General features: G+C 38.4%; 4 protein-coding genes across 10 annotated transcripts; 3 read left to right on the top strand and 1 right to left on the bottom strand.

Annotated features, from left to right (window-relative positions):
- The first annotated feature begins 25,501 nt into the window (after window positions 1-25,501).
- Window positions 25,502-32,788, top strand: LOC140004202 (uncharacterized). Of its 4 annotated transcripts, none has more exons than XM_072058961.1 (5): window positions 25,502-25,797; window positions 26,794-28,636; window positions 29,959-30,072; window positions 30,139-32,013; window positions 32,506-32,788. In XM_072058961.1, the coding sequence occupies exons 1-5, from the start codon at window positions 25,703-25,705 to the stop codon at window positions 32,548-32,550; spliced, it is 3,972 nt and encodes a 1,323-aa protein (XP_071915062.1). In that variant the 5' UTR covers window positions 25,502-25,702; the 3' UTR covers window positions 32,551-32,788. The 4 variants fall into 4 exon arrangements, with proteins under 4 accessions (XP_071915062.1, XP_071915063.1, XP_071915060.1 ...); XM_072058962.1 differs by adding an exon at window positions 25,918-25,946 and having other exon boundaries at window positions 25,503-25,797; window positions 29,959-32,013; XM_072058959.1 differs by having other exon boundaries at window positions 25,503-25,797; window positions 29,959-32,013.
- Window positions 32,789-36,712: 3,924 nt separating this feature from the next.
- Window positions 36,713-42,364, top strand: LOC113702078 (uncharacterized). 4 transcript variants are annotated; one of them, XM_027223045.2, is made up of 11 exons: window positions 36,713-38,011; window positions 38,436-38,605; window positions 38,885-38,983; window positions 39,082-39,198; window positions 39,419-39,943; window positions 40,066-40,421; window positions 40,511-40,610; window positions 40,756-40,815; window positions 41,202-41,285; window positions 41,407-41,523; window positions 41,745-42,364. In XM_027223045.2, exons 2-11 carry the CDS (start codon window positions 38,471-38,473, stop codon window positions 42,045-42,047), a joined length of 1,896 nt encoding a protein of 631 aa, XP_027078846.2. In that variant the 5' UTR covers window positions 36,713-38,011; window positions 38,436-38,470; the 3' UTR covers window positions 42,048-42,364. The 4 variants fall into 4 exon arrangements, with proteins under 4 accessions (XP_027078846.2, XP_027078848.2, XP_027078847.2 ...); XM_027223047.2 differs by lacking the exon at window positions 36,713-38,011 and having other exon boundaries at window positions 38,465-38,605; window positions 38,771-38,983; XM_027223046.2 differs by lacking the exon at window positions 36,713-38,011 and having other exon boundaries at window positions 38,469-38,605; window positions 38,787-38,983.
- Window positions 42,365-44,365: 2,001 nt separating this feature from the next.
- LOC113702120 (uncharacterized) lies at window positions 44,366-58,585 on the bottom strand. Its single transcript, XM_027223124.2, has 24 exons — window positions 58,244-58,585; window positions 58,041-58,150; window positions 57,635-57,800; window positions 56,624-56,724; window positions 56,440-56,512; window positions 56,188-56,323; window positions 55,419-55,579; window positions 54,169-54,293; window positions 53,998-54,097; window positions 53,347-53,443; window positions 52,035-52,086; window positions 51,301-51,402; window positions 51,074-51,220; window positions 50,831-50,993; window positions 50,486-50,725; window positions 50,253-50,407; window positions 49,474-49,602; window positions 49,234-49,351; window positions 48,887-49,082; window positions 48,597-48,708; window positions 48,367-48,521; window positions 46,475-47,906; window positions 45,729-45,923; window positions 44,366-45,118 (listed from the first exon to the last, which is right to left on the bottom strand). Exons 1-24 carry the CDS (start codon window positions 58,374-58,376, stop codon window positions 44,648-44,650), a joined length of 4,869 nt encoding a protein of 1,622 aa, XP_027078925.1. The 5' UTR covers window positions 58,377-58,585; the 3' UTR covers window positions 44,366-44,647.
- Window positions 58,586-62,471: 3,886 nt separating this feature from the next.
- Window positions 62,472-69,884, top strand: LOC113702463 (uncharacterized). The gene is made up of 6 exons (XM_072059895.1): window positions 62,472-63,193; window positions 63,327-63,437; window positions 68,244-68,403; window positions 68,530-68,623; window positions 68,787-68,898; window positions 69,334-69,884. The coding sequence occupies exons 1-6, from the start codon at window positions 63,054-63,056 to the stop codon at window positions 69,539-69,541; spliced, it is 825 nt and encodes a 274-aa protein (XP_071915996.1). The 5' UTR covers window positions 62,472-63,053; the 3' UTR covers window positions 69,542-69,884.
- The last annotated feature ends 1,390 nt before the right edge of the window (window positions 69,885-71,274 follow it).

Here is a 71,274-nt window from a genome sequence, read left to right as displayed (position 1 = left end):
GCCTTCAGGTTTTGGCACTAATTACGGCCGTAAGATTCACATCGTAAATTGTATCAACAACCGCCTGCGTACACTGAATCTAACATTAATTAGTAAGAGATGTGAAATCATGGTACTTCGAAAAGGAAAGCCGCCTTATATGGTAGTATTCCATACTAAGAGTAACATATGGCAATGATCGATCAAGAGTTTTTGCTCATCCTACTCAAATACGACTTGATTTTCCCCCGTTACCTTTTGTTTGCCGTCCCCCTATCTAGAAGGTACGGAAAAAGCGACGGTCGTGATGGTATTCCAAGCAACTTGTGTGCAGGTGTTGAATGTACATTTGACAGTCCAAAAGGCCAATGCATACATTTGATGCATTCACAAGTGTGCATTACTAATTCTAGCTAAAGACACAATAACTAATTACTAGTTGATTTACATGATGCCTAGTTAGTTCCCATGGTAAAATCATACCGGACATCCGTCTGAATTTATTAAAAAATCACTTAATATGACAATTGATAAGAGATGAAGTTTGAATCCTAATCTCTCACTCAATTACATTAAACTTGGCCACCGGCCTTTGGGCTGGTGGTGGTAGTACATCGAGCTGGTTGATTACAGAAATTTGAGACCGTTGGGATCCGAAAGGCACGAGAAAGATCCTGTTGTCTTCCCCCCCCCCCCCCCCCCCAAAGTCACTTTCAAGCTATTCCTCCCGCACGTTCACTCTAGTACTATTAGACTAGACCAGCTGTGCATATGTTACTAGAATAGAAAAGGCACTGCCTCTGTTTTCATCATTTGAACTTACTAATACTGCAAATTCAGGCCCAACACCAACCACAAAACAGAATCAAATGGGCGGCTAATTATAATTAGTATTTACCTCTTTTTAATGTAGTGCCTTTACGAGTTTAGTGGGGCGGGTGACGGAGAGGCTTCCTGGACTCGAGGAGCCAACCACACATGCGTCCTTTTCAAGGAATCTTCTTTATTCTGATTCCATTCTGCAAGTCAAGATCGAAAAAGCGCGTCGGTGGTGTGGCGGCTGCATGCAGTGGAGGCGGTCTAGGCATACCCCAGGGTCCTTCCTTGGGTTGGTCTGCTGGATTTGTTTAATTCACTATTTATCCTTTGAAATTTGATATCTGTAAATTCAAAACTTGATTTTGCGACAAAAACAAGTGCTGGGGACCCCGGCGGTGGATGGCTGTGGTGGATTTGACTTTACTCAGCTTTTATCTCGTGTTGGTGGAGTACTGGAGTTGGTTGAAGGAGAGGTGGGAGGAGGAATGGGGCTACACGCCACTAGCAATGCCCGAACTTCTGGCAGCAACCAATGGGGTGTTTGTAAATTATGAACCAGTTGAGCTCATGCAGTGAACCAGGGAAGATTAAGTTTAGGCTTGCCAAAAAAAACAGGGAAGATTAATAATCCCCGGTGCGAAGCAATGACCCTGGCAGTTTATAGAATCAACAAATTTCAATAACTGGAAGTTTTAAACACAAACAGCTTTGTGTCGAATGAAATTTGAAGTGATGCAGGAAGGTACACCTCTTACAAGTTACAGCAACACGCTCCAGAAAGCAGAGGACGAGCAATTTTTTTTCTTTTTCTTCTTTAAACAGCCCGCTTAATGCTGAGATTCACTGAAGGAAGGCTTGTTTTGCCAGTAAAAACTGCAAAATGTTGATCATTCCCAGTCGCTCTCCCTGTCTTAACCTATGGCGGGCAATTAATGGGTATCATTAAACTTGGATCCCCTAGACCTCCAATTTTTATCCCTGGAGTCTTGCAAGATCTTCTACCAGCTTGTACCATTTAATTTACGTCATGGAGTGTAACAAGCATTTGTGTTTTCACTTTATATCTAGTAAGAACTCTGGATTCAGCAAAGATACTTCAGTCCTATATCTATTGCTTCGTCACCTATGCGTGGCAATGAGTCACCTTACGTGAATTCCAATTTTTAAGTGTGGGCTATGTTCCATGCAAGTCACTCTATGAATCAGTGATCCAAGACCTTGTTGAATACATACAACAAAACAGCTCATCAGCAAAAATATATCCCTAATGCAGTCACTTAACCAAATTCTCCACGAGCAGAAAGAAGTGATCAGGTCATTAGCGCGCTCTTTTTCTCTAGTTCTAAGAGGAGTGAACCAGCTTTCGGTTATCAGCACCAACGGATTTGGGCATGGCAGGCTGTAATAGGTTCACAAAAGGAAACTCAGGAAGCCTATCACAAAAAGTAGAGGACATGCCCATTAAAATACTATCAAATGCCGTATTGGACAAATCCAACGAAGATTTTGAGGGTCAAAGTGTTCCTTTTATAAATTTCACGGAGCACATCAGATCTTGACTCATGAGTACAGATATTTAGTCAAATTACGGCTGTTGATCTCGTCCATCCATTAATAACCCAAAGTTCCTTCTCTTTTTTTTTTCTCCATTAGTGGCAGTTGCTCTAGTAGTTGAAAATGTTATTTCAATAAGTGCACATGTGCAGAAAGCAATGGTGCTTCTACTTTCAAACAGAATATTACTTGATTCCAGGGGAACCAATTTCAGTTGTAACTCTTTTCTATTTTCAATTTCCTTCTTCACGGTAGGTGAGGGATTCTTTTAACAGTAGAAAGCAACAATCATATAGAGTAATGAAGTTTGCAATCACACCTTACTTTCAAGAAGAATACAGCAATATTTGACTTAACAATCAAAAACAGGTGAAGAGCCTCAGCATTCCAGTCGTACAATAATTTCCGTCACACTTGGGTTCCTTTATTAGCAGCCATTTGGTTAGGCAAATGGTTACAATTTCTGTCAATGTTCTGCTACGAAAAAAGAAAGAAAACAGGGAGTTGAGTTATAAGGCAATTTTTGGCACTGGAAGAAAGACGGTAGTGATGTAAGAAAGTTATTATTTCTGATCATGGTTAGCATTCTGTGGGTTGTTGGATCTTAATTTTTCAGCAGTTAAGCGATCAAACAATTCAGTCAAAAGCTTAGAACATCATAAACAAAACTAAACTATGACTACAAGACAGTTGTGTTTCACTTGAATTTGTTGACCGAAAGAGTTTGGGCATTGCATATGAACCATCCACATAAAAAAAACGTAGACATCAATAAGTGGGTAGTACAGAAGAATCCCAGTATTTTGGCGTTGCATTTGGGTGGTGGTAAGGCCAACGCAGTTATTCTAACACAAGAATTCCAGGTCCTATAATCTGACTGGATCCAAATTTATTGATTTAATGATTACTACATTTGAACAACTAAACAATGAAACAGCATCATTTGAGCACATTGAAAGGTCAAGATACATTAAAAGTATCGACCTGCAAAGGACATACTTGAACCTGTGATTAACAATTAAACTAATATTCTAGGGATCCTCAGGTCATTTGCACTGATCTTATTTCAAAATATGTAGATTAGTCCAATTTTTAACTATGAAAAGGACAGAAAAAATGGAGTCCTAGCAATAAAAAATAACAGAAAGGAGGAAACAGTGACAGCATGCGGCAAGGTTGAAAGATCAATGACAATGCCAGCATATGATTCAATCTAAGATCATGAACTTAGAATAGTTTAAAGGAACATGGACGATCCAAAATCATGTAGTTGCATAGATATTTGATAACTGAAAAATCTTCTACAGTTTATTTCCAGGATTATAAATACCAAAGCAGGTGCAGCACACTTACCATTCAGCTCTAAATCCTAAACAGAAGTAACCATTTCCTTCCCCACCTTGCTCCTCTTGCTCTCCCTTTCTATATAGACAAAAAAAAGATACATAAAACCTTCTCAGTCAAGACCAATAATATCCTATTCCCCTAGTTATGGCCTGGAACAAACACATTTATATTTGCGGTTTCCTTCTTACGGTTATTGCCGGCCATGCTTTTCTCTGTACAGGGGGAAGGCAACTAAAAGAGATCAACAAACAGAAATCTGATCATTTTAAAGATGAGAAAGGACAGGGAAATCGGGGCAAAGAACCAATAGGCTCAAAGCATATCCCACTGGGGCACAAAGGTGATCTTCACGTAACGTGGACCCTTGCTAGTCATGAAATTTCAGAAGCGAAAGAATCTTTCCCACCAACGTCGAGAGTCAGTCCAAATCCAAATCCTGGATTTGGCAGCTCACTAACAGCATACGTGAATGGTTTTCAACCTACAACACCAGGAAACAGTCCAGGAGTTGGTCATTCATATGTAGGAGGAAAGGCGGAGAATAAGCAAAATGCACCAAATAGTACGTCCAGTGTAGCTCATGCTCTCGAGTCAAACCCCGATGATTTCCGACCCACAGGACCAGGTCGCAGCCCTGGTGTTGGCCATTTCTACCGAAGCGCAAACTCAGAGCCAAATGTGTAGACAAATTGGGTACTTATAAATCTATGCAACTTGTCTGTATTGTGGAGTTCCTTTGTTAAATGGTTATCCACTTATCAATAAGTCCTCTTAATCCAGTCCCCACATTCTGTAAAGAGTTGTTGTATTCACTTGAAGCAAATATGTCATCTGTAAAGAGCTGCATTCGTGTGTAGCAGATATTTGTTCTAATGCATGCTTAGAAAATCAGCTGTGACAGCTGAAGTATTGCTGAAATAAAAGATAAAAGTTAGATTAATTGAAATGCATTTTGAGTTTTTTTGTTCTATCATGCATGCAAGTAAACATTTCTTGGTAAGTGGACTCTGAAGCCCATGCACATGCAAAATGTAAAGAAAAATAGCTTTAATATATCAAGAAAAGAGGGGGGGGGGGGTGGAAAAAGACACAATAGAAGAACAAAAAAGATAGAGACGAAAAGAAAACCAAATTAAAATTCTCATTTTCAGACCACAATTCTTGTTCATAATTAACTGTTTGTGAAATTCTTCAAGTTTATTTGTATTTATGCAATATCTTCTAGAATTTGAAGGATGATCAGCTCAGGTTAGAGATGTTATAAGCATGCCTGCTTTTTCTTATTGTGTGTTAAATGTTTTTCATGTATAGCTGCCACTGTTTCTAAAGTTCAACAGGGGAAGACAGAGAGAGGGTTATCCAACTTCCCAAGTCTTGACAATTTTGACAAGTTCCTCACGAGTTTGTTCGAGGAAATTAATTAATGTTACATGTAAGGATTACATATTAGAAGTAAGATTAATTATGAATTATATATGTAAATATTTAACTAAATGGGTAGTTGAAGTTCCAGTTGGTAAGTGTATCCATTACTAGTTGAGGATTTTGGAAGGAGTTATTTGTCTCTGTGGCAGGCCTCAGTTAAAAGGGGGAGAGACACCATAGACCACAGAGTCTTCTCGCTTTACACATGCCCACGGCAAGACAAGGTTTTGGCTTCAACTGTTTACACAGGACAAAACTCTGATTTTAGAGACTTTAGATTTGATGTTGACTAACTTTCACTCACTTGTTTAGTCTTCTAGCTGAATAAAGTTGAAAAAGAGTAAACCCACCACCATATATCACAATCACAAGATGTCAACAACAAAGGTTTGGAAAGTTACAAATCATTCCGAACATCACACTTCTAGTACCAGATTGATATTTACCGGAATATAAAAACGCCAAGATTCTCTTTACAACTCGAATAATCAGCGCAAAAATGGCAGGCTAGAAGGGTCGCTTTCCCACTAGAATTTTTGTAGGAGTGCGACGAATTCGAGTTCTTTCTTAGTTAATGACAATTGCCCACTAATTAAATCTCTGGATCTTACGTGAGAGGGATTGTTTGGAAAGCAGAAACAATTCTCCAATTCCCTCAATTTGTCGGCTATCTGTTGAAGAGAAAGTTCTAAAGCTCGTCCCACCCAATTGAGATAGAAAGGGGAATACAAAGTGGAGTTCAGTTTAAAAGGTTTCCAAATGGGGCAACATAAAATAAAACCCCAAGCGTGGATTGAATGGCCGGCCAAATCAAGCAAGGGCAAAATTACAGTAAAACAGAACTTTTTCGTCTGGGGTAAGTGCCAATCATGCACTTTTATTCGATTCCTATGGGCAAGGACAGTTGTATGTAACAATTAAACGAGCACATGCAAACTATTTAATGAGAATTTCTGTAGTAATTTGATAAAGATTGCCAAGACTAAAACAAGAAATAATATGAACCCACCCCGAAAGTGTAATAACAGCGAAATTAAGCGCCAAAATTACAAATCAAAGAGGTAAGCTGGCCTTCAAAATCTGAGAATCTGGACACACACAACTGTGGACTTTTGGACAGAGAGAGGGCATAACGGAATTGCTGATCAAATCGATTACCAGCCATCGTACGCTCAGGCAGCGAGGTTCCGTTCACGGAGGAGGCTTGTGAATCTGCTGAGGCGGTGGCGGGACAGACACCACCGTGCGAAATGGGAGCGGAAATTCTTGAGTCTGGCGTGGTTTTACTTTAGTCGGATATTTCACCAGCTGCTACACTAAGTCAATTATCAGAAAGTCTGATTGAAGGGTTGTATTTTCCTTAGTGTGGATGGTGGCTGTACGCATGTGAAAACTTTTAAATGTATCTTCCAACCACAAAACTACAAACACACACCAAGAAAAAACCATCCAAATTGAGCCATATAATTCGACTTGGAAAAGCCTTTTTCCTTTTAATCTAATAGTACTTTTTTCTTCTATAATTACAATCGAGATTCCTAATTTTTTGGAATCAGCAGCTAATAAAATAAGAGTAAATCTTATATACACTGACCGTGTATACACTATCACCGTCTGATTCATGACATCTACGCAAAAGTTGAATTTCAAATTTAAATTTTGCATAATTGTCATTCATCCAACGTTAATAGTGTATACACTGTCAGTGTAGGAAAGATTAATCCATAAAACAAACCAAAAAAAAAAAAAGTGTTATCCTGGTCCATACTAGTACTAAGTTGCCTATAAATTTTGATCAAAGACTAAATGATACTTAACTTTTTTAATGCTGACACCATCTTTACATTAGTCACGAAGTAAATAAAAAAGTAAGTACAAAAGTATTTCAACTTTTGGTTATTTCAACTTTTGGTTACAAACTCTATGACAATTTATATGGTCGTACAAGCAACCTAAAGTAACTTACGGTTGAATATAGCAAACTGAGTACAACTTTTTATACCTTAGGAAAATTTGAGATTTAAAACAAAAAGATGACTTTGGAATCTTTGAATAAAAAAGAAGAATCAAAAGATCTTTACTAAGCAAAATGAATATTGCCCATAAGAAATGTCGAGCACGTTCCACCTTCTTGTGGTTGCATGCCCAAACCTGTGTAGAGATGGGAAAGAGTCAGAAAGATATATGTCTGTTTAATTAAAGCTCAAAAGTGGCTTTGGATTAAGGACAACATTTAATTTGAAACCGCAAAATCTTATAAAATTTCTTCGACCGAGAGAATTCGTTGTTTAATCGCTGTACCAGTACTAAAATTTCTTGTGAGTTCTGTCCGTCCGTTCGTAGCTTTATAGTTTGTACTAGTACTAAATTTCTGGACAACGGCAGGGCTTGGGAGCACGGGCCAGAGGGAATTTTGCACGGGTGCCGGGGCATGTGTGTTACAATCATTAATGTTAATTAGCGAGAGTACCAAACACCGCTTATGAAATGTCTTTTGAAAAAAAAAAGTACCAACTTGTTCTTCATTAGCGGTACAACTTGAGCTGTCCACGTATTTTTAGCACTACTCTTGCTCCTACGCTAGAAGAAAGGAAAGTCTAATTGAATTTATATAAGAGTTAAAAAGAAAAAGAAACAAAACCCACACCTTCCTCAGATCCAAAAGGTTAACTATTGCAATTTCTAAATTTTTTTTTTAAATGCACTATGCTTTCCCTTTGTGCACGAGAAGGTGTGATTTGAATTTCCGATCTCGTACACGGAGAACTCTCCGGGCCACGAAACGCCCAGTGAATTAGTGTGTTGATCCATCTATCAATTTTTTCGGGTGCCCGCATTGTATGCCAGCAGAAATTTCATATTCATGCCGAGGGGTTTTTTTTTTTTTTTTTTTTTAAATACATGCCAAAGTTTAGTTATATTGTTAATTGTATTCTGTCGATTGAGTATCATCGGGTAAATTCACCAGATTGATTGGGTTAAGTATGAGATGTTAACTAGAAATATTTCAGACTGAAGGCAGGAAATTAATTAACGTAGCGTAGACCAGAGGCAGTCATTTACGTACCAGTACAAGATGGGTGTAGGTTACTGGCTGAGAAACATGTTTCTCTTTTTTTTTTTTTCTATCGATACGATAGCTTTCTTTCTATACTATAATATGAGGAAGGAGGAGGACCTGAAAAGGTCCAAGGGTAATTCAGAGGGGACTAAACCATCACCAGATCAAACGAGTGTACTACGCACCTGTCTAGATTTATTTAAGCAAGTCCACATTTAATTGTGACAAATTGGTGAGAGGCATGATTTCAAAACCTTGCCACTCCACCAAGCTTTAATGCTTTGATGGTAGCCATCGGACCAAAGGCTTAAAGACTCTTGCTTGGCCAATGCATTATGCAGTGTCTTAAAGACGTGTTGATTCTTAGAGTTTGCTCTTCTTCCATTTTTTGCCTCCTGTGTTTTGGTTCAAGAGATCACGGCACTTCTTGATTGTTTAAATCCGTCCCATGGGAATCCAAGTCTCCAAGATGAGTGAATGGTCAAAGATCTTGCTATCATGTTTTCCTTTTCAGAATAAAAGTTCTCTTTTCTTTTTTCTTTAGGCATTTTAGAATGAAAATTAGATGCTTAAACTCAATTCTTCTTCAGTGTATTAAAAAGTTCTTAACTGTACCTCAGCTAGTTTAAACCTCCTCGGGAAATTGCTGTAAAAAAATTTTTTTAAAAAAAAATTGAGCTCTTTCCAAGGAGTTATTATTAGCCCCACTCTCTTTTATCTCATCTTCTGTTTGAAGGGTTATAGTCCGACTTTCATCCCAATTTTATCCAGAGTTCATTCGACCACTACTGTAGTGCACCACGACCCACAAATCATATTTTTTGGGTTTTCACTATTATGTGGTTGCTTCCTGCCTGCTGCATATGTCCAAGCATGCATTTCCGTGTCGTAGGCAATTTACATAATATGGAGTTTCTAAAAGCATTAATGCGAAGAAATTAGTTTCTCTGCCTGGAAGTGTTAGTTTTTATAAAAATTTGCTTTATCATACATGAGATGAGAATGACATATCCTTGCCTATGTACATGCATGATGATCACGTTTCATGTATTACTATCTCGCAAATTACCTTTATTTTTTTTTCCCACAAAACAATGAATAGCAAAGTCATGAGATGTAGAGCCCGACCAAAAATGAGGAAAAAAACAAGAATGCATCATAGCATGAGGATAAAACTTGAGTTGGATGTTACAGCACTAATGAATAGGCTTGCGAAATCTTTTCACCGCCTACAATGAAAAGCGCCGCTGTTGGGGCACAAAGCTGCATGTAAGCTGCATGATATGGTTTGTCCAGAAATGACAGTACAAACCGTGAAATGTCCTATGAATGGCTTGTCTCTGTGATCGTTTTAGTCGGACAAACTCCCTGTGTAATTCTTGTTGTCCACCAATGTTTTGCTCTTTTTTCTATCCTTTGCGTGTGTGTGGAATCTTCCTAGATGGATGGGACCGCCCATGTTTCAACTTACTTTTCTACCCCCTTAAATACCAATCCAGATGTTGGGATTTCTTGCTTCAATTGCTGGCCACCATTCCCTCGGCTTCGTTTTGCTACCAACTTTCTTGATATCAGCACTATCATTTTTCCTCCCTCCTCATTTTAAACTTGGGGATTGAAAGATACACAGCTCATTATTCGCCGATGGCCAGCTTCTTTACCCGTTTGCTTATCTTCCTACTAACCATTTCGAGCCAAGAAGCACTTCGCAGCCATGGTAGAAATCTAGGGGAGGCAAGGAGCTTGCAATGTACATCTCGTACGCATCGAGCGGGCCGCGCAGCGAAAATAGTTGATTTGGTAGAGGCCAAGAAACCTGTTGCGGGGCAGGGGCCTGGATTCAGATTTCTAGAGGGAAAAGTGGATTCCTTTCGACCTACAAACCCTGGACGTAGTCCTGGTATGGGTCATTCCAAACATAACTAACTGGGCAGTTGATTAATGTCTGATCGTTCACCTGACTGAAGCCAGAATGCTTGCTTCAAGTTAATTTTCGTTCAACGTCCAGTGTGATGTACGCCTTTTAATCTCTTAATTTCCAAAATTGTGTACGATATAATGTATATGTCGACGTGAATCAGTGACTCCATCGATCGCGTTTTCTTTACCATTGCTTTGGTCCTTGACCAAACAAATATATTCTATGCTGGAAACTACTACTCCTTAATTAGGGTGCCTGACTTCACTTCTGGGCTCGCCTCGATCGGTGGTAATTTTTTATAAAATATCATAATATTACTGAAATCTATATTAATGGCAGAAGTTATCATCAACTGTTGTGTACATATGTTAAAGAATAAATCTGAAAAATGGACACTGCAATTCTAAAGAACAGATAAAAATTACACTGTGAAATTTTAAAAAATAAGATAAAATATGCTTCCAATCACTAGGTGTGTTGATTAATTACTTCAAGGCCAGAAATTATTGTGGTAATTATTTAAATTACCCGTGAGTGCATCTTCACGACTGATAAAAATTCAACAGAGTACGATTATTGTTGCCAGCAGAAACGAAATTGACAATTAATGCATGGGCGTAAATGACAGAAATTTAAGCACTAAATGTTTTTCAGATTTTAACAATCACATAAGTATATATATATGTGTGTGTGTGTGTGGATTTCCAAAATTCGACTCTTTAATTTCCAGACAGATATTACAGGAACGCATTGTTTGTCTTAATACTAGTGGGGTACTGTCCTTTCAATCTTTTCTACTTACTTCCCAACATTCGGACATGTGGGCAGAGAAATAATGAAAAGCTAGGTTACGCAGTACGCACTTTGGATATAGGACGGTGAAACTGTTTGGCCCTTTTTCCTTTTTTTTTCCCTTCCTTTCTTCTCAACGATGATGTGGTTTCCCAGGGTACTCAGTCCGCAATTGTCAAGTGGTTTACGACTTGTAAAGTTCCGAACCTGGAACTAAAATGGTTCTGTAGTTCTTTCTCCATTTCTCATATCTGGGATTCAACATTTCACGCTCCTCCAACTCTCATCTTTTTCATAGGATTTTCGCAAAAGACATCATGACGTGAATGCGTTTACATTTTTCATTTTTACCTGCTTCATGCTAAATTCGGCCGGATCATAAATAACTAGGAATTGTTAAACCTCCAGATACATGCAACATTACAGGGGTTTCTTTTTTCTGGCAACATTACAGAATACTTAGCTTTTCGTTCGTTTTCTTCTCTTCATTTATAGCTTTAATTTGACCAATGTACTCAAACCCCGCTTGCATTTTATTGTTTGGCAGTCATTGTTTTAGCGTTGGCATTATGAAAGATCAAACTATTGGTAACTAACCACACCCTCAAGCCCAAAAATAAACAAGAAAAAGAAAAAATTGGTGAGCATTTGCGAACAATACAAAAAAACATACTGCAGCATGCATATGATTATTCCAATACCTGCTCCCTCTTTCTCTGCCTTTTTGTCTTTCTTTTAACTGATTATTCCAATACCTGTACATTTTTGGAGCTCAAAAGCAGCCAAGCAACAGTACCCCTCCATGAATCCCTTTTTTTTTTTTTTTTTTCATGCATCCGTAATTTTTGTACCTTCTTGGGTAGCTCATGCTCATTACGTGTTTACCACTATATGCCTATTCCATATCTCTCATGTCTTATACTCCGTTAAAAGAAAGGTGCTTTAATTTACTCATGTTGGAGTATTAGTTCTGAACTTTTTGTGACAACCAAAGACGTTGTATGTGGCAGAAAGAAGAGCTCCCAGTACCTTAGTCTGGTGACAAATTATTTATCTTCAATTATTTTCCGGCTAATCTATATCTTTTCTTGACAACATATAGCATTACTTCTATTGTATATATTTGTTGCCCATCAACTAATGTATTCAAAGTCTTTAGTGTTTACTATTGGTCTGACTTTTGTGTACATAATTCAGAACCTAACAACACTAATCCACGTCGAGTAACTAGTCATGGTAAATTTTAACGTAAATAAGTTTTCTTATTTTGCGTTCTGTTTTTGCATCTGAAAAGGGGACATAGGAATTAGAGATTCTGGGTTCTAATTCTCTATTCCTTCTTCATTTCTTAAATCTCACTCTTTCTTCACTAGTAATTTTAAAAAAAAAAAACACACACTTTGGAAAGGGGACATTTTTGAAAAATCATGAACTTCTAACTAGATTATGATTTTCCTAACAGCACTAACACTCTTCCTAATTAATTGGATCAAATTAAGTGTTTGATTTAACCCAAAAATGAGCACCACCTCATAATGTTTCCAAGATGCCTAACATACATTGAAACCAGGTTAATTGATCACCGCTATTCTGTCGGGGCACAAACTTACTTGATCTTTTTGACAAAAAAAAATTAAAAATCAAGAAAGAAAGAAAATAAAGCAGTCAGAAACAGGAATACATTACTGGGCATATCCTGATAAACTAATTTTTCTAAGAACCTCTAAGGAATCAATTGTAACTGAAGGGTGGCTAATGGTTTATTGCTATATCCAACAAGTTTGGGCAGGGTTAGGTTGGATCAAATTCAAAAAGACGGAATTAGTGGGATGGTGAGACATATAAAATTTCTGTATTAATTGATGTTAGCTCCAGCCAAGATGAAAAAGTTGCAGGTCTTAAAAAATCTTCCACCAACCGCATTCATTCAAGAGAAGAGAAGAAAAACATATCACAATGGAATCAACAGTCTATACTTAGCTAACTTAGTCCACTAACTTCTGTCCGGGACGCTGATTTATAATTGCCTTCCAAAGTATGCGTTATGGTACTCCTTAAGCTGTGGAAAATCCTTCGTGGTCATTCCCTAATGCAAAATATGCCGTTAACAGCAAAGAATATCCCGCATTTGATGGCAATAATCATGCTTTTCCTCGATCGCAAACTTTGGAGGAAGGAGGCAACCCCAACCGCAAAAGGTCTTGTATAGGACTCTTTAGCTGTAAAGCCTTCTCTGTCTAACTGCTAATAAATTATAGCCAACCCTGTAAGGAACCTTTAAGAATATAACACTATAACAGTACGTAATCATGGTGAGTGGGAAGGATGATGGACTAGCTAGTGGCAGCGGGAATCCTTGAATTTTTCTTGAATTCATAGGTTTGTTTAGCTGCTAACGGATTAAAAATGTTTGTGTATTGTACTTAAGATTTTAAAGTGAACCCCACAGCCTAGGGAGCCCTTCAGCACTTGAAAGGCAAGATAAGGTCTTAAAATAAGAATCATGAGTAAACAGGATATTAATTTAGATCCAATCACCTCAAGAAAGATCTCATTCCAACTAGTGTAGCACTTTTTTCTTTTGAACGCTTGAAGCTTCTGAGGGATAAATATTAGAAACCAGACGCCTATGTACGCCATATCTCAGGGATGAGGTCATCTCGGATTAATATCTAACATATTCTTTAGATGATTGCCGCGCAGTGATAGTGCCATAATACAATTGGACAGGCTGTTAGGTCTTCATTGCCATTGGTTTTGTAATTAGTGTAACTTTTTGCCATTGGTTTTGAAATTAGTGTGACTTAGCCGACTTAATTGTATTGAAACTTTAGAGTTCAAAATAAGGATTTTGCGAATGGCTCGTTAGTATATCTAAATCACACCACACGTGTATTTAATATACCTTTAGAATAAACCAAATTCATGGGCATGCGGAATGCAAAATGTAACAAAGGACTTCTTCTTCTTCTTCTTCTTTTTATTTTTTCGTTCTCATCAATTTTTTTTGCTGGAAAATTCAAGGGTTGGTGCGTAGTAAATAGATACCTTTATTTACTTATTTGTTATGGGAATTTTGAACCACAGAGCATATATGAATGGATTTGAGATCTACTTAGACTTGTCAAGAGTAATAATTAACGAATCCTACGTGCTAATTAAATCTAGTCTTATTTAGTATTGTTCTCCATTATGCTGGCGCTTACCTTGTTGATACTACATGACTTTCACTGGCAAGTAGATTGATTCCAGTAGAAGCATTACACTGGAATGTGCGCTTAGACTTTTGCAAATGGTCATTAGAAGTGTTGTGGCATAATATAATAGGAACCGAACAATCTGTGCAGAAGGACATGCGTTAAACTCCATCCATCCGAAATAAGACAGTCGTTGCTTGCAGGAGGGCCAAAGACGCATGCAGCAGAATATCGACAAGTTGACAGTGATAATAAGCTAATGCATGTGAGCTTTTCCACACGAGAGGTCCGAGTTGACCACCTAAAACAGGCCGTCCAATTCTACTTTATAGTTTTTTCACTTTTTTTTTCTACTAGGATATCTCAACTCGACAGAATCTTCCCACTATTGAGGATTGTCGTGACCTAAATGGTCCTAAATGGTTGATGGTTCTCTCCTCCTTCTAATATTCAAATGTAACCTCAGCATCAATCACCTTATATTTATATGCCTTCCACTGTGATAGTGTTTCAGCCATCCCCCTCCAAAACACTTAGCGCTCAATTCTACTTTGTCTTCCTCTTCTCTTGCTTCTCATCCTAGTTTTGTCTTTTTCCTTGGTCTCAGAACAACATTAGAGCACGTACACTTGATTGATTGCAATTAACTAGTCACACTTCTTTAAGGCAATGAAGAATATTAAGTTTTTGGTTTTCTGTGTTTTTGTTATTGTCATGATGATCTTAAGCAGTGAAATGGTACGTGTGGATGGAAGACATTTGACGACTAAGCATCATTGCAAGAAACATTGTTCCAAGGACAAAGGAAACAAGAACTTCGACACAAATGCAAAAGGAGTTTCGGTCAGTGCAAATGGTGCTTATTCTTCTTCTTACGCGGAGACCAATGCGAGTAAGGTGGAGCATGCAGAAGATTTCCGACCGACCGCCCCAGGGCACAGCCCAGGTGTAGGTCATTCTGTTCATGGTTAGGACTATTTTTCTTCGGTGACTGTCTCTTCCAAGTTCCAGACTATGATTTGAACTAAGGCAGAGGATTGAAAGTGGCTGTACGTAAGCAAGCTGTATTTCTTCATTGTACATATAATGTATTCATTGCTTATGATGTACAGCACAATTTCATGTTCCAATTGGTTGTTTTTTCTCTCCCACTCTTTACGGCCATCAGTGGTCATGACTTCATTGCATATAATAATTTTTCTTTCTAAATCCGTAACTTCCCTCTGATCAGTCTGAAAAACTATTGATTGCAATGCGGTTACACCACGCCAAATGTAAAGCAAAGATCTCTGAAACTTTTAGCGAAAAATATAAAGCTTAGAAGGTTATAAATCATAGCACTATTAAAATTGTTCTTAGAAACAAACTATGGTTGCAGCGGAAAACTGCATGGATGCACTCAATAAGTTTTCCCTATAAATCGAGGATAATAGCCAATAGATTTGCTACTCTGCTAACTGCTAACTATAGGCAAACCTTGTGTAACTTTGAAATTTTTTTTTTTTTAAAAAAAAAAACTATGATATCGAAGCAACTATTTGTCTACTTTTCTATTACTTGGAAAAAAACAATAACTATTTGCAAAATGTATTTTGATATTTGATGATTTGTTTTTGGGTAAATTACTCACAATCCTCTTGTAATATTTGCATATTACCAAATGGTTTTCCTAACTTTTCAAGATATTCACATCACTTCCTATAATTCTACATAAAATGGAAAATAGACAGAAGAAAGTATCTCTAGTTATGACAATTAATCCAGACTTAATCCAAAAATGTGCGTGGTGAAAATACAATATTCGCTTAACCAACATATGAATTTCAATAAATATTCACTTAAACGCCCTATATTTTTGTATATATCCATATGATCCACCTATTGTTTTCTATAAAAATGCATGGTTAGACGCTCATTTGGTTTAGCACTTGAACAAGAGTAGGACATGCTGCTGCGGCTGCCATGCCATGCGAAGGGGCAGAACACAAGGTAGGACATGGCATACAAGGTGTACGTAGCCAGGCCAGCCTTCGGAGCCCAACTCAAAAAATTAAAAGTTGCAGGAATAGTTGTAAACTGGCAAGTATCATCTACTCTAGAACACATGTATCCTAAGAAAATAAATTAAAAACTGTATGTTTAATCATCAATGTCTTATTTACACACGAATGTGGACCATAACTTCACTTCAAACTTTAAAGCACTGTAAGTTGTCAAACCAGTTAGTGATCAATGATTCCAAATTCCAGCAGTATAAAACTATGATACCGCAGTAAAGTGGTCCAAATCTTGACAGTAAATGGAGGATAATTAATCAAGGAAAGGGGGTCAAAAGGAGACGACAAGAGCATAGCCGCTACCATGAAAACAATTTCCTAAGCATAAAGGTGGAATCTTATAGTTGTGATGCTTGGTCAAAACTAGGCTATTGCAAGATCAGAAAGTGCAGAAAAGTCATTTGGATTCGCATGACTCATAATTTACAGATTTGTGGTAGTTAAGTTAGTTTTTGCGCAATGGGAGATCAGATTTCAAGTTTTCAACCCCACTTTGATTCTCAGTTGCTTTTCTAAACAGTGGCCTACTAATTTAATTTTTCGCATGTAGGCCCTCTTAAAGTGAATTTGTTGCTTTCTCCAAATGCTGTTACTTTTCCTTCAAAAAAAAATGCTATTACTTTTGCTGGTTACTTTTTGTCCCAATTGGAGACAGAGACTTGTGGTTCACTTAGAAAATTTGCAAGTTGAAGCATGCGCCGGGAGTTTATACGCTAAGGCTCTTGCGGCTTTCCCGTCGCAGTTGGCCGATCAGCCTAGATGATTTTACAGAATTTCTCAGGTAAACAATTTATTTGTGTCCTTTCAAAAAGAAAACAGGGGAAAAGAAACCCTGTTGTTTAGGCGAAAGCCCTCCAGCGGTGGATCACTATATACTTTATTATCTGCGTGAAAAATTCAAGAAACCTTCCAAAAAGGTTTTACGTGATGTTTAGTCTTAAATTTCCAGTTTTGTTCAGTCCAGAATAAAAGCGTCTTATGCTTGAGTACCATATATGAAAGGACAAAATTGAAGGTGAAAACAGTTATGCTTCTAATTGTAAGCATAAGGGCCAAATATTCAACTTCCATATTTTCTTTGACTCCATTTTCCTTAGTGATTTATTACAAATGACCTAATTAATCATTGATATTTCGTTTTTGCAAAAAACAAAAAAGCTTTTGTTTGTGAATTTCTCTAGGTTTAGTGTGACAACGGCTCCGTTTGGATTCCTCATTTTTTAAAAAACAAGTTTTTTATATATAATACTACAATAATACACAAATAAAAACAATTCCAAAAACATATGTCCATACAATATATCAAAAACAACTATAAATATACCAAAAAAAATAAAAAATAGAATCTACTTTATTATCTTCTTTCATCTATCACCATCACCTACCACCACCCTCCCAACCCACTATCGTCACCATCTCCTCCTCCTCTCTCTTCCTCCTCCTCTCTCTTCCTCCTCATCTTTCCTTCTTTTTCCTCTTCCTCCCGCTCTCTTCATCCTCTTTCCTTCTCTTTCATCTCCCTCCCTCTTCCTCCTCCTCCTCCTCTCTTCCCCTTCCTCTCCTATTTCTCGCCACACCCCACCCCACTCCTCTTTCTCCTCATAAACCAGAGGTTGCGATCTAGCAGCGATGTCGTGACCAGAGATCTCGATTTGATCTCGGCCATATTGGAGGGGGGAAGGGGAGGGGGCAGGCATGGTGGGGAAAGGGGGGAGGGGAGAAAAGAAAGAGAGAAGGAAGAAAGAAGAGAGCGAGGAGAAGGAAGGGGGTGGTAGCGGTGATAATTTTAAAATATACCACAAAAATTTTTAAACTTTAAAAATACCTTAAAATATATCCCAAAAATACCTAAAAAATTATCACAAAAAATATTTATAATAAAAGATTTTTATATACATTGTTACAGTTAAAATATTTTAAAAACACCCCAAAATAGCTAATCCAAAAAAAAAAAAAAAAACCTCCAGATTATGTTTCAATCTGGAAAAGGTTTCCGTACTACTTTTAAACAAATCGGGCCTCTCTTAGACAACCTATTCCAATTGCTGTTGCCAAATGGCCAGTACTGTTTTGTCATTCTGGGCCACAGGACCCAAATCTATTGTAAGAGAATCTGGATAAAAGTGGCCCATCTAAGACTTATGAGCATGCTAGAGCCTAACAGAGTGAGCATGATCCATTTGTGTTGGTATATGCTAGCAGAAGCCACCCATGATCAAACGTGACGCCTGTTGCTTTCTTTTCCGTTTCAATGAACTCTTTTACCTAATAATTTTTTTTGGAGTATTTAACTTGGCGTCTACATCAATTACACTGCCATATGTGTATTAATCGTTGACCAGCTGCTGGATTGCACTATGTAAAATTTCCAAAAAAATTCAGTTTAAAAAACCTAGCTAAAACTTAAACTGGACAACTGACTAGCTGTAAATTTTTTCTAGACTACAATTTTGTTTTATTTTTTCAAATTTCACTGGACTACAAATCTCTCAGCAATTTGTTTTCCAAGTTGAGCCCACTTCGGACCCCAATTCTCTCCATTTGAAAAAGTTTTTCGATGAATAGCGCTGATCACCATCTGGAATTTCAATATATAATGCTTGGTAGCCCCCCACGGTTTGCTCGGGCGGTCCTTGTAGCTCCATTGAGTGAGAAGGGCCTGGGTTCGATTCCGAGCTCGGGCAGCCGGGGTAAATTCCTGATGATTCGGTGGGGCCCGCTCTCTCAGGCGCAGTGGGATTAGTTGGGGTTAATGGCGGTGTCAGGTATCCAGTCCCAGACCGCTACCCCCAGATACCCCTGTGTTGACAAAAAAAAATATATATATATATAATGCTTGGTATTTCTGGGCATACTCCTGATTTTGCCAGCTACCACTTATCTACTTCCGGCGTTTCCTTCTTTGCGGTGTTTCTTTTTGGCCAGCAGTCGCTTCAACCTTCCCAGCAACACGGCGGGTCGAAAAATGGCGGCAGGGCAACTTAATTAGTCGGGTCGGGCAGGTTCTGTCCAAATAAGATACGGAGCCGCTAGGCCATCCTCTTCCGTCGCTGTTTATTTTATTTGTGAAATCACACGTGTATTATTAATTTTTTTTTGTCAACAACGATGCATTTGTATAACCTATTCTATCCTAATTTAGGGGAGAGGGGGAGTCTAAGGAAGCTGTGGTAGGGAGCTAGTGTATTATTAATGAGAGAGTTACTTATTTGATACTGCCGTATCCCTCTCGGAGATCTGTCATGCCATTTTTTCTTTTTTCTTTTTTTTTTGAAGGAATTAGATGTAGGTGTGGAATCGGGAAGGCCTTTCTTTTATCCAACTTTCAATCCCATTTGGTTTGCAATTCAATTTAAATAGTTGTAACAAACAGTTAATGAACCAATAATGCATCATTCTGCTTGAATGATGCTGATTCTCGTCCAATAGTCCTAAGGACACCGATCAGACAAGAATCCTTGAGAATCTGAAACCAAAATACACTGCATGTCCGGTTGATTGAGAAAGAAAGATGCGTCTTTTCTGCGATAACTACTCTAGCGTGTTACTTTTTTTTTTTGGTTGAAGAATCTCTTCTTCCAATCTATGTAACAGGTGGGCTTACACGCCACTTCCTACTTCTCAATTAGTTTGTCATGTTTCGCGAATATAACCTTTTAAGAATAAAAATATAGTTCGATTGTGATATTTGTGCTTCTCTTTTCAATCTTATTCTCACGCCACAAATTGAGAATTTGAATTTGAACGATAACATACGTATGATTAAAAGTAAGTGAAGGATTATATTAGAAGAAGAGACTAAAAAGTGTTTTGACATTCTCGACGTGACAAATATTTCAAAACATTCCAAAATATAAAATATAACATTTTGAATACTTATTGGTCATTAAGCAGACGCGTGAGTGACCTAATCTTGGTGAAGGAGCTTTGGAGGGTTCATTTATTTATTAGAAGAAGCAAGTGAAACCAACCTGGGCGCAAATGCTAGTCATTAATACTACTATTATGTAAGTACTAATTAGTATTGGCATCAGTTATCCCGAAATTAAGAAAGAAAGTCAACGAACTGCAGCGGCAGTTAATACTCCATTAAAAAGACCATGAGATGATAGAGATGTTTTTTACTTGTTACTACTATCAATAATAGTTCTTCCCTCTAATTAATCCCCAGCCACCGAAAGCTTTTTGTTGTTTAATTGTTCTTCTTTCTGTCAGAGCTTAAATCCAATTGGAATTGCACGACGCTCAGAAAAGGAAAGCCAAAATGGAGCAATGGGTTTGTTGGTGGCAAAAGCAAAAGAGAGGACTGGATCCACTTTGATTCTTGGTGGTGGGCAGGTATCTGGATCTTTTCCGCTCGACACAAATATGTTTGTCCCTATTCGTTGCCGTGGGACCCACCCGTACCCACTTGCTGGTCTTGCTGCCCCCGTCCATGATCAACCACAAACCGCAGGCAAGTCGTAGTGTTGTTTTGTTCTACGATTTGGGGGAGGGAATGTTTTTGCACATTACCTAATTACATTAAAATATAGGAGAGAGGAGGTCAATTTTTTCTGGCCCCCTATTATCATTATCATTAATTAATGTAGGAAGCTATAAAATTGACCTCCTCCTCGCTCTAATTAGGTGAGAAGTGGTTGAGTTAATCTTTTGCTCAAATGCTAGGAGGCACAATTTGAACAATAATGAAAATGGAGCATTACTACGTGCAAAACAACAAAGCTTTCCGTCATCTAAATGAGCTCTGTATGGACCAGAAACCAACAAAGCTTTCCCGGCCGTCGTCCGAAGAAAGTTAGAAAGAAATAAACGGACATAACGGTGCTGTGACGTCGCAACCAACTGGGGTGGCGGTATGGTCCACGCAGCCTGGGATGCTGACTGACCCGCCGCCATTGTTTTCATATTATAGTTACCGTACTTGTTTACCACTAGGTAGTGCTGCTGGTAGCACTACCTACTATTTTGTTATCTGTCGTTGCCATCACCGGCTGACCCTCCTAATTAGATTTCCGCAAGGTGGCTGCTTCTTCTTCCTTTTTCTTTTTTTTTTTGGCTAAGAAAAAAATTTAGATGGATTTGACTCAAATCAACATTACGGATGGGTTTTGAATAGATAATATCATGTTATTTAATTATATAAGAATTTTGAACATAATTAACAAACAATTGTAGATTTGATGGATAAAATAAAGTAGTTGAAGTAATTATGTTGATTATTATCAGAATTAAACATTCGATTCTTATACTGAAAAAAGTACACACAAGTTCAGTGACGCATAATAAGTTCAGTGGATGGATTTTTATTTATTAGACACCCCAAAACACGTGAATGTCTGAAAATGTTCAGTTTCAGCACTTTTTTATGTTATCAAATAGATGATAAGTCAACTTATGTTGGCGCAAGATGGATGAATATTTTTAATTAATTTTACGCACCTTTTAAATAAATTTTATTACATGAACTACATTTTAAATTGAAAGTACTTTGATAGTCTTGGATTTTTCACATGGTTTAAGGAAAATTGGTTAATTTGATTGAAAAAGTAAATATAATCTAATGCTTTTATGTTATATCTTTATATTAATTACAATGACAATACTACTTGAGACACGAATCAAAGTAATTATTGAATAAGTTAGGTTATATTCATTGACAATAATAAAATGTATATTAAATAAATATATTTTAAAGAAGTTAAAAGTTAGTTATATTTTTTAATTTAAAGAGTAGACTATAATTTGATATGATTAAAAAAAGGAAAATAAAAGATATTAAAGTGGGATAGAGGGGTAAAACTTGTGAACGCGCCTAACAGATGCAATTTGTGAAAGGAGACTCACGGCACTTGACCATTTGTTGAATTAGCGTTCAAGAACGTACCATTCGGTTCGGCGGACTATAAGCCTTGACCGGCGGACCGCGGCAGTGGAAGTGGACACGTAACCGTTGCGGTCCATTCTGTTGTACTGCACCCATTTAAGCAGTGTATATATACTACATAGTAGAGTTGGTTAAGTTCTTTGCAGTACATTTTCCATTAAACACGACATGGTTTTTTTTTTTTTTTTGGGATGATTGTGAAATATCTGACAACTGCCGAGGGGCACTGCTGAAAGAGAACTCGGATCTTAAATTTTTGAATAAGTGATATTAAATTAACACAATATTTAAATTCAAATTTGGCAAGTCTGTGTATTTAAAGAGAAATTATAGTAGTATATATAATAATAATGTTTAATACCCATTAAAACATCTGTTGAGAAAAATACTTGCAGAAGTGGTTTTTAATTGGCAACTCGCCGCACGGACGGAGGAATCTTTTCCACATCGAGGAGTTCCATTGAAGACAACCTCCTTTTACCATGACACCTGATTCTTTCCGCTAGATTTCACTCTTTCGACTGATTCTTCAGGCGTTCCGAGTCCAGAAAAGGAGGAGAATTTTCAAGTTTAGACAATTACGCCAGCAAGCTGGGGTCTAAAGGAGGTTGACTTCGTGAGCATTTTCATTTGTGGAACAACAAATAATATATATATAATTTTTCCGAAAGTCTCGAGTACTGTATGTATATGCTATTTTGTCATTGATAACATATTCTCGCAGTACCTTTAGTCAAGTCTCATATCAAACGTCTTGTGTGGGCTCAAAGTCACAACAGCAGAAGCGGCTCGTTTTCCATAACAATTATTAATTATTTTTAGCGTTACATCACCCTTTGTTTTGGACAATTTCAAACACGACATGTCGACTCTGTTTGGCTTTTTAGGATTGTCCAAGATGATGATGACAGATACCTGTCCATTTCTAGTCCTGCATCAGCCTTAGGAAAGATTTCTTTTCTTTTCTTTTTTTAAAAAAAAGGCATTATGGGGTTTGGAATTGGAAGCGGCTGAACTCATGCGGGTTTAAAATCTCCCATCCTACTTTGATCTCTACTTAGTTTTAGAGAAAAATGTAAAATTTTGGTGCTCAAAGTTTGACATATAAGCGCTTTTAGTCTCCAAATTTTGGACAAAAACAAATTTTAAGACACAATCTTTCAACTTTTGAGTACATTTAATGGATTTTTTTCCCCAAATTACTATATAAAAAAAAGAGGCACGTAATAGTCACATATCCGACTGCTATTATATAATAAAATGCAAAAAACGTAAAATTTAGTCATTGAACTTAGCATTTAGTGTCTGAAGAATATTTTATATTTTTTTGAATATTTTTAATACAATAGTTGTTGGACATGTAATTATCACGCGACTCTTTATGATAACAATTTGGAAAAAACCAACAAGGGTATTACATATACTCAAAAGTTGAAAGATGGAGACCAGATTTGCTTTTGTCCAGAATTTATGGACTAAAATCGCTCATGTGTCAAATTTTAGATACCAAAACTATAAAAAAATATAATGGGATGTAATTCAAATTAATTAACCTTTATATCCTCCAGAGATTTTTTTCTTACACGATAAACTACACCTTGGGGCTATAAACCTGTGAATCAATTACCGTTGAGGACGTTTGATAAATTTACCTTTTTACAACAATGGTAGACAAAATATTCATGTAATTCTGGGTTTATATGAGTATGCACATCCAAACTATTGCAATCTACAAATTGCCCCAAAACTATCAACATATGTTAGCAATTTCACATCTTATACATTAATTTGCGGCAAAGTGTTGATATAATTGTAATGCCGTTGAGCTTTTTCTAAATGTTTTGGGGTGCTACAACTTTTTCATTCAAATATTTATGTCATTATCCATTCATTTTAAATTATTTAAACAATGTGCTATAAATTGATAATGTACAATACTTAACAGCAAAAATTGATAGTTTGTGGAGAAAACCACAAAGCATTTTTGTAGTGGATGGGTGGATATCGCCATTTACCCTCGCCTACCAGTTTCAATAACTTTGGTATTTTATCAAAACATTTGGCCCAAAAGGGAAAAAAAAAGAACTAATTCATTCATCTAAATAAATCCTACACTTTGACGACTCAACCATTACTTCATGATTTTGTGCCACCATCACCACACTCTTTTAAAGAACTGCTGTGCTGTACCTTTATTTCACTTAACTATGGCTAACTTTGAGCGTGTTTTTGGACAGTAGATTATTTGGATTAAATTTGTTTTTAAAAAAATTATAATATTTTTTTTGTAATGTATGTGAAATAAAAAAATAATTTAAAAATATATTGCGATACAAGTACTAATTAAAAGTTAATTATTCAAAATATCGTGGAATAAAATCTTCATAAAACAATTGAAGAGAATTATTGTGTACGTTCGTTATCGACACTTTTAACTTTTCGACTCATGTTAAAGATAAAAATACATCCCGGTCTTCTATTTCTCCAATAACACAATTAATTTTTTAAATTCTATTTGTTGCCAAATTGAAAAAGGCAACCAAAAAAAAAAGAAGAAACAAAGCACTACCCTTGCGATGCTGTAAACTTGTGGAATCCAAATTCATCACAAACATCGAGTCGAGTTTATGTGGCCATACGGACGCCGTCGGAATCTATTATCTAAAGTGGAAATGGAAAGCCAAAACAGAAAATACAGACGCCAATTCATTGGCCACGCATTTATGATTAAATTGTTCGTGCAGATTTCTCTCACTCTGTTTGTTTATTCTCGTTATTTTTTCTTTTTCCGGGCATCAACAAACAAACAAAATTGATCACCCAAAGAAATTTAGATGCCGCTTTTACCCCTCAAAAGAGGACAGGGGTACAGAGGCGCCTAGGTCCCTCGAGCCTCGAGCCTAGACGGTGCGATCCGGTGCAGGGCTCGAACCACCATGCGCCCATCGATGCCCCCCATCGAACCCCCGTACACAGCTGTCAATTATTCTCCGTCCATTCAAGGACAAAACAGACATTACACTTCTACCCCAGCTTTATACCAGCTCCGTTTTTCTGACAACGTTAGTTTTTTTCAATCCATGCTTTGTACTAAAGAGTCTCCGACTGTCCTCGTCACTGACGAAAAATTTAAATTAAACCCCAACCCCTCGCCACCCCTTATTAAATTATTTCGCCAAAAAACGGTAAACCGAGAAGTAGTACATAATGAAGTAGTACAACCCAAAGCCAAATGTCTTCCAATTTCCCTTCAACACCTGGCCGCTACTCCTTTCTAACTCTTTCCTGGGGGTGCTTAAAATTACCGTTTTATCCACAACCGTTTCCTTACTGATGACCATGAATCATTTTAATTGCTTGTTGTCCAAAGAATAATCATCCAAAACTACGTCGTTCTTTGGCAGGGTACTTCTGTAAACTGATGTGAGGGTCATTTTCTAACCTTTTTTCTTTTCAATTTTTTTTCTTCGTCCTCCGAGGCCATTCATTCGCTGTTTATCACGGAGTGGGTTTGCGCTTGTGTATGTAATGTGTGTGTGTGTGTTTTTTTTTTAGCTCTTTCGTGAATTTTTAGGCTCATCTTTAAAACTCAACGAGAAAGTCTTTCTATTTCAAACATCGGAAAAACGAAACTATTTGTTTTTTCCCAGAAATGGTCTGAATATGAAGCTTCAAACCCTACAGATGATCAAGACTCCGCCACCACCACGACCACCATCGCTTCAGCTGGCCATACCGGGCAACATGGCCTACCATCGGTAGCTCCATCCCTCTCCCTCCCGCCACCCTTACTTTTCTTCCCTTTTTCTTTTTGATAATATGTTTGCCTTCTCATACATTTTTGTTATCTCATCATCTTCTGTATTTTACTTTTTCAGTTTTCACTTCACTCCCGATCATCAAGAAGGTTTTTGTTTTCTTTGCTTAAGCTTCTTCTGCTTCTTTTTAAATGCTTAACTGTGTTCGAAGGATTTTTTTCTAAAAATTTTCCAAGGTTTCTGGTTGTAGGCTGAGACTTGGGAGTGGGTTTCATGAGGAAGAATCTGTTGGATTTATTTCTTAGGGGATGGTGATTTTCCTTTTTCTTTTTTAAACAGGACCGGTGAGGTTCTGGTTATGTTAAAATCTTGTATGGAACTTTTAATGTTTGTTGATGAAGTTAATTGTTTCAAGTTAAAAATTGTTTGTTTGTGGGTGATTAACTTGATGGCTTCCACATTTATAGCAAGTTTTAGTTATGTTCTTTCACCATACTCTTACCTTTTTTTTCTTGATCTTTTTAATTATTTTTCTTTTTTATGCGTGGTATTAATGTTTGCCATAAAGAGATTGTATTTGGTTTTTTGTCTGTATTTGTCCTTGTCTATTATTATCTGATAAAGCGCCTATGTACACTTGTTCATATCTTCTGCGGATGCTGCAAATTTTTTTTTTGTTACCTTTTCTATTCTTTGTTTGATTATTCTTTAAAATATGTGCTTCTTTCATTGGTTTTAATCTTATTGTGATTTATCTTATTTCGAAATTGCTTTCATCTCCCTGGCCACATCTCTCTGTTTTCCTTTACCCCGTTTAATTGTTTTGTTTGTGAGGGCAGTTGGCCATTAGCTGTGAGAGCTATTTGCGTCACACGTGTCCACAACATGATTTTCAGCTCGTATGATGGGTGTTAGTTTTTCATTGGTAATAATTATCTGGGTTGTTGCTAGAGTTTGAAATAATGGAAGGTATTAACGCATCTTTGTATGCAACAGGAGAATATGGCACTATGGCGGAGTTTTTAAATTAATGGTGGCTTTTCTATTTTGCCTTGGTATTGTGGCTACGTGTGAACCATGTTCGGTGTCTGGGGTGCATCATCAAGTGGAAAATGAAGCATGTAGGTTGTGCAGAGATGGTGGTAAGTCAGATTATCAAGGTGTATTTACTGGTGATGTTGGTTCAGGGTTTGCATTAGATAAGCTAGAGCCCCATGCAAGTCTTGATTATGTATGTGGGAATTCTAATTTGTTCTGCTTTTGGTCAACATTGCCTGGATTATCACGCCCAGGGCATGTTGTTCAATCTACATCAGCTGAAGTTTCTGGGGTTCAATCGGATGTTAAATTACATGAAATGCCAAATCATGCGAGGACTAATATTAGTTGGTCATCAAATTGTGGTATTATTAAGTTCTCTAGTGGTAGGACTATTTCTTGCTCTCTGAACCAGCAATATGGTTGTAGGGAACTGCCCAGTCCTCCTCTAGATAGTAGTGAGGGAAACGATGTTTTGTCCTGTAGAGGATCGTTTCTTGACCATAAAAGTCAGTTTTTTGACTCGAAAGAGGATGCAAGGATGAGTGACAGTTCTTCACCCCACGTAGAAATAAGCCCTCCCCTTTTGGACTGGGGAGAAAGGAACTTATATTTCCCCTCTTTAGCATTTTTAACAGTCACAAATGCACACAGTGACAATATTTTGACCATTTATGAACCTTATAGTACCAACTCTCAGTTTTATCCGTGCAATTTTAGTGAAATGGTGGTGGCACCTGGGGAAGGTGCCTTGATTTGTTTTGTGTTTTTGCCTAAATGGTTAGGCTTTTCCTCTGCTCAGCTAGTGTTGCAGACAAGCTTTGGTGGTTTCTTCATCCAGGCTACAGGGTTTGCACTTGAGTCCCCCTATCTAGTACAGCCGTTGATTGACCTGGATGTTTCCTCCAGTGGAAAGTGGAGAAAGAATTTGTCATTGTTTAATCCTTTCAATGAAGCTCTTTATGTGGAGGAGTTAACTGCCTGGATATCAGTTTCTTCTGGGAATACTTCCCATTCTACCAAAGCTGTCTGTAGTATCAATAGTATCCAAGATCTGCATGAGTTAAGTTTGCTGAGCGTTCATGAGTGGATAGATGTGAGAAGTGCTGAAGTTGGTCTGCCACTAGTTTCAATGAGACCCCATAAGAATTGGGTGGTTGATCCACACAGAATGGAGACCATCATGGAGTTGGATTTTTCATTTCCTGCTGAAGGGAGAATTTTTGGTGCCTTTTGTCTGCAGTTGCTAAGATCATCAAAAGATGAGATTGATACTCTCATTGTTCCTCTTGAAGCAGAATTTGGTCAAATTTCAGCTTACCATGAGCATGGAAGTCCCATTTCAGTATCTCTCAAGGCCCTGGTGCCTTGTGATAGCAGTGGTACTACTGTTGCTATTTTGTCTGTGAAAAATGATTCTCCTTGTATGTTGAGCATTGTCAATATTAGCGAAGTGGGAGAAGGCACAAAATATTTCCACATCAAATACACGGAAGGACTGATTCTTTTCCCTGGCACTGTCACACATGTTGCGTTGGTCTTATGTACTTCCATTTCCTTTGAAATACTTGGTCCACCTTCTGAGCTTGCTGACACAAATGTGAATTGTGAACTACATGTGTTGACAAATGATTCGAGAAATTCTGAGATCAAAATTCCTTGCAGAGATTTAGTGAGTGTTTGTTCAAGTCATACATTAGATTCGTCTGTTGGATCTCCACAAGGTTCTGAAGAGGTGGAGTATGAAAGCATAAGAACCATATCTTCAGGCAGTCCCAAGCAGCCACTAACACTGAATGAGGTATCTAGATTCTGGTCCATCTAGTTTGAATCCTAGTAAATTGAATGTTCAACTTGATAATTGCCAGGTTTTCTATTGTGATACGCATTTCTGAAATATTCCATTTACAGTTTTGAATCTGTATTCCTGTTTTAGCAGCTTTGATGTTCTACAAGAGAAAGCCTCAATTAGGTCTCAGTTTTATTTTTAATGTCTTGTCGTGTCCACCACGACTTTGATTCTTTCCAAAACATTATTTTCAAATACAGCCTCCTCTGGTTAAATCTAACAAATTGTAACGGTAAAGGTTGGTACTCATCAGTATTGCGAACCGATCAGATTCATCTAATCTTGGGGTGCTGTCCTGTGGTTGAATTACTCTTTAATGATGTGTGCTAATGCAGGGGTGACTGGAAGAAACAAAGAATAATTGCAGAATATTGTATAAATAGAATGATGCTTCTTGCATCAGCAGAAACATCTCTGAGAGTTGGTATAATTGGCTTATGTGATCAAAGATTTACGAAATCAAATGTAGTCATAATTTATCATATTTGATCTTGGGACTTGTAAATGTAAAATGAGAAAAGAGAAAGTATTCTTTTCCCTGCATCACTTATGGTACATATGAACTCATTGGCAAATTAAAATGGACCAGCAGAAGATTTCTTGTAAGAATGGCTTTAGATCAATGTCGTCTCTTTCTTGAGTCAGCATTTTAAGTTACCTCATTATTGAAGATAGTATCCATCTTCTGGAAACGGATGAACTACACTTGGGATGAAAGATTAGATTTCGATGGACTATCGTACATTATGTTTTGCTTTCTAATTGTTTTTAGCATAGAAGTAGACAAATAAATGAGTATGAATCAGGACTAGTTCATAATAGGATCCTGGTGTGAAAACCACTGCATTGGTCAACATGTTTGGAGTTGGGTTTTACCGGACTGTAATTGATTCATTCATAATTTTTGTTTTCTTAATTTGATTGATCCATCCATTTATCCATTCATTTAGAAGGTATATTGGTTTATTTAGATGAAATATGGAGCTGTTCATTTCAACTGGGAAGAATTGCAACTTACTCCTAGATAAGCTTTAAGCATTTGTGTTTAGCTAGCCTTTGCAGAGGAGTCATCATTGATAACACTACTCCCCAAATTATTGGTCAATGTGTGTGATAAAGGATTGTTACCATCAAGATTTAATTGTTCAAAGTTCTTCTGTGTGGATTGTTCTTGTTTGTTCTTGTTGAATGACAATATATTCTTTTTTTGAATGATCATGCACACCCAATTTTGTTCTAAAAAATTGACTTTTTGTTTATATACTTATCTGAAGGCATTGAATACCGCAGAAGCAGATGAAATAGTTCTCAAGAATTGGAAGTCTCATGCTACTGCAAGTGGCATGTCTGTGCTTGATGATGATGAAGTATTGTTTCCACTGGTTCAGGTTGGAAGTCATTCTTCTCGATCTGTAAATGTCAAAAATCCTAGCCAACAACCTGTTGTTATGCAGCTCATTTTGCATTCTGGAAAAATAATCACTGAGTGCAAGGCAGCGGATGGACATTTTCAGCCCTCCTCACCTGGGAGTTCGACTGGTTATAAATCAGCTTCACCTTTAAAGTATGGTTTTTCAGTGGCAGAGGGAGCTTTGACTGAGGCTCTTGTACATCCTTATGGTAGAGCATCCTTGGGTCCAATACTATTTCAACCCTCTGATCGATGTGGGTGGAGGAGTTCATTGCTAATAAGGAACAATCTTTCGGGTGTGGAGTGGTTACCTCTGCGAGGATTTGGGGGGTCATTTTCTGCAGTGTTGCTTGAAGAATCTGAACCTGTACAGGCTGTTGAGTTCAAGTTAAGCTTGCCTCTTCCTCGTACAATCTCTTCTCCTGACTTTTTACATCATATCGATGACAACATGCGTACATGCTCTCAGCCTTTGGCAAAAGAGCTATATGCGAAAAACATGGGGGACTTGCCCTTGGAGGTTAGAAGCATAAAAGTTACTGGAACTGAATGTGGGCTGGATGGGTTTGTGGTACAGAATTGCAAAGGTTTTGTTCTTGAACCTGGAAAGTCTATAAAGCTCATAATAACATTTCAGACTGATTTTTCTGCAGCTACAGTACAGAGAGACCTTGAATTATCTTTGGCAACGGGTATCATTGTGATACCTATGAAAGCAAGTCTACCTGTTTACATGCTTAGTTTTTGTAAAAAGACAATTTTCTGGATGCGACTGAAGAAATCTATCGTTTTACTCCTTGCTGCCTTTATCTTGTCTCTAGTTCTTTTTTGCTTCATTCCCCATTTGATGACTTTTGGCCAAGATTACATGTTTAAGAGTGGGAAAAGCTTCATTGCTACTGTAAGCCAAGCTGGAAAATCTGCCCGCCCCCATCGTAGCCATAGAAGCTGCAGTAAATTGCCCTTGTCTGGCAAAATGAATGGTTTGCTGCGATCAGTTGGGAAGGAGGAATCCTTACTTCTGGAGCCTGTTGGTATGCATAATGATGGTTTTGTCACCAAAGAACAAGTTTCAAGTTTTGCTGCTAGGCCTGTGAAATCTGCTCTGGAGTTTGACAAGAAAAGCAGTTGTTGCTTGGATAACGGAAAGGAAATGACTCCATCCTCTTCAATGACAAATGCTGTGACCGGTCAAAGCTCCGATGTTCAGGATGCATCACAAGCTGGAAACCTTACAGTTAAAACTGGTAAAGATAAAGGAAGAAGGCGAAGGAAGAAAAAGAGTTCTGGCAATGGTGTAACTGGGCTTTTTGAAGTTTCAAGTAGTCAAAGTGGCAATTCGACACCTTCATCTCCCTTGTCTCCTGTCTCATCCTTAACTCCCACAAGGTCTCGGCCTCTGTCCCCTGATATGAATCAATCTGTTCAGGCTAGGAATCCATTTGCACCTGTAGCCATTCAACGATACCCTGACCCTAAACCCAGGGCAAAAGTTTTGCAGTCTGAGATTTCTTTGAAACCTCGTGGTGAAAACAATTATGCTTGGAGTACTTCTAGTCAAGAGAAGCCTGATGTGTTGCATAAAGTGCCTGGCAAGCCTGTGTTATTGCCCTCTGCAACCCTCCCTCAAGCTGGTAGGCCTGACTCACTCTCGTCATGTCGTCCTTCTTTTTTGTCATCAGCATCTACAATTGCTCCACATGCCCGGGCTCCTGGATCCAAACTAAATGAGCAAAAAACAGTTGAGGAAAAGGCAAAACTGAAAGAAAAATTTACGTATGACATTTGGGGTGACCATATTTTTGTGGATAGATCAAAGGAGATTTCCGGGATGCAACCCCATGCTGAACAAAATAACTCGGATAGCTTTTTTGTTAGAGGTCCGCAGGCCCTCGTGACAATAGCTCAACGTGAATCAGTAAGTTGTTCTGATCAAGTTGGTTAATGATAAAAAATATATATTGAAAACTTATGTTCAAATCTCTCTCTCTCTCTCTCTCTCTGATGTTTGAGTTGGAGTAATGATTGATCAATCAAGAAACTTCATTCAACGAAAGCTACACTCCACTATTCCAGAAAAAGAATGATTCAGCAATAACTCCTCAAAAGTTGTATTTTCGTCACCGGATAGTAGTTGTATAATGATCTTAGGACAACACAGCCTCACAAATATACAGTTTTGTGGCCGTAAAGAACCATGGGGTTGCGCAATCTCCTGTCTCTATTTCTTAACGTTCGGGGGATTGAGGATAGGAAAAAGGGCAGAAGGGGTTAGGTTCATAAAATGAGTTATTATATAATAACACGTTCTGGAGTTCGGTGTCTATAGTTTACGTTGTATTTGCTACCCACTTTGATTTACGGATGCTGCTGTGTTTGCGGCTGTATCGACTTGTTTTTGTACTTGAAGGATGGATCGATCAATACTTTCCTGGTGTTGGTCTTTGACCCGTGAATAGCTGGGAGCTACTGTTTCCAGAAACACAATCCTTTGCGGACAATAAATCTGTATCAGGTGAGCCAGTTAGTTTTCCGTTGACAGTATTCTGATGTCTGGCAATGTGCATCACTGTTTTTGACATCCTCTGACATAGCACTATATGTATATATATGCATACCGTCTCAACTGAATTATATTTTGGGTTTCTGAACTAATCTGTTAATGATAATATAAGGGCTTCGTATTTGTATAACTGGTGTCTAATAAAGCATCAAGCAGCGTCCTGTGATGTTGTGCTTCGAGTCTTTGAATTCTCTTTTATGATGATTGGGTGAGGGTATGGTTCCTCTTGGCATGTTGGGTATATGCATGCTCAAGAGTAGTTCTCCAGTGATCCAAAGATATTTTATCAAGATTGCTGACATTATGACTACGAATGTTGGTAGAATGCTGTAACTTTCAGCATGCTCATGTTGGCTTGCTAGAGATGTCAATACTGTGAAGATGTGTCCAGGGATAAGGCAGGCTAGGACTTTGTGATATTGACAGGAGAAGAATGGTGCTCGTGCATGTGTTCTGGAATTGCCGGCAATCAAGGCAATTTAGGTTATTTATTTATTTATTTTTTAAATCCGAGGCAATTTAGTTGAGTGCAAAATTCACACAAGTCAGTTCTTAAATTAGGATTCCCTGGGGACCATCTTTAACTCTATGCCCGTGCTGGCAAAGGCCATTGCAGTTTCGAAAATGAGACAACCATTCTAACAGTAACGATTGATTACCTTCATATCATCTTGAGTTGGTCCTGGTTTCATAACTAGCCAAGCCTTTTGTTGTATTGGAGCATTTAGGCCTCTATGTAGCTGTGTGCTCTTTTAGGTCGTCTGTGTACTGTTTGGTCTGCAAGTACAGGAGAAAAGTTTGCACTTAACGCGTAAGGTGCTTAATGGGGCCTGAGTTGATATTTTATTTATTGGGGGTGTTTTGGGGGGGGGGGGGGGGGGGCATATCCCATCTTGGCATAGATGGTCCAGTTCCCCTATTCAACTGAGGACCACATTCATTTTAACAGCGAATGAGTGGGACTGATCCTGGTGCAATCTGATCTTTGCGGACCTCTTAAACGGGCATTGATTCTGCATCAGCATGCATGGGATGGGGGAGGACTGGGGATCAACAGAGCAAAATTTCACACAGTTCCAAGCATTAAAAAAAAAAATTGCTAATGAGTTGTGGCGGTGGCAACGCCGGTGCAGAATTTTCTTGGTAGTGTGGATATTGATGCAGTTTTAAATGGAATGGGAGTAAATTGTGTAGTGCATGCTATTGAGTGGTGGAGACACGGCAAAATTCAACAATTTTAATATTCTGAGAAGGAGAAAAAAAAAGAAAAAGCAATCAGATGAGTTGAGACTAGCAACAATGAAATCTGGGAAAAACTGTCGTTTCAACTTGGGAAGCATGCATTGAAGAGGGCGGACACGCGAGACAAATATCCTTCTTGTTGTATGAATGAATGGGGATTCATCTCTCGACGTCGCAACTAGCAACGTAGTTATCGATCCGACGAACCCCGCATGCATCGGCCTCCTACGTTGTGGACCACGCTATAACCACCATTCCAACCCACCGGACTTGATCCATTTCCAAGAAATAGGAGTAGTGTAATTTTAGTAGTGTTAGAGCTGTATTGTATCAGATTTCCGACGATTGCGACGGCTGAGCCAAATAAAGGGCAAGAATTGATTGATTTTCTTGCAAATCCAATGAGATTACCGGAATTGTAAATTCTATTGGAGGGGTTCATCACGTACCATCACATCGGTTCTTCATGAAAGAACACACACACACACATATATATATTAAAAAAATTAATCCGAAAAGCCAAAAGAATCCCATCATAGATCAAACTCAGTGGTATATAAAGCAATAAAGAATATTGGTAATGGTGGGGGAACTGCGCATTCTCAACCGTCCATGGACCATGCTAGAATTGCAAGTCTAAAATTAGTAGCTTGGCGATTGACACATATCTACTTCACAGCTCAATTCTGGAAAGGATGACTATTGGCCTCCGCAAGCAGACCTATCATCCAGTTGGAAAGAAGAAAAACAACTCATACGCTATATGATTAATTAATCGGATTTAACCGCTGAGTTTGGCTAGGTGGATTTGGGATAGGAGGTCAAGCATTCAAACCTTGCCTCCAACCATCCGTCACTATATGTGGTCTGCCACTTTAAAATGGTTTTCGTCTAACACCGGTAGTAGTTTAGTCTCCGTCGATTTTTCCTTAAATCTCTTTAGGTCCCCCCTTTTCATAGCATAGAATAAATGCAGATTTATCGTATCCGGGAAAAAAAATCAGATTCTTCTTCGATTTATTGCTACACTTGAAATTCATTTTCTTTTATTTTATTTTAATCTTTTGACATGAGGATGATAGCATGGGAATTCACCTAGTTGTTTACTTTGAAAAATATAGATATATATATATATACACACATATACACTAGCTTTAAGTTATACATACAATCACTAACTATAGCAGAAAATCAATCATCAATGCCGTCTTCGAAACAGAAAATTAAAGTAATCAAGAATTGGGATGTACGACTCTTGAGTCAATTCCCAAGCTTTTTATTTTTATTTTTTCAAAAAATTAATTGTCAGCATTTCTTTCCTTAATAATATAAGTGCTGTTATTTCTAATAGTAATCACATTAACGCGAACCAAGAAATAATTACGTATACGTAGTAGGTGTGGCTGAGCCCTAGTAATATGAGGAAATTCTAAAATCATCAAATTCTGCAATTACTACCATCTTAATCTTAATTCTGTGGATGCAAAAAAAGGAATAAAAACAATTTACTGGCATTAAGTACTACTTAGTACAGAAGCAGCAGAGCGGTGTGTTGAGTTACCTGAGTACTACTACTTCCATAAAACCAACACCCAGTGCAAATTTTGCTCCCACGCATTCATTGCCCTTGTACTTCCCAATCAGATTTTACACCAAAACCCACCCCAGAAAATAAACATTGAAGGAAGATAGAAAAAAAATGGCCAACCAACAGAGAAATCGATGCACGTAGCTAGTACAACTTTCTTTGTGTACTTTTGATTATATACGGTAAAATTCGGATTAGACTTACAGTTCTTCATATCAAATTGATTATGCATTGAGTCCTTGAAAGATTTTAATGGCATATGTGCGGGGTTGTCCGGTTCCTGATCCTCTGCAAGTGTGTGTTACCTCACGGCATTCCCTTCCCTGCTGTGGGTGACCGTCCAACTGAGTTTTTCCTGACTTCGAAGCTCTCCAATACCCCTCGTTTTCTCCATCTGTTTTTATAATTTTTTGGCTGACTTGAGTCAGTGTTGGTACTAATTTTTTGGCACTAATGAAAGCAAGACAACAAAGTTGGCAAAGGATCAAAGTCATTAATGCTAACAAGCAACATATTGCCTTGCTAAAAGATGGGAAAGGAGACAATCTAAATACTGCCACGTTGATTGAACACATACATGCTTTAGCTAATTTGTTTCAAATGTGCTCTTTTGAAGTTAGGAATGTTAGTAATATGACTCTATGTAATCAAATTAGTCATTATGCTCTAAACATACTTACGGATGAGGAGAGATTTTTTGACTCTCCTTAAGTGTCATGGTACACTTTGTAAAGCTGCTTGAGCCGTTGCTTAAATATTGTACATTTCAATTATTTATAAAATATCATCCATCGTTTCTGGAAAAAAAAAAAAAAAAAAAAGAGTCAGTGTTGGTCCCTGTTTTTTCACTGCTTCTCCTTGCCCTGTACCAGTACTGCCAGACTCAGACGCTAAAGCATTTCTTTATTGTCACTAAATCACGTCCTTCAAGATTAATATTGCTAATACTAGCACTCTTTGCGACTACTGACATCGATAAATTAATCCCTCTTATCATATTCACATATTCTTTTATGAGCAAATTGCGCGAAATGTCACTAAACTATTTCAAAGTGCCGGTTCTGGTCACTAAACTTTTTTATTAGCGCGAAATGTCACTGAACTCGTAAATCTGTACCATTTTAATCACTCCGTGTATTTGTGCCGTTAGGAGAGACGGAAAGTCACTTTTTTGGGGGCATTTTTGTCTACACATTTGTTAAAAAATTTAGACCCTCATTCTTCTTCGTCCTCATCTTCTTCCTCAAAGTCACAGCAAAAATTAGACCCACCTGAATTTCTCTGCCCATGAATTTCTCTGCCCAATTTCTGGGTCTTTGATGTCTAAAAATCAAAAACCCAGACTCCCTGGGCAGCCCTCTGAACCTCAGACTCCCGTGACTTAGTTAGTACAAAGCTGCCACACAATTCTCACGTGTTGATTCGGACGAGTCAGACTCACTTCCATCCCGCAAAATTGCCACCAGGCTGGCCACCGCGCCGCCATCCAACAACGCCGACCGCTCTCCAGTGACACCGCCAAATTGCATGAAAAACATTCCCTTTTCTCTTTTTTTCTTTTTCCTTCTTTTCTTTCTTTATTTCTTTCTTTCCTTCTCTTCTTTCTTCCTTCTTCCTGCTGTCCGCCGCCGCCCCCATCGCGTCGCTACCCGCCGCTCGATCTCCACCAGCCGCGCGCCACTCCAGTCGTGCGACCAGCGCGCCACGCCGCCTCCCTCCAGCTCCAACCCTCCGCGCGCCCATCCTGTCCGCCAGCGGACAGCGCGCAGCAGCCGCCCACCTGGTCGCGCGCCGCCGCGGCTATCAGCACTCACACGCCGCACGCCAGCCGTGCGTCTCTTCTGCGGCCAGCGCGCGACGTCTCCCTCTCTACGCAGCCAGCGCGCGCAAGCTCCAGCACCAGCAGCCATCAGCAGCTTTCTGCGCAACTCCACCGTGCGCAGATCCAGCTCCTCAGCAGACCGCGCACGAGCTCAACCACGGGAGCGACCCTCGCCGCCGCGCCTCCAACCGAGCAGAAAACAAAAATGGAGGGTTATTCTCTACCCCTCTCAGCAGCTCCGTTTCAGAAACTGAAGGTTCCTGTTGAGAGGCCGTTTTTGCTTGAACAATGGTGGTTTCCATGGAAGAATAATCAGGTGGGGAGGGGATTTCGACACGGGATTGTCGACACCGGTTGATAATTGAAGATTTAAGAGCTAAATTAGGAATTACAGCGAAAAAATCAGGGGTTGAGCCATCTGATAAATTTGGGATAACCCCTAAATCCTTGCAAACTTGAACAGCAACCCGCTCTAAAGTTTGGCCAGAAGAAATCACCACAGGATCAGGCATCAAAGACCCAGAAATTGGGCAGAATAATTCAGCAAGTGGGTCTAATTTTTGCTGTGATTTTGAGGAAGAAGATGAGGACGAAGAAGAATGAGGGTCTAAATTTTTTAACAAATGTGTAGACAAAATTGCCCTCAAAAAAGTGACTTTCCGTCTCTCCTAATGGCACAAATACACGAAGGGACTAAAATGGTACAGATTTACGAGTTCAGTGACATTTCGCGCTAATAAAAAAGTTTAGTGACCAGAACCGGCACTTTGAAATAGTTTAGTGACATTTCGCGCAATTCGCTCTTCTTTTATCCACAACCAAGATAGATACTGGCAACTATGCAGCGACCACCATTTTACCATTTTAACTTTTCCCGCTCTCTCCTTCTCTCTCCGCCCCTCCTATTGTTTTTTCTTGTTTCTGTTTTCATTCCCTCTCTCCTTCAATGGTATCTAAATCAGTATCTATTAACACTCCCTCAAGGTTCTTGTTTCTTCAACTCTCATGAATGTCTTCGCTAGTTCAAACATTTGTACTACTGCATTTTTTTCTCGTCTGAATACAAGAAAAATTGTCTTCCTGTCTTCTTCTTTTACATTGAATCAAGCTCTTTCTTTTTATGAGATGGAGAAATCGGATGGCCAGGCTAACTAGTTAAGATGTTAAATGCTTTTGGAGTGCACAATCATGATGGATGTTTCATGGGAAGTAAAGAGGAAATGAGTAGCAAACATTGTACTGCTGCTGCTGCTTCTGGTCTTCACTTTAAGAAAGCGCCTTTGTATCCCCAAGATGTGAGTCCTAGCTTACTTTTTGTTTTTATGGGGTAGGCCATGAACCACCCCCCTCCCTGCTTTCTTTATAGATTTCCGTCTCCTTTACCTGCTACCTAGACATAGTAGACTGTGAATTGTCACTCTGATCTGAAAAGTTTCGAACTTTTGATCCAATTCTTATAGGGGTTCTCATATGCAGCTTTATTAGTTAAAGATGAACAAGAATTATATCTGAGATGGGATTTTTGTTTCATACAAGATGATAGTTTGATTGATAAAGCCTGAATCTTGCAATAGGAGAAGAAAATGGAATTGCTGGAGTGCAAAATACTACCCGCGAAGAAAGTTAATAGACGTCCATCAGCCAGAGAAAGAAAATTGGCACTGTTGCAAGATGTAATCAAATTCTGTCCTGCTAAATGTGACTGATTGGCTGCAATTTTATAGCAAGTTTAGATTTTTATAGAAATGCTGAATGTTTGGCTTGTTGGCAGGTTGATAAGCTGAAGAAGAAGCTGAGACATGAAGAGAATGTTCATAGAGCATTGGAGAGGGCATTAAATAGACCATTGGGAGCTTTGCCACGTCTGCCTCCTTATCTCCCTCAATACGTCAGTATTATTAGTACAAAATTGGCTTTCTTTGGATCCAATATTTTCTTCGTTCATTTATTTGACATGGTACAGAAGATCGTTAATTGGTGTGGCCAAAATGACTAATGTGTCACCGTTGATGTGGCGGGCTATTCCTATTTTCTCCATTTTGATGTTTCTAGCGCACAAAATCTTAATTACGAAAATGGTGTTGATTTTTTCAGTTCTGATTTTTTAGATGCTAGAACTTCTTGCTGAAGTGGCTGTTTTGGAAGAGGAGGTTGTGTATCTTGAAGAACTGGTTGTGAATTTCAGGCAAGGTCTCCACCAGGAAGCCGTTCACACACCCTGCAGGAGCAATGAGAACAACGCTGCTGATTCATGCACTGAGGTGCTTAGTTCCAGAAGGAGAAGGCATTTAAGATCCTTTTCCCATGGCAATATAAACTTGGAATCTTCTTGGGCTGCAGCAATGCAGTCGCCTTCTCTGGCTAGAAGTTTTTCAACCAGAAAACAAGCATCATCTGACGCTGATGGCAACATGACATATTCCCATGGCAGGCCAACATATGGAGAGCAAGTGCTAAAGAAACCAAATTCTCCAGGGGAAGAAAGGCTTGGAAAAGAAAATCAGTCCTGGGCTAATTTAGTGAAGGATAAATTAGCTCCAGCACAGAAAGCCGCTGCAACAAAAACTCCAATAAGACGATGTCCAATCAAACCAGAACAAATAGGCAAAGGAGCTGATTCCGTGAAATTGCAGGTACTATTCAAGTTGATTTAGTTGGCTTCGATGTCTTGATGACTCACTGGACTTACTGGAACTGTAATTTCTGCCACTATGGAGAGAGCCAGTTGTCTAACTTAGGAACTGTATTACTGCAGTGCAGAGTTGTGGACCAGGCACAAGAGAGTTCTTCAGGTTCTTCAGATGATAGGGTGTTTGAAGCTGAAACAGAGGCCAACAGAACTTCCCAGGATATTTTGAAATGCTTGTGCAACATATTTTTAAGGTTGAGTACATCAAAAGGGAAGACACTGGATTCAGAATCCTTTTCCTCTGTTATAGCAGGGGATTTGAGCGAGCACAATGTGGACACAGATTTTCGAGATCCTTACTTGATCTCTACAGGCTCTGGAAAGAGAGACTTTGGTCCTTACAAAATGTTTCCAGCCATTGAAGCTAGCTCCGTTGATTTCAACCGGAAAGCAAATGCTCTGTTTCTGATTCGGAGACTCAGGTGAGGCATTAGGCTGTTATTCTTTTTAGCTTCGTTTCTTTTAACTCTCAGGAATCCTTTGGTTTTGAGTTCCATTAGCTTTATTGCAGGCTCCTCCTTGGCAAGCTAGCAACAGTCAATTTAGAGGGACTCAGCCATCAGCAGAAACTTGCTTTCTGGATAAACACATACAATTCCTGCATAATGAATGTAAGGGGTTGTATATCATTAAATGGCATTGGACTCTCCAAACGTTTCTTCTCTTTTTACATGTAGTATTTTCTTCTTTAGGCTGTATCTTTCAACCGAATTATTGCACTGGAAGATGACTGTCTGTTCCTTTTTAACTTGTCAGGCATTTTTAGAGCAAGGAATTCCTGACAGTCCTGAGAGGGTTGTAGAACTTTTGCAAAAGGCAAGATCTCTAAATTCAAACTGCGAGTCTTGCTTTCCATAAATCTTTGATCTTTATCAAGATGAATGACAAAGCATCAATCAATACTAGGAATCATCTCATTTTCAATTTTGATTTCTGCTTTTTGACCAGGAATAATAATTCAATGTACAGTATAGTGTCACATAACAGCTGAGGGCAAAGGCATAAACTTTGTATTGCAAAGGCCTGGTACTTGTTCATAATTTCTTTAACCAAATGAATAATAACATTATGCTTTGTAGTGAAAGCTTTCATTTTAGGAATAAATTTCGGTTCATCACTAGTCTATAGCATTTTATGTGAACCATAGCATGCCCATTTCAGCACTTAAATAAAATTTAAAACCCAACCATGCTCTTTGTCAGGCAACAATCACAGTTGGCGGACATCTGCTAAATGCAATAACAATTGAGCATTTTATCCTGAGGTTGCCTTATCATCTAAAACATGTAAGTCGTGATCCATTTAATTTCGTAATCTCTTTTGCTCGTTTCCTGTAAGCATATGGTAATAGCTTCCAGAATTTGATGAGATTGGTCATAGCTTTTTTTTTTTCACCTTTGTCAACAGACTGGTCCAAAATCAGCAAAAGGTGATGAAATGAAGGCTCACGCTCTCTTCGGTTTGGAGTGGTCCGAACCATTGGTGACATTTGCACTCTCCTGTGGGTGTTGGTCCTCCCCTGCTGTAAGTTGATTCTTTTCTTCAAACAAGCTGGAGCTGTTTTAAAGTAGAGTCACTTGATGTCCGAGGTAAAGGGAGTATGTTTTCTGTTCCCTTTGACGAAGGGATAGCTGTTCCTCACCAACAGCAGTTTGCCACGATTGCCCCGTTGTTTAGCTTTCCAAAGATTTTAAATCTTATTTTGCTTGTAGTAGTAATGAGGGCCGCAATTTTCTTAAATGAAGGTTCGAGTGTACACTGCAGCACAAGTCGAGAACGAGTTGGAAGCTGCGAAGAGGGAATATTTGCAAGCTGCAGTTGGCATTTCACCGGCAAACAAGCTAGTAATCCCCAAATTGCTGGACTGGTATCTTCTTGACTTTGCAAAAGACTTGGAGGCATTACTAGATTGGGTTTGTTTGCAGCTACCAGATAAACTCAGGAATGAAACTCTAAAATGCCTCGTGAGAAGAGGAGGAGACCCTCTTTCTCAAATAGTTGAAATAATGCCTTATAATTACAGTTTCAGGTACCTCATATACCTGTGATAAGTTTTTAGTTTCCCGTCTTTTTCTTCTTTTTTCCCTTATTCAGAACCTTCAGTCTCCAAGCTTCTCAGAACTTAGATTGCAGATTCCTAGAAATACTGAAAAAATTAGATGAAATACATAGAAATAAACTGGGAGATTGTATTTGTCAGGAACCGGCATAAAATTGGTAACATCTCCTATTGATAGGTATTTGCTGTGAATTCATTCATTGTATTCCTCTCTGAAAGTGTTTGTCCTTTCCTCAGTTGATGCTAAATTATATCCAATTATTGCCCTTCCCGCACAATATTCAGGGGAGTACTTTTACGAGGCAATCTCGAGTACTGCAGAAGCTTGTGATTCCCCCAGAACTTAACTACTGAACAGGAAAAAAAAAAAAAAAAGAAAAGGTTGCCGCCGCACGCATGTGCATCAGATGCCGTTTATGGTCTAATAACCCACATGCACAAATTCTTTTACCGTATAAATTCGAGTTGGAATTTGGGATTTATTTATATCCCCATCGTGGGTGAATGTAGCTAGATCTCTTCTTAATATCAACGAATTTCACAGTTTCCCATATTTTTCCACAATACAATATTGATCCGAAAGAGAGGCTCACCTTCCCATTCCACGTTTCGCCTATTCTGATATATACTACAAAGAAATTGTGAACAAGTATAGAATCTGTCGTTAAAGCGCCGTATTATGGATTAATGTGAACCCGATGCATTGATACAATAAAAATCTTCTCGTAAAATTACTGCTTAGCAGCTGTTTACGCTCGAGGAGTTTCCCTATCGTATGCTTTAACATTTATTTGTCAAACTTAGCGTTATGTAAAGAAGGCACTGGGCTCTCTTAAGACATTCTCATTTCAGTAGGTATCACGGTTCCATATGTTGACATTGACGGTGAAAACGTAATGCGATCAATTGTTTTGTCAGAGACTCTTCCCTAGGGATGGCTACAAATAGGCCTGTCAACGGGTCGGGTCTAGACCCGGATCCGGACCGGATCCGTGAAATTTTTGCGGGTATAGGTAGAGATTTAATTCCGTTTCCCGGATCCGGATCCGTTTTGTCAAACAAAAAACGGGTCGGATACGGAATATAGTATTCCGACCCGTTTTAGACCTGGATCCGGATATAAATGAATTAATAATTTAAAAAATATATATTTATCAATATAATTTGATTAGGGTGATGTATTTTAATAAAGTTAATTTGATTTCTTTTCTTATTTGATTTTTTCTTTGCATTAGTTAGAAATTAGTTTACAAATATATTTTTTTCTCATTTTTATTAGAAATTATAAATTTTGGTAAATTTGTTCGGGTAGACCCGGATCCGGATCCGAGACCCGCCGGATCCGGATCCGGAACATAGAATAAAAGACCCGTCGGGTAAACGGGTCGGATCCGGATCGGCATAGTAATTCGGGTCCGGGTCCGGAATAATGAATTCCGGCCCGGACCCGGCCCGTTGACAGCCCTAGCTACAAACTCCCCCCCGCCCCGCCCAGCTTCCCCCGCGGGGTTAATAAAATTTTCTCCGCTGAATTAATAAAATTTTATTATAGTTAAATTTTAATAAATAATCAAGTACTAAAATATCAACACATCATCAAGTTATTATTTATTTTAATTTTACAATTGAAACTCATAAAAATAATCAAACAAAAGTTATTTGAATACAATCCAACATGATAAAATAAATACAACTAAAATAGTCAAGTTTTCACTTTTGGTACAAATACAATCACTAATTCATTATTGTGTTTGTGTTTTTTTTTTGAGAAAAAAATGTTATTCTATTAAGTGTAATTAGAAATTTAGTATAAATGTCTTAGTAAATTTAGTATAACTAATTAATAAATTCTATTAGTAGACATGTCTAATTATTCGTATAATTGATAATATCAATTATATTACACACACTAATATACGTTATATAATACATCTAACTAATAATATCATTATCATAAATTTATAACTAATTAAATTACATATTATATATAATTATATATATATAATTTTTTTTTGCAGGTGGCGGGGCGGGGGTATACTCCCCCGCCCCCCGCCCCGTTTCTAAACGGGGGGAAAAAATTACCCCCCGCCCCCGCCCCGAGAGACCCCCGCGGGGCGGTTGCCCGCGGGCACCTGCCCCCATTGCCATCCCTACTCTTCCCGTTATTAATCAAATCAGCTGAAGCATACAAAACCAATACACTTAAATACAGCAAAGAATACACCCGGGCAACCGCCCCCATTGCCATCCCTACTCTTCCCGTTATTAATCAAATCAGCTGAAGCATACAAAACCAATACACTTAAATACAGCAAAGAATACACCCAGGTCCCTCTGCTGGGAGTACATTGATTATAGTACATGAAATATGAAAGCCTCCCAATATGAAACAACATAAACTGTACAGCTAACAACATACCTACTGGAAAAATAACCAAAAGATGAAAATGAAAAAAAAAAAAAAAAAGAGGACAAAATTATAAAAAAAGAGGGTAGCATAAGCAAAATCACAGCATGAAGCTGGATCAAAATAAGGAAGTAGCACACAACAAAATTGCCAATTAAGTCGATCCAGGAAGCTTATGAATCTCAGCCAAATGGCGAAGGGACAGGTCCCGCAAGAGCATCAGATCTTTTGATGCTTCCCATTCCACAGATAATGCAGCCAAGTGTGGACAGTGCAGAAAATTTGGCCCCACATAGATCGCAAACATCATAACCAATTGTTGATAAACGACCAAGTGTAGCAGCACAGAACTGGGAAGGGTCTTCTAAAGGATCAATAGACTTGTTGGACAATCCTCTCTGAACGCAAATGTCAATTAGGCTACGCAACTCATCTTGCTTGCCAGGAGGGGCTTTAGATAGGAGCAATTCAAGCATCTGCTTCGAATAGGCATAATTCTGCACATCCATATTCCTTTTTATGGCAGTTCGAATGCAATTTATCCGGTGCTTGGCAAGAAGAGGCAATGAACCGAGGTGACGAGACAACCTTGCCATCTCATCTTTTGCACTGATAGCACTTGGGCCTTGGACTTTCTGTAACCGGCTAATTTCCTGGGGAAAAAAAAAGCATGTGATTTCCGGAGGAAATGTGGTGGAATAAAATGCTACCAGAAGAATGAAAAGGACATCACCGACAAAATTGAGCGAATTCTACTTAACAATCATCATGTAATAACATTCAGAAGATTAAACCATAGTTGTGGATTTTTTTTGCTTTGGTTCACTCCTTGGGATTGCAAGATTGCTAAATCAAGCAATAGGATGGTTATCAAAAGGCTCACCATATGCTTTTGTTTTAGGAAGCCAACGAGTGGTGGCAATTTGGCCACAAATGATACACTTGGTTTACATATTTAGTTGTGGCAATTGAAATTATCAACATCCAATTCAATCCTACTTCGACCTTCATTGCCTCGTTATGTTAAGGCGGCTGATGGAAGTCATGGAACTTATCAACATCCAATTCAATCCTACTTTGACCTTCATTGCCTCGTTATGTTAAGGTGGCTGATGGAACTTTTAGAACCAAGACTAGACTGACGAGAATACAGATTTTGGCTATACCAACCTTATGCATGCTCACTCCTCGTGTAAAAGACATTTTAAACTGATACCTGAAGAGAGACCATATGAGTTTTCCCAAGGTTAAGAATTACAATACCCGGAGTAGCGTGACTGCAATTTTATACTGAGCACATATTGTGGCCTGAGCCTTGATATCAGCTCCACGAGACTGATCCTTGGCCAGTGCTAGGAAAGCTTCATCAAAGCAGGATAATGCATCTGGAAGTTGATTCTGCTCAAGATGAGACATTCCGGTCTTGAAGCAAAATGGAGCAGCAGCCCCACGAGGAACCTGTAATGAGTAGAATAAAAGGATTAAGGCAGAATAACCATATGCCAGGTTTTTAAACATAAAACATAACCCCGATAGTCTGCGGCAGATACTAGACTGCCATATTTTATGTTCTCTATTTGTATATGCCATGTACATCATTTTTAACACCATGTATGGCACTCATAAAAATTTGTTCTATGTTTACTTGTGTTCAAAGTGATTACATTTTGAAGAACTGAACGTACATTGTGTTGAGTTGGAATCAAAATTTGCATCTAAATTGAACCTTCAGACATTTCGTCTAATGTAGTGTGTTTCGTACATTTTGTTTAATGTAGTGTGTTTCCTTTCCTTTTTTTTCTTTTTTTTTTTTTTGGCGGTCTGATGAGAACTTTGACGGCTACGAGCATGGTTTGCCACATAATATCTCCACATTCATTATATCTTGAGATAAACCATCTCTAGACTTTTCCGGGAAACCCTTTATGCCCTGACTAACAAGGTTTTGATTCTTTTAAATTCTTAGTATTTGACAACAAGAGATGATGAAAACAAAACTAAATGCTTACCTGTCCAGGACGTACAGCTTTTGGAGAAGTGGGATGTTCAGGAGCTCTTCCTGGCATTCCAGAACCTGGAGCTTCCAGAGAACTGAGATCAAGGGGCTGTGTTGAGATTGGAACTTGTGCCATCTGAGGCTGAGACTGCACTGGCATGACAGGCTGAACACTTAACTGTGGTGGTATGCTACCACCTGGAAGGCCAATGGAATCAGATGAAACAGGTTGCTGCGTTGCTTGTGGTGGGACACCACCATCAGGTAGACCTATATCAGCTACAGGTGCACTCTCCTGGTTAGCCACAACCTTGTTACCTTGTAATCCTTGAGAATTCTTTTCCAGTTGCGAAAGGTAAGTTCCAGGAGGAGGCAGTGATGCAGCAACCTGGATAGATGATATGGTATTCTGGAAGAAGTCCTCCGGGATCGGCCTAGGTGTAACTCCAGCACCAGTAGAAATAGGGGAAGGCTGTGAGGTAGATGTAGGTTGCACCAGAGAGTCTGTTCCAAAAGGATCAGTAGGTGCAGAAACTGTAGGAGCTGTCACACTTCCAGTGGTGGGAGGAGCAGGTTGAGATAAAATCAGGCCAAGATCCGGGGATGAACCAGTGGATGATTTGGTTCTACCCATCGGCAAACCCAACTGCTTTGTGGCTTCTTTAATCTTATTTACATCCACGGTAGATGATGTGACTGGTTTATCTCGAATTCGAATGTGTAACTTTTTGGTCTTTGAACTTTCTTCCTCATCACTGCTGCTACCATCAGCGGCAGAACCATACAGCGATTTTTTAAATTCCTCTGCTGCTTTGGCTTGTTCATCAACTGCATGAGAACCCGAAAATTGCTGAGAGAGGGTTTCTAGGCCCATCAAGGAATTCGATTTTGGTTCACCTTCAGGAACCCCATTAGACTTGCCAGGTGTTGATGTGGCTAGAGCTGTCTGAAGTCCATTTGCTTTGATGTTACTACCTTCAGCTTTAAATGCTTTCACCAAACTATCTTCTCTCACTTCAACAACATTTCCTCTTCCTTTAATGATGCCCAGATAAACACCAATGTGGTCAGTAACAATGGATGGAATGGTGCCATCATCAGTTCTCATATAAGGCATCACTTCAGCAGCCAGTGCCCATTGAGGTATGTCCTTCATGTTAATAAGAGTCTTAATCTCCCAGTTCCCACCACCCCATTCAGGTCCTTTAGGAACCATACTTTCAGCAGCAAAATTTGCAAAAATGCCTTGGGTCCACCCTGTTGAGCGGACTCTCAAAATCCTTTCACAATATCGCCTTAACTCTGGATCAGCGCCCTCTTCTTCCAATCTCTGAGCAAGACGCCTCATTGCGCTAGGGTTAAGGTGGCATATAAAGAGGTCAAGCATGCTTTCAAAGTCTGCTATTACTTCAAAAGTTTCTTTTGCATTGTCAAATTGACCATATCTGCAAATTCACATATCGTTCCAATGTAAAAAAGAAAGAACAAGTTATAAAGATAAATTCTTAAATACATCTGTTACAAGGATAGCCACTCTACAGTAAATTGGCTTCATACTTAAAATAATTTATAGACAAAAGGATATCCGGTTGCAAACTTAAAATAGTTTATCGACAAAAGCAGGGCCTTCAGTTCAATTCAAGTTTACATTTACATGCAGAAGTATCAAAACAACAAACTACAATGAATTTCTACTTGACATTTAGATACTGTGGCCTTCGGCATCAAGTCCTGAAGTGGGATGTAGATTACTGAGATGAGAGAAAGAACAAACTTATTGCTCAGTCAAAACCATAGATTTTCTATGTGTACAATGGCTGGTCACAGCAGAACATGCTAAAGCAATCAAAAGAAGTACAGTAGACCAGAAATATGTGTCCGAAAAGAAGAAAAATGTTCAACCACCTGATACATGCATATCCCAACTGGCGAAATCGGTGGAATAAATGTGAGGTTGGGGGGCATCGTGGATAATCTCTAGACCGCAAGAACTCATCCTTTAGGACAGATAAAGCAGTAGAAAAGCGAAGTGCTTTAACTGCATAGATTCCTCGCAACACCTTAAAACAAAGAAGTTAAATTAATAACTCTACGACAGATTGTCATTGATATTGAACAAAATGCACATATATCACCTGTGTGAATTGGGGGCCTGATTGCGACAGAGCAACAGCAAGATCACCACAAACTGGTGAACCACTGGCAAGAATATCAAGTGATCTTGGAGTAATCCTCAAGCTATCAAACCTTCATGGAGAAAATGAACATGATGAGCGAGAGCAGTCAGAAAAGCTTGATATCATAAATCTCTGAGGTCATAATGCAGCAAAAGAATTAAAAAAAAAAAGAGGAACAAAGCGTAAGTTCTTTACAATTCAATGAAATTAAATAAGTAGAGAAGAGGAAGTTCTATAAGCAGGAGAACCTTGAGGTGATTTGGTAAAGTACTTCTGGTAGATCAAGCTTCTGCTCAAAATGTTGCTGCATTGTCGCAAATCCGATAAGAAGTGGCTCAAGCAAGCCCACAAGACAACTCTTGATTTCAATCCCCTTCTTTTGTCGGGGATTTATATCTGTAGGGTTTGCAAGCAACAGGCGATCATTCAAAGCTCCAACAAGTACTGCACAGCCAAAAGAAAAAAAAAAAGTCATCCCTTTTGGGTCAGAACAGGAATCATGTGACTGAGATGTGAAAAAGGTAAAACAATCTACACCAGTATTCTCCACAAAGAAAGTAACCAGTCACACTTGGCGCAAGTCTTAAGTGCATACCTGCATTTGGCATACATATGGAAAGTACAGTTCTCACTTTTCCATCCCAGCCAAGCATACTGATGGAAGTAGCAGTAGAAAAGAGAAGAGCAGGCCCAATCCAGAGAAGGGATCTAAAGTAATCACATGTTAAAGACTCCAGCAATTCACAGACATTGAATCAACATATGCAAACAAATCCAAACGCACAGGAAGAGAATCAAAAAAATAAATCACAAGGCAACACTGTATTCAGGATATTGAAGGCAGCCCCTTATCAAATCTCGTAGAACTACTGGCCAATATATCCAGATCTGCTGAAGCAATGAGCACTCTCTGTGTAGTTAGTATACCGGCAACAAAGCCCCTGAGAGTTTCTTGCCAGTGCACCTAAGAGGACCATATTAGAAACATAAGCAATATTACCCTCAGAATTTTTAATCAATCACAAGCCTGCAAAAATCATAGTATAACAGAAGCAAAGACTAAATGCCGCATGTGTTACAAGATATAAGATGGTCAATGTTAATAATCATCATGCTTCAAGCAAGTGCTTTCAATTCAGATACAAATTCACAGTCTAAAGGCCGTTTGTGACTGATATTTGATACTTACTTCAAATCATTGTCAGATTGTAAAATTAAAAAATTCACAAGCTAAGGTATGGGAGCACAGCTAAAGCAGGCCAAGTATTGCCTACTCAAAACCTATAACTGTAAGTAAACTTGTGTAAAGAATACACAATCACAAGTGTACTCCTGCACTTAAATAAGATGTGAGATGCCACTTAAACCATCTGGTGTCTTGAACAAATTTAAGATGTAAGATGCCATATTCCCAGAAGAAGTTAGATGTTTATAAAGAATCTAAAGAAATACTACATGTGTAATCATTGCAGAGCAAATATCGTCTCTTTATGCATTTGCATGTTCCCTATAAGTTTTTCAAATTATAAGCCATAATATTGAAAGCAAAAAAATAAAATAATAGATAAATGAAGGAATTGGTGGTAGTAATTCAGTAGGTCCCAGAGTAATTACCTGGAGTACCATCTCACTGGTTTTCAACTTGATTGATTTTTTCCCTTCAGCTTTAGTTGATATGAAATGACCATCAGCAGTTGAAAGGCGGTATCCTTGGACAAGCTTTGCCAAGCCAATTTGATCCCCATGCGAAGCAAAGAGCATGGTTGACTCTAAATCCGTGGAATGATCAGTCAGAAGTTTATAAGCCTAAAAATAGGTTAACATAAAAATATTGTTCATAAAACTACCTAGTGGAGAAGAAAAAATACGATCAACTTCACTTTCAAACATAAACTGCAGTGGGCCCTTAATAGCAGTAACATCCGTAATGTCAGGACCGGCAGCTTGGTCTCCATCAATCATGCTATTATTGTCCTTAGACTCTTGTGAAGCCACTCCAGGTAATATATATAAAGAAAGTCCTGTCTTGTCCTCATCAAGAATTGCAAAATGGTTTTCATTAGGACCAACAAAACCAGCATCTCGACCTGGAAAATTGATGGAAATGAACTTAGCTTATTGATCTGAATGAATTTAAATACAACAAAAAGATGCAGCAGCACAAATTAACACTTGTAACAAAAGGGGAAGACCTTTGATCGTATTTGCTTTACTATTAGTTGAACGAGGATCTGTATTCTCCCAATATAGAATCACTTCATGTGCAGTGCCACTAAACTCATAAACAACCAGAAACAGGTGCTTCTTTTTACTGTAAGCAATGCACTTCGCATGATATTCTATATTCCCGGGTATCTGAGACAGAAATTATTCAGAACCAAACCGCAACAAATCAATTTGCCCAAAAAAAAAGAAAAAGAAAAAAAAAATCTCACCGAGGTGTATAGCTTCTTGTAGACATTATCCACTCCAGAAGAGAGATTATAAGCCATGAGATTTGCCCCTTCCAAATAGAAAGCCCTAACAGGATAATGAAGTACTCGGTTTTGCTTACTGAAAAAATTTAGCTCCAGATGAAATGGCTGAAAAAAACACATAGCACATTAGGATCAAGTTATGATACATTAGAAATCAAAGACTGGGATGCAACCAACATAGTCACCTGGCAAACAGGAACATCTCGTAAAAGATGCTTAGTATCCAAGATAGTGATGAGAGGTAACCGAGTTATTGGAGCAGTTTTGGCATGTCCTTCCATAAAATGCTGCAACAGCCAGGTAAAAATTTAATTATTCAACACCACTCGCATAAAGTACTGCCGTTGAGATCAAAAACAGAGAGAGGACATGTATTGCCAAGTTCAACATCTCCAGCTACATAAAGATGGAAAGACAAGTAAAAGGGTGCATTTTATGCATATAAAAACCTGTATCTTTACAGTATGTCTGAAGGATGTGCTAAACACAAAAGCATGATACAAGCAAGTCACAAGACCAGCTAGGCATCAGAAATTGGTTTCTGAACCTTAATAGTTTTTAGACATGTAATTAGTTCTGAAAATCAAATTTGTTTTGCAAAAAGCAGAAAAAGACAGATAAGAAGAACCACAACAAATTAAATGTTAATTAAGCTCTTATTAGGAATATAATCATCACTTAGAAGGTCCAGTGATAATTGTCTGCAAAATATAAAATCAAGTTGAATCATTTGTACCTTGAGGCAATGCCAGACCCAATATGCTCTAAAAGAAATAATAAAAATGAGGATCTAAGAGCACCCTCTAAAATATTTTTTACGCAAAATATGAGGCCAACAGAAAAGAGCAATTAATCCACAGAGATCAACGACATAAAGTATGTTTAGTAGAGAAGCGGAAATAAATTAAGAGAGACATACACTGTAAAGAAAGGCCTTTCGTGCAATGTCTGATATTGTAATTTGATTTTGACTGAGATGAAACCAGCAAATGGTTTATCAGCATACAAGTACTCCTTTGTTTAGGAGGAGAGTATAGCCATGGCAAAGAATAAACTAAAGAATGACAAAACAAATACAAAACCAAACATGCAAAAGCTTACCATAAAAATTTTCAATCTAAGCTCAGAAAAATTACAAAATGGCCTTGTGTTGCTTCTAATTAATCATCAAGAAATTCAAAATTAAAAAAAAAAACTCTAATGTTTCCTTCCTAAGAGAAAAACAATTGCTATAGCTCAAGACAGATGAAAAAAATGCCTTGAACTCTGAATTACTGGAATCAGCTAATTCAGGATAAACTCTAACTAAATGATCAGGTACTCAATCAAGCAATTCCTGCTGCATAATTAGCAATTGCAGGTGATTCTAGACTTAATTTACAAACAGTTAGGTACTACTACTTCTGATGGAGAATATTCACTTGATTTATTTCCCTCAAGTAATCTAACCATGACATGATGACCATCTAGAGCAAACATAATAGCATTTTAAGAGAAAAGTGCAAGATCTGTTGTGTGCGACCAACAAAACTTAACAGGGAAAGTTGGAAAAATGTGATAACAACTTCTTTTTCATGCATAAAGTATTGGGAAAGGAAATTATTAGATTTAAGGTCTATGTCAAGTACAGAAAGCAGAAGTTTGGCAAATTCTGTACTGGTTAGCATCTCATAAGATATAACAATGTCTTCTTAATCACCATATTGAGAATGAAGTGATAAGAGATACAAAACACAACTTCTAAGTCTAAGCAATATTAATCAATGTTCTATCATCACACAATTGAGGTGGTTGATAAGATGAGTTAACCACATAATTCAAATCAAAAAATTAAGAGCATATTCATGAACCTGAAAATTGTACAAATTAATTGATGAGCATTATGGCTAGATTGTGCTCAGCATAGAAGGTTTAAGGCATCTTATCAGTTATCACTGTTTTACCCTTCTTGTTCTGTGTCACAAACAGGTTAACACTTTCTCTCGAAGGACAACTCAGAATTTTCACCATTTGTAACAATCTATTAGTGATGCTAACAAAATGCTCCACTTGCTTTCTTCATTCATTTTTTTGTTTTTTTTGGGTCTGGAATTGTGGGGATGGAGGGGAGGGTTTGTAATTAACCACATAGAACATACTAATGTAAGGTACAAAGAATAATAAAACCCAGCTTCACTTGACACCACCAACTTTGTAAAAAGAAAAAAAGAAGAGAATAGCTACCAACTAACCCTTTCAAATGATGCTCTTGTAATTGTGCTTGAAGCTGATGGTCAGCTAATATTCCAGATGAACCCAGAGATAAGAGTTTTTCCTTCAACACAGATGCTGCATGATGAATTATTAGGGCTATTAAAAACCATGGCAAAAAAATCATCAAATACACCTAAACCTCAAAGCTTGCCAACACGGACCCCAAGGTAAACAAACTGCAAATTTTTGGTAATTTCTATGTGCTTATATGCTCCTTTAACACTGTAAAAAATCCAATGCCTTTCAGGAAAAAAATGGAAAAAAAAAATTGCTTACACAGCATTTACTTGATTGTATAGAATATATATTTCTCCTCAATAACCAAAATGAGAACTTATGTACCTAAAGTCTTAAAACTTCTCCACCACATTTCAAAACAAACAACCCAATCAAGAAACAAAGATGATATTATCTTCTCAAGAATGTTTCGCTTTTTCTGACTGGTTTGACTGTGAAAATAAATCCACTGAAACAACACCAGAGAAAGGCCAAATAAAAGAAAGAGCTTAGTTTACTAAAGTACAATGCATAAAAGAAAAAGGCAGAAATTTTGAATTCTATCACAATTGACATAGAAAATGGAAGGCACAAAATGAATATCTAATAGCATATCGAGAGAGAAGTATCACCTGAAGATCCCCTTGCACTTTGCAAAACAGCAAACAGCTGTTTCCGTCCTTCCCTTGTATATGCAGATCTGTTTTTTCGGTTGTCTCCACTGGTCATACTCTATTACACAACAACAAATTGTTTAGACAAAGAATTGAGTGAGCTATTTATGATACTAACGCAACACTCACTGCAAACAATACAGCTGCCAGGTTTAATTTTGGATGAATCTCTAAAGCCTTTATTCGTGGTAAAGGGTAAACTGCTTCTCCCCCTTTCTGAGAGAGAATCCGAGGGATGTCAATTGATTCAATTCCTGCGTAAGACAGTGCAAGAAACATCCATCAGAGAACCATAGGACATAACACTTGCACAAGGAATAAAAAATAGCAAAAAAAAAATGAATATCTTATTGAATCTTTTTTCAGACACATGACAGACCACAACACTCAGATCTAAGAGACAAACCACAACGTCTTCAAAACAAAGAGGAATAACTTTGTCATTTCAAATTGTTCTTCTCCTCCCACCTTTGTCAGCTTCATTGCATATAAAATATTCGAACTTCTTTGCTTCTTTAGAAGCTTCACGACAATAGCGATTTCTCGATTCAAGGTTGGGACTCAGAAGTTAAATTCTGATTAGGCCCCTCTAAATTTCATAGGGAACAAAGATAGTCTTATCTAGGTATCGAAAACCTATACAATTTCTAACATCAGTGTGTGCTATGGATTGTGGCACATATCCTATGAAAACTGCTTGAAGAAAAAAAAAAGATTTTTATTAGAGATGTAACGATATGTTTACATTTTTCTTCCAAAGTTTGTTATCTACCAAGGTAGAGCTCGTGAGAATGCATGTGTATGTGAACATCTTGCAGTATGACATTGCCATACGGAAGCCTACAGTTATAGCAATCCTTGTATGTTGGCAGGTAATGCCATCTCTATTGCTGGAAAAAGAATAAAATTCAGCATTAATATGGACTCAGACAAGAACACCATACATCTATGAAAGCTTAAAGAGCCTTTCAGCAAGGCCTCAAGATAGCTTTACTTTACCTCTTAAAAGATGCTCTGCGACGTTACAGTTGTCACAGAATTATTTCAATATAAATGCCTCGCTAATTGTTTTACTATGACAGCTTCTAAGTCAACCTCATTTTCAACTTCTTCTAGCCCAATGTAACATTATTCACACAGGAGTACATGATTCTAATCAGTAGGGTTCATTGAATAATAGTATTTAATATAGGTTATGTATGATTATTGAGGTATAAGGCTTGCTCATCTTCTTCTCTAATGAAATCCATGTATGTAGACAAACCAATAAGAGGATAAAAAATGAATTGGATTACTCAGTTAACCTCCTTTTCCAGTTGCTATATGCACAACAATTAGTGCAAAATATTATTCTACAAGGAATCAACTAGTAAACCAACCAGCAGTCTCAAAAAAATTTGCTTGCATTGGAGGTCTATTGGGATTCACATTAACTCGAGTCTTCCATAATTGGATGCTTCCATCTTTTGACAACGTAACAAGTAACCGTAACACTGGGAGCCAAGCAACTGATGTAATTGGCTGAGAACCAACTTGAGTACTGCAATTTCCATTAGTAGACAGAAACTTCATGATTCAGAACTAAACAGAATTGAGGAAAAGAAACAGAAATAACCACAAATACGTTCACATCACAGATTAGTAACAAATCCATGGATCCAATATTATTCCCTCACAAGTGGCCAAGAAAAATTTGCAAAGTAACGGAAACTCCATTAGTATGCAAGAAGGAATGATGTGGAACTTGCAATTACATCTGACTTCCAAACATGCTGCTGAAGCAAACATTTGCACTGTTGTATCAAAAGCAATATACAGCTAAATTAGATTATACATTAAGCAAAACCAATACCAAAAGCTCAATAAATTTTCCAGCAATGTGAGCCTATTCACCACATATTAAGGGGAGAGAGAGAGAGAGAGGTACATGTTACTATGAACACTAAAAATAATATGTTTTTAATAATAGTTCTAACTGGTCTTTTATTTGGTGCAAGGTTGAAGTGGGCGACTACCTGACTTCTATTTAACATCATCTTTTACTTCCTTAACAAGAAATAACACAAAAGTGCACATCTTTAAATGCATAAGAACTCATCCTCATGGAGGCAATTCATAAACACAGTAGCAGAACCTTGTAAAACTTACATCCCTATCATCATAGGCCTTTCAGTCGATACATCCCAAGCAAGAAGTGTACCACGTCTATCACCAATGAAAACCCACTCTAATGTTGGATGAAAGGCAAATGCTCCAGCTCCAATTAGCTTTATGGTGTTATCAACTAAAATGACATAAAAAAAATAGAGATGGAATCACTAACCCCAGAGAGAGAGAGAGAGAGATATCTACTAGAGGACTAGACTATAATATCACAAATGAAAGTTAAGTAAATCTCACGTTGTAGGGTGTAATGAACAGCATATGTATGGATATTATAGGCTCGGATCAGACCATCTGCATAAGCTACATACTGGAATGGAAGACGAGAAAAGCTCACTTCAATACCCACAAGTTAAAGTCCTTGGCATTAAAGGCAGAAGATAGATCTAGAAAGGAACAGAAACTAGAGAAAAAATTTTACCAAAACAGGAAGGCGAGGGTGGCAAGCAAGATTAACAATAGGTTTCTTCAGGTCTGTCTTTATTTTCGTAGGAGCTTTCCCACCTTCCACTGTTCCAACAACTTTAGAAGAGCAAATACCATGAAGTTAGAAAACCAATTCCAAGAAAATAGCTACATGAAGAAAAGCATAACTGATAAAATTATGTATGTGACATGATATAGTTCAAGTCAGACAGGGGAGCAGCGAGATGGAGACAGATAAGAAAATAAATTTCGCTAGATGAATCCCATTAAATAGAAGAGAGACAAGCAACACAATGCTATCAATGCTATCCTGACAATTGCCTTTTCATCTTCGCTGGATGTTGTCGAGTTTAAAAACATTAAACTAAAAACATAAGCTTTATAGCTTGCACTCATTCTATCCAAACAAAACTTATCATAATCATGTTGAAGTGAGTTTCATGGGTAGCTCTTAAGTTGCCAATCCCTTATGTCAGGTACTTGTATGATTTAAACTCCATCCTTTCTTCTCCAAAGTAATTAATTTAAAGATTTTATATTTATTTTTCCTTGCCACTTCATAGCAGTTTATGGTGATGATGTTTATTTCCAGTGAGCGTCTTGGTTGTCAGGCATGCATATATGCCAACTGCATAGTATCCATTTCTAACTCATTCTTTACGCATTGAAATTTCAAAGTTTTATGGCAATATAATAATTCCTGTCTGTTAAGCAGAGGTTGTTTAGAAGTTGGAAAGTACTTGTATAGTCAAATGACAGTTGAATTTTGTGTATGTATTTGAGTACATCTCCTTCTACCTTATCTTTTAATGCATAAAGACAGTATAAGAATATGCATTCCAACATAATATTAGCCATCTAAGCCATTCCATTGTTCACTTATTTGTTACCGTCTTTTGGGAGGTTTGTTTGCCAACAGCAAGTATAGTCTACAAGTAACCTATATCCTGGCTCAGAAGAGGGAAAAGATTATATAACTACTTGCACAACTGACAACCAAACCAACCTGTTACACTCATCCTTCGATGGAAACCAAAAAACACAATAGGTTGAAGAGAAGTCAAGGCAAGATGAACTTCTGTATCAGAAGAAATTTGTTCCATTCTCTTTTCAGGTGAATGCAGCACACATGTTTGCTCAGAGTCAAAATCACAGGATCGAATTGTACAATCCTGCGCATGAAACACCAAATTTCCCCATACAAGCAGGAAATGCTCCACTGTCAGTTTCTATAGACTAAAGAAGCACATTATAAATAGTTTTTTTTTTTGAAAAAAAAGATTTATCTTAAACGAAGGACGAAGTAATTGACATGAGAGCACAGAAGAAGAGCAACAATCGGAGTACTGATCTTACGGTTTCAAAAAGTACAACTATACAGTTTGTTCATTGAAATTTCATCCAAAACTAACCTCGAGTATTGCAATGATGGCATGGCCGCTGGTAGGACTATAAGCCATACGCACAACCGGAGAACCAATATCGATGGCCGCGATCTTACTTCCAGTATGCGCATCGAATTCTAGATTTTAAGCAAATAATTTAACAAAAAATTAAGCAGGCAATTGCCTTAGATCAAAGGAAATTATCAAAATTACAAAGGAAATCAGTTTACCAATGATGTGAGTTCCGACAGCGGCGGCCACAATAGCCAGAGTAGGGTGAAATGTGGCGGCATGAGGCTGCAAGGATTTCGAACTCCGACCAACGTGCCGGAGATCTAGATGCTGTAGCGTCGCCCACTCCATCAATTATTCCTCTCCAATTTCAGCTGATCGGTTCCCTAAATCAAATTAGGAATGACAACACTAACTCCAAAAGTGCCTACAGATATCGAGATCGAGAGGAAGGTGCTTTTAGCTCATTGATTTTGAAATCGTTTGAGCTATTCATCAACGAACATGATTTCCGTAACTAAAATTAAGAAACGGAAGAAAAAAGTAATTAAAAAAGAGGTCGGGAGCAAAGTGGTAAAAATATTATAAAAATTGGGAACAGAACATTTTAATCTTAAATGAAGTCGTGCTGGGTCCATTTAACAAAGTCAACCCGCTCGAAACAGAATAGAAAGCGGTGTGCTATGCAGCGCTTTCGAGTCCTTCGTTTCTTGCATTGCATGCATCCTTTTCATGTGTACTCCCCATTTTTTAACAAAATAATCTGCTTATATTTATCTTATACCTCCGTCCCACTTTGATAGTCCTGTTTCTTTTTTCACACAGTTTAAGAAAAAGTAGTTAACTTTGTTGGAAAAGTAAATTTAGATTGCTATTTTTCTAAAATACCCTCACATTAAATATGATACAACTTTATGGGAACTTGAATTGATGGTAAAAAAAGAATCAACTCTCATTAAATGGGGTAGGTTTATAGTTACAACTATTTACATTGAATAAGGGTATTTTAGGAAAATTAAAATACAACTACATTCTTCAATTGGAAAGTGGACTACAATTTGGGACAGATGAAAAAAGAATACAGGACTATCAAAGTGGGACGGAAGGAGTACATCACATGCTATAGTGTTAAATATTCAGAGTGTAACTTTACACAAACAAAAAGAAATACAAGTCACTTAGAGGTCTTGAGTTCTAATTTTCCTTTTCTCTTTCCGTTTCTTAAATCCTACATGAGAAAAAAATTAAAAAACAAGAAGATGAATTACATGCTGCTCTTATATAAAGGACTTACTTGAATATTTATTCGAATTACGAGGTCTTAATGTAATTGATTTCAAACTTGATGATTTTAAAAAGTAAGCTTGGTATATTATGTTAATAACATGTATATACTGTCTTAAAAACTACATCCATCTCATTGAGTTTTTTTTTTTTTTTTTTTTGGTGCTTAGCACCGCTATTATCAATGTGTCGTAGACGGTGATGTATTTGTTACTTTAATAAGTAAGTAGGTAAACGAATTACATAAAAAAAATTAGTGTCTGGTCTTAAAATAGAAAAAAAAAATCAGGCTAATTAAAGCATCTTGAATTGTTATGTTGTGGATTTAAATTGTAATATTGCACTCTTACACTCCTATTATTATATATATATTTTTTAAAACGAGCTACTAATATATTTAATTTTATTTATTTCGGTTTTCCCATTTATTTTAGACTTTCTAAGCAAAAAGCCCAGTAGTAATCCGGGCCTGGCCCGTCGTGTGAATTGTCTTGCTAACAACAGGTAACTTGCAAATCCAAACCAACACGGATCTTCAAGTCAGGACTCAGGAGCCTCCCTAATCTGTCTTTGTCCCAGCCCATTTAAACATCTATTTCCTGTTTTTCAGTTCGTGCTCTCCAATCACGCCCGCTGTCTCTTCCTTTGATCTACCTCTAAGTTTCTAAAGATAGAGAGGGATACATCTCTTCTCTTTCTTATTTATTGGTATATTTTTTTCCCCTTTCCATTGAAGCTATATTCAAGGATGCAGCAAGGAAAGGGGAAATGGTAAAATCAGTGAATTGGACATCTTTTTTTTTTTTTTTTTACATATAATGCTACGAACCTGTTAAAACAAAATTTCTGATCATGCGTTATCCCATATGCAATACCAGTTCACAACATAGCTGCTGAGGTGGTTTATTACATCTTCTTGCTTTGGTGTAGACCAAGATCATCACCACCAATTCTTAGTTTAGTTATAATTGCACCGTGTGTAATGTACATATTAAAATAATAAATATAAATACTAACACAATTTTTAGGTACAAGTTTCAAGAAATGAAAAAATTTATTGTATATTTGTCGATTGTTATATATTAGTATCTGCATTTGTTCTGTTAGTGTTTATGTCGTGCGATTCAATCATCACTGACAATTGTGGAGGCCTCTGATCCCATATTTGCCTGCATGCCCTACTGTAATTTCATGTCCTCGAAGCTTTTTTTTTTTTTTTTTGGTTAATTTTCATATTCTCGAAGCTACTACTGTGTTGTCTGTCTCAGCAGCACCTTTGTACGTAGGATAAGTGCGGCCTTTCATAGCAAGGCAATGGTCTTGATTGAAATGATATATCATTCAACCTATTTAATTTATTGAGAAAATGTACACTTTGCTGCTAAATTGAAGAGTGAAGCTAAATAAATTTGTCCATTTGCATGCAGTTGCCCGTCTACATCCAAGTCCTATCCAGCTGAATTACAAGGGATTCTTGGCATCAGTTTTTTTTGGTGTTGGGTGGTTGCTTTTAATGTTGTGGTTGATAAATTCTGAAATGATAATTATGAAGGCAGCAGAATTCATCTACGACACGAGATATCTAATCCAAGGGCCAAACTGGGCATTGGGACACAAGTTGTGGATATGAAATATGATGCACTTTAGCGTACCCTCCAGCTGGTAAAGAAAATGGGGAGCTTTTTGAAAGATTGATGATCTGCTTCCGCGTAGCCAAACCCCAAATTAGGAGATTCACTTCCCAATATAGAAAAAGGGCCGTAAGTGGGGCTGCGCTGGTTATCTATCGCCCAAGTTGGCCGCGGCCTCTCGACAATTTGGAGTACTAGAACTCATCAATCCAACCAAAGAAATACTAAGAATTCACTCTTCAACAATGCCTCTATGGAACTTGTTAACAGGAATCGTCCGATGCTTCCTCCGTGAATATGCCATTTTTGAAGCTCAAAATTCACATAATGTTGGGCATATCCATGCTGCATAATAATAATAATAACAAAAAAAGGCACTTGTCAAGAATTAACGCTAAAATGTTTTGCAGAAAAGAGGTTCAGCAGAACTGGATTTCGCTGGCGGGAGGACGGAGGCTGGGAGTATGCCTCCGATTTGGCTGGCATTAACTCCTCCTGGAGGGTCTGATCGGAGAATGAAGGACAGAAAGAAGAACCATGAAGCTGTAAAGTTGAATAGAATTAGAGGGTGGGTTGGAAGAACGAAACGGGGTCACGCATTGCCTGTCCCGGCAGCGAACGTGGAGCCTATGCACAACGAAAAAAGGGGTGGTCCAATCCAGTCGTGGTGACTGGTGAGTGGGCAGACATTTACTATGAATTATTAAAAGTCAAATTGCTCGTAATTTTTTGTCTACTTTGCAAGCAGAGAGTCACGTACCGGAAAACACCAGAAGATCAAATAGAGGGGGAGGCGGATAAACTAGAGGCATGGCCATGGGCTTGGACTTCGCAAGTTCCTGTTTAAACTTAATTTTTTTGTGCGTATAGATAGATTTAACAACATCCAATGTAAATTTTATAAACGTAATTTTTGCACAAACCTATGCTCAGTTTGGATTGCTGAGTTTTTCAAATACTATTGGGTCCGTTTGGATATGCACTTTTTCAAACACATTATATAAATTACAGAGTTATGTTTTACATTAAATATCGTATCAATTTACGCCACCTATAGTTGTAAGACTTAAAAAATCAATTTGAATTGGACGACAACTTAACTTGATAGGCTCCAATCGGATTAAACTTCTCTTCATTGCATGCATTAGAGAAAATTTCTCTCCATTATACTTCAATGAAATTAATTTAAAAATCAACACCGCTTATAATATAGTTTATTATTTGTGCTAGTTATACATAAAATTTTGCATGGAATTGACCAAGTTTTGCCGTTTGATTGATCATTGTAAATTTTATCATCCATTTTTCGCTGTTCAAATATTTCGTATAAATGGAATGTCAAAATATTTTTTTAAAAATATTTTTTTTAATATATTGATCATCAAAAAGGAAAGTAATAATACAATCACATAATTTTATAATAATGTTGCTTAAGTTTAAATATAAACAAGGAGAGAGATCAACGGAGAGACATCCAGCTTCAAATCGCCATGGCAGTAACTTCTTTTGAGAGGGCTGGGGTTGTACTACTTCCCAGTTTACTACTAAAGCTGGGGATTCGGATTAAAGATCTAAAGCAGTCGGGCTAAAGAGAAAGAAACTCCGTCGATACTTTACCAGTTTACTACTAAAGCTTCGGATTCGGATTAAAGATCTAAAGCAGTCAGGCTAAAAGGAAAGAAACTCCGTCGAAGCTGAAAGCTCACCGCGTTGGGAGTGGGGGAAGGGTGGGAGAGTCTATTCACCCCACCGTTGCTTCTCGTCTAGGAAACACCCATTTAGAGTTCAGAAAACGACTTCTAAACTGCGCACCACCATACCCCCTCCTATGAGTAGTCCATTGTCTCCTAATTCTCCACTGCTTCAGTTCAAGAATACTGCTGCGACTAGACGGAAAGATCAAAGACGAGGGTTTCACTGATTGATTTCGTAGGACTTCACTGTTGTTGCAGTAGTAATAAACCTTTGAGTCAAAATCCTAGAAACCCACTTGTGTCACTCACCCCTCGTACTCTCTAAACACATATAGTACCGTCATTACTGAATTAGTAGTAAAAGCTAAAAATAGTACTCCTCCATTTGTTAGCAAGCCAACTAGAATAGGCTCGCAAAGATGCGTAGCATGGCGAGTTCCCCCTCCTCCAAAGGCATCGCCGCCATTGTGGGTGTCGGACCCAAGCTCGGCCTCTCCATCGCCCGCAAGTTCGCCCGCGAAGGCTACACCCTTGCCATCCTCTCCAGTGACTTAGGCCAGTACTCTATATACATTGCTGACTATCAGTAACGGACGATTATTGCCTTTGACACTCTTTTTTTTTTTTCCCAATCTTTTTATTTCAACTACTTCAGAATTATGCATGACAGTTTGATTAAAAGATGCAGGGAGACTGTCGAGATTTGCGGATGAGATAGCGAGGGATGAAAAGGCTCGAGTGTTTGCGATTCGAATTGATTGCTCGGACACGAAAAGTATAAGGGAGGCATTCGAGGGGGTTCTGTATTGAAGATTATATTAGGTATATGTCTATCTGGGTACCTTTGGTTACTCTCTGTACCCGTTTTCCTCGGTAATATCTTTAGGAGTAGTTGAGGTATGTTAGACCTCTGTCATTGAGGTGTGATAGAACTCTGTTTTTCAATTGGGATGTAATAGGACTCTGGTCTCGGTACCTGTATATATGGAAGGCACGGAAGCAATAGAAAGGGAACTTTTCCCTCACAGAATTTCTTTCATGGTATCAGAGCTATGGATGACGAAGGGAAAAGCAAGAATGTTGGGAAGAAATCTGTTTCACCATACATCTTGACTTCGAATGACAATCCTGGAACCATTATTACCCAGGTACAATTGAAAGGTGACAATTATGATGAATGGGCTCGAGCTGTGCGCACAGCGTTGAGAGCCAAGAAGAAGATGGGATTTGTTGATGGAACGGTGACGCATCCGGATGACGATTCCGTCGATCTAGAGGATTGGTGGACCGTGAATTCGATGGTAGTGTCATGGATTCTCAACACGATAGAGCCAGCTTTGCGTTCCACCATAACTCATGTGGAAATTGCAAAGGACCTTTGGGAAGACATCCAAGAAAGGTTCTCTGTCGCTAACGGGCCTCGGGTACAACAAATCAAAGGAGAGATTGCAGAATGGAAACAACGGGGACTTCCAATTGTGACCTACTATGGGAAATTGAAGCAATTGTGGGAGGAACTAGCAAACTATGAACAAATTCCGACATGCCAATGTGGAAGGTGCGTATGCAATCTTTCAGTCCAACTTGACAAGAAACGTGAGGAAGAGAAACTTCATCAGTTCTTGTTGGGTTTGGATGACATGGCATATGGAACAATTCGTTCAAACATTCTTGGTACAGAACCACTACCCAGTGTGGGTAAGGCATACTCCTTGATATGCCAAGAGGAGCGCGTCCGAAGCATGTCTAGAGGAAATGAGGGACGTGGAGATCCCGTGAGTTTTGCCGTTCAGGCCAACGCAGGAGGTAGGAAACTTGGGACTGAAATAAAGGACAGGTCTGCGCTGTGTTCATATTGCAATCGCAGCGGGCATGATGCTGGAAACTGTTTTCAGCTTATTGGATATCCTGAATGGTGGGGTGATCGACCCAAAGGAAATGGACGCGGTTCAGGACGTGGACGCGGAAACCAGAATTCAGGACGTGGACGTGGGGGTGCACATCGGGCTAACTCTGTTCAGACGATTGGTCAGTCCTCCTCGTCAACAGTAACCGCAGAAAGGGAGCATACAGCACAAGGATTGTTGAATGGTGAACAGTGGGCAGCTTTCCTGAGTCTGCTGAATTCTTGCAAGCCTGGTGCCAATGAAAAGTTATCGGGTAAGCATTATTTGAACTGGATAATTGACTCGGGTGCGTCTCACCATATGACTGGACGCTTAGAATGTCTATCTGAATTGAAGAATTTGACGGGGTGTGCAGTAGGATTGCCTGATGGCAACCAAACCATAGCAGTGAAAGAAGGGTCAGCTCGTTTGGGGAAACATATGAAGTCGAAGAAAGTGCTATATGTCCCCAATTTGAACTGCAATTTAATTTCAGTATCACAATTGCTTGACGAATTAAATTGCAATGTTTTATTTACTAAAAAATTATGTGTTATACAGGACCGCACTTCGAGGATGGTGATTGGAGCGGGTGAACGACGCGAAGGGCTTTACTACCTCAAGTCCATGGGAGAAATCAAAGCGTGCAATACCAAATGTCTGGATATCAGTGGGCTATGGCATAGAAGAATGGGACACCCATCTGCAAAAATAGTAGGATTACTTCCTGATGTGAGTTCTAGCAGTAACAATTATGATAAGGGAAAACCTTGTGACATTTGTTTAAGAGCCAAGCAGACTAGAGAAGTATTTTTTCCTAGTGATAATAAAGCAAATGCAATTTTTGAGATGATACATTGTGACATATGGGGACCCTATCGAACTACTGCTTCGTGTGGTGCCTCATATTTTTTAACTATTGTGGATGATTTTTCAAGAGCTGTGTGGATATATATGTTGGTTGTTAAGTCCGAAGTAGAACGTGTGCTTCGTAATTTCTTTGCCATGGTCAAACGACAATATAACAAGAATGTGAAAATTGTTAGAAGTGACAATGGCATGGAATTCACTTGCTTGGATGGTTACTTTGCTGAAAATGGAATGATACACCATACATCATGCGTAAGAACACCCCAGCAGAATGGGCGGGTTGAAAGAAAACATCGCCATATTTTGAACGTGGCTAGGGCATTACGTTTTCAGGCGAATCTCCCTATTGAATTTTGGGGAGAATGTGTGCTGACTGCTGGATACTTGATTAATCGGACTCCATCCAAACTTTTGGGGAATAAGACGCCGTATGAATGTTTGTTTGGAGAGCCACCCAGTTACAAACATATTCGTGTATTCGGATGTTTGTGTTATGCTAGGGATATGAATAGAGAAAGAGATAAGTTTGCCACTAGGAGTCGGCGTTGTTTATTTGTGGGGTATCCCTTTGGTAAGAAGGGATGGCGGTTGTATGACCTTGAAAATGGTGACTATTTTGTATCACGAGATGTGGTGTTTTCAGAAGATGAGTTTCCGTATGCGAAAGTAAGTGCACCTAATACGACTAAAGATGTCCTGGGGACAAGTTCACTTGAGCCATTCGACCTTGTGGAAGACGAAGTGGATGATGCAAGGGAAGATGATCTGCTTACAGAGGTTGCGAGTATACTACCGGAGATCACGGATCGGGTTCACAATGATGAGAATAACGAAGACAGGGGGGGCACCACAGGTGCAGAAGCTGGATTGGTTGCTGAGCAACTTGGGCGTGGTCAACGAATAAAGCACCCATCTAGTCGCTTAAATGATTATGTGACGTACACAGCTCAATGCATAAGCCCTTCAGCGTGTTCACCCAAACCAATCTCATCCTCAGGTACTCCTTATCCTATAGCGCATTATGTAACATGTGATAATTTTTCTGTGCATCATCGGTCTTTCTTGGCAGCTGTGACAACCGGTAGGGAGCCAAAATTTTATAGTGAGGCAGTGAAGGACTCTCGGTGGCGCCAGGCCATGAAGAATGAAATCGATGCACTTGAGACTAATGGAACATGGACGGTGGAAGATCTACCACCGGGAAAGAAAGCCATAGGCAGCAAATGGGTATACAAAATCAAGTATAACTCAGATGGAACTGTCGAGCGGTATAAGGCGCGTCTGGTGATTCTTGGCAATAATCAGGTTGAGGGAATTGACTATCATGAAACATTCTCTCCTGTTGTGAAAATGGTGACTGTACGCACGTTCTTGGCTGTGGCGGCAGCAAAGGAATGGGAACTTCACCAGATGGATGTTCACAATGCATTCTTGCATGGTGATTTGAAAGAGGAAGTGTACATGAAGATGCCTCCGGGTTTTACAACTCCACAATTTGGAAAGGTGTGTAGACTACGAAAGTCTCTTTATGGATTGCGACAGGCTCCACGTTGTTGGTTTGCTAAACTCACAAATGCCTTACGGCAGTACGATTTTTCTCAATCTCATTCTGATTATTCATTGTTTACTCTGAGTCAGAATACCATTCAAATGAGTATACTTGTATATGTTGATGACCTTGTAATTGGGGGCAATAATAGTGCTGCAATTCAACAATTCAAGGAATATTTGTGTCAATGCTTCCATATGAAAGACTTAGGAATATTAAAATATTTCTTAGGATTGGAAGTTGCTAGAAATAAGGCTGGAATTTTTCTCTGTCAACGAAAGTATGCACTGGATATTATTGCTGATGCCGGGTTATTGGGTGCTCGGCCAACAGGAATTCCGATGGAGCAACATCATCGGTTGGCAATGGCAGACAGCATGCCTTTGGTAGAGCCAGAAAAGTATAGGCGGTTAGTAGGCCGGTTAATTTATTTGACACTAACACGCCCTGAGCTGTCTTATGGTGTCCATGTTCTAGCTCAGTTTATGCAGAAACCCAAAGAGGAGCATTGGGAGGCAGCCTTGCGGATGGTTCGCTATTTGAAGGGCAGCCCTGGTCAAGGCATACTCCTTCGATCGGACTGCAATTTGCAACTGCAAGCATATTGTGATTCGGACTGGGCAAGCTGTCCTCTGACACGTCGCTCTCTCACTGGATACCTTGTTTTTTTGGGCAACTCTCCTATATCTTGGAAAACTAAGAAGCAACATACAGTGTCCAGGTCATCTGCTGAAGCAGAGTATCGCTCTATGGCTGTGACCATCTGTGAGCTGCGATGGTTGAAGGGTCTGCTAGCTTCCCTTGGGGTGTTACATTCTGGTCTTATGCATCTTTACTGTGATAGTCAAGCAGCCATGCATATAGCGGCTAATCCTGTGTTTCATGAGCGAACAAAACATATCGAGGTGGATTGCCATTTTGTGCGTGATGAAGTTCAGAGTGGAAATGTTACTATCACTTATGTGCGTAGTTCTGAGCAGTTAGCCGATATTTTTACCAAGGCGCTTGGGCGACAACAATTCGAGTATCTTCTTCGCAAGTTGGGCGTTTGTGATCTGCACGCACCAACTTGAGGGGGGGTATTGAAGATTATATTAGGTATATGTCTATCTGGGTACCTTTGGTTACTCTCTGTACCCGTTTTCCTCGGTAATATCTTTAGGAGTAGTTGAGGTATGTTAGACCTCTGTCATTGAGGTGTGATAGAACTCTGTTTTTCAATTGGGATGTAATAGGACTCTGGTCTCGGTACCTGTATATATGGAAGGCACGGAAGCAATAGAAAGGGAACTTTTCCCTCACAGAATTTCTTTCATTCTGTCTTTAGGTTTCGTGGAGGTGTTGGTGTACAATGCGTACCATCCCATGTCTTGGCCTCCCACTAACTTCGCCGACATGAGAGTCCAACATTTTGAGAAGTCCATCGCCGTTTCCTCCGTCGGCGCCTTCCACTGTGCCCAACAGGTCCCTGTCCATTACTTCTTCTCCACTCTAAACAGCTAGCAGTTAACTAGTAACTAGTAACGGCTCTGATTTACCTGGATAAATTGTTCATTTTTTTTTCCGCCCCTGGGATCGATGAAACCTCAGGTACTGCCGGGCATGGTGGATAGAGGCCGAGGGACGATTCTCTTTACGGGCTGTTTTGCTTCCCTTAATGGAATAGCCGGTTACTCGGAATTATGTATGTACTGATCCTAATTAAGTAGGGTTTTACCAGTACTATATGGTAACTGCAAGAACGCGCTATGTATTCCATCAGCCCGCAATCGCACAGTATAGTATGACAACAGATGATTCTCTGACACTGTTTTCTCCTCCCTTTTTCACTTCTACTTCTGTGTCAGGTTGCGGGAAGTTTGCATTGAGAGCCTTATCGCAGTGTCTGGCTAGAGAGTTTCAACCTCAGGGTGTACACGTGGCACATGTCATCATAGACGGCTATATCGGCGTACCTCGGTTTGTCTGTTTTTATTTATCTCCTGGTTAATTTGCTAGCCAGTTCTATCGTGCATATGCATGTGTGGAGAGTTATGCTACGCTTGCGTAATTTATTACCATGTTCATATTCGTTTCTTTGCTGAAATTTCTGAATCTCGATTCTTGATTTTTCCTGCCAAGCTCTTTTTTGGTTCGTCATTCTCAACATTCTGTAGAGATATTAAGTTGGGATTCATTAATATGTTGGGATTCAAGAATATGTTGCCTCACTGGGAACCACCTACAATGAAATCCTGATTTTGGCATGAAGAAACATGCTATACCTCAAACTATGCCCTGCTTTAACAGTAAATTAGGTAGCAGTATTACTATACTGGTCATAAACTCGGGTATGAGGAAGATGCTATAATTAAGGCTGGCTTGAAAACTTAAATTCATCGAATGGATTGGCAGGGCAGCAACGTCATCAACTTCACAACAAAGATCAAAGGGGGTTGGGGAACAACAAGAGCAGCAGCAGCAGCAGATTGGTATCGGAGAAGGGGAAGAGATTATGGACCCAGACGTGCTGGCTCAAACCTATTGGCAATTGCACATTCAAGACCGATCCGCTTGGACCCAAGAGATCGACCTCCGTCCCTCAAACTCTAGTCTTTTCTGAATGAAATGAAATTAAGAGCGCGTCCCTACTACTACTGTCTTCCATCGATTAATCATTACAACATTACTCTCCCGCTCTTTCAACAAGTCTTCACCTCCTGTCCTGTTTACTTGCGTCGACATGCATGCGTACAGGATTTCAAGTTGCAAATGATAGGAGCAGCTGTCGCCCTTTTCTGCTATAAAAGTGAGCGCAGACTCATAATTTTTGGGGCTGCTTTCGTGTGACGGTGACGTTTTAGTAGTGCTGGTCCTAATTTAGTTTCTGTTTATTTTTAGAATTAATTTTTTTATATACTGACAATGCATATAAATTATCATTAGATCGTGACAATTTATTTGAATTTAAATTTCAAATTCATATTTTACTTGTGTATCATATATCTAATCATAATAATGTATAAAATTGTCAGCATATACAAGATTAATTCTTATTTTTAATGTAATTACATAATTATAAATTCGTATGATCGTTCAATCGTTTTCATTTCACTTTTCGGGCTGAAATGTCTTTGTCTCAAATATAAATATCTTCCCTCCCCCTCTCTCTCATTTCTGTACCCTTTACTTGTCGTGCATTACTGTTTTTGGAAGCTATACTTGGATCACAAGCCTCACAAGTTGCATTTCCCACCAATTAAGGACAAAATAGTCTTTTTGCTAATTTTTTTCATCACAATACTACCACTTGACACGCTACTTAAATCTATTTATACTCAATTACTCGCAAGTAGCCATTCAGAGTTCAGACACAGGAGGACCCATTTGTAAATGCCCCACAACACGTTTGGTGTGGGATGGGGTTTGCATGGACAAAAGGCGGCTGCGTGTTCCAATTTAGTACACACAAGGCGTCATCCTGATGGACAGGAATCACAGTCCCACGTTTGATGCTCCTCAAAGTCAAAGGTCGATATTGCGCCCAGCGACCGTTCACAAATTATATTCCTTCGTCTCGAAAAATTTGCCTTTTTTTTTTTTGTTTCAAACTAATTTTTATCTTAGTGAAGTCACTCCACTTTTTAATGAAATTTAATCTTTACTTTTCATGTAATCCATCACTTATTCTCCACAATTATCAATACATTGAATAAAAGATGGCCTTTCACCGAGCATCCACAATGCTATTACACTTTGTGGAGTGTAATCCACATGCCACGTCAGCATTCCACTTTCTCCTCTTTTATTACACTTTCACTCACAATGGATTACACTCCACAAGGTGTAATAGCATGGGTCCACAATTAATCAAATATTTATTTTAATAATGCATAACTCATATCCCATAAATAAATAAAGTAATTTTTAAAAGTAATTTTGTTATTTTTAAAAAATAAAGTACTAACTTTCGTTAAATTTTGTACATTTTGAATTTTTTTATTTTCTAAAAATGATATTATTAATTTTTAAGTTTGAATAATATATCTTTTTCTATGTTTCAAAAATAATATATTGTTATTTTTTTAAAAATAATTATGTAGGAAATTAAACAAATATTTGATACTTCAAATGCGAAGATATCATAATAATCCATACTTAATTAATAATTCGGAATGTAATTAGTTGAACTCCATAACATAATATTTTGGGGGTTTTGATTTTGTGAGGATGCTGAATTTTCTATATTTGGAGCATTTAACATATTTGTAAAACTACTCCAATTTTCATCCATAATCACAAAAAATGAATTAAATGAGTGAGAGAGTAGAAGTGTGTGAGAGAATAAAAGAAATA

The sequence above is a fragment of the Coffea arabica genome, chromosome 7e, assembly GCF_036785885.1.
Source record: "Coffea arabica cultivar ET-39 chromosome 7e, Coffea Arabica ET-39 HiFi, whole genome shotgun sequence".
Lineage (NCBI taxonomy): Eukaryota > Viridiplantae > Streptophyta > Magnoliopsida > Gentianales > Rubiaceae > Coffea > Coffea arabica.
This window is presented reverse-complemented; position numbering and strand designations above follow the sequence as displayed.

Excerpts from the sequence above, each read along its gene's own strand:
- LOC140004202 (XM_072058959.1), top strand. The coding sequence starts at position 25,703 with ATGAAGCTTCAAACCCTACAGATGATCAAGACTCCGCCACCACCACGA. Across the intron at positions 28,637-29,958 it reads AGCCACTAACACTGAATGAG|GCATTGAATACCGCAGAAGC; the intron begins GTATCTAGATTC and ends ACTTATCTGAAG. Across the intron at positions 32,014-32,505 it reads CAATAGCTCAACGTGAATCA|GATGGATCGATCAATACTTT; the intron begins GTAAGTTGTTCT and ends TTGTACTTGAAG.
- LOC113702078 (XM_027223045.2), top strand. The coding sequence starts at position 38,471 with ATGTTAAATGCTTTTGGAGTGCACAATCATGATGGATGTTTCATGGGA. Across the intron at positions 40,816-41,201 it reads TTGTAGAACTTTTGCAAAAG|GCAACAATCACAGTTGGCGG; the intron begins GCAAGATCTCTA and ends GCTCTTTGTCAG. Across the intron at positions 41,286-41,406 it reads TGCCTTATCATCTAAAACAT|ACTGGTCCAAAATCAGCAAA; the intron begins GTAAGTCGTGAT and ends CTTTGTCAACAG.
- LOC113702120 (XM_027223124.2), bottom strand. The coding sequence starts at position 58,376 with ATGGAGTGGGCGACGCTACAGCATCTAGATCTCCGGCACGTTGGTCGG. Across the intron at positions 51,221-51,300 it reads GAGATGTTCCTGTTTGCCAG|CCATTTCATCTGGAGCTAAA; the intron begins GTGACTATGTTG and ends TGTTTTTTTCAG. Across the intron at positions 49,352-49,473 it reads TTGATAAGGGGCTGCCTTCA|TTTAGATCCCTTCTCTGGAT; the intron begins ATATCCTGAATA and ends ACATGTGATTAC.
- LOC113702463 (XM_072059895.1), top strand. The coding sequence starts at position 63,054 with ATGCGTAGCATGGCGAGTTCCCCCTCCTCCAAAGGCATCGCCGCCATT. Across the intron at positions 68,624-68,786 it reads AGCCGGTTACTCGGAATTAT|GTTGCGGGAAGTTTGCATTG; the intron begins GTATGTACTGAT and ends CTTCTGTGTCAG. Across the intron at positions 68,899-69,333 it reads GGCTATATCGGCGTACCTCG|GGCAGCAACGTCATCAACTT; the intron begins GTTTGTCTGTTT and ends ATGGATTGGCAG.